At 40.8% G+C, this 66206-nt stretch overlaps 1 protein-coding gene across 2 annotated transcripts; it reads right to left on the reverse strand.

Moving 5' to 3' along the window:
• Positions 1 to 31219: 31219 nt before the first annotated feature.
• CAND1 (cullin associated and neddylation dissociated 1) lies at positions 31220 to 60270 on the reverse strand. Of its 2 annotated transcripts, XM_054206401.1 has the most exons (15): positions 59975 to 60270; positions 55836 to 55979; positions 44288 to 44442; positions 42344 to 42467; positions 41658 to 41914; positions 41443 to 41548; positions 40790 to 40935; positions 39435 to 39727; positions 38609 to 38750; positions 36484 to 37977; positions 35603 to 35698; positions 33659 to 33828; positions 33404 to 33568; positions 33069 to 33176; positions 31220 to 31973 (listed from the first exon to the last, which is right to left on the reverse strand). In XM_054206401.1, exons 1-15 carry the CDS (start codon positions 60040 to 60042, stop codon positions 31749 to 31751), a joined length of 3693 nt encoding a protein of 1230 aa, XP_054062376.1. In that variant the 5' UTR covers positions 60043 to 60270; the 3' UTR covers positions 31220 to 31748. The 2 variants fall into 2 exon arrangements, with proteins under 2 accessions (XP_054062376.1, XP_054062386.1); XM_054206411.1 differs by lacking the exons at positions 44288 to 44442; positions 59975 to 60270 and having other exon boundaries at positions 55836 to 55949.
• Positions 60271 to 66206: the final 5936 nt, after the last annotated feature.

Consider the following 66206-nt stretch of genomic DNA (forward strand, 5'->3'; position numbering starts at 1 on the left):
GGAACAACCCTGGCTTATCCTTTGCCAAAGAGCTGGGCAGGGGGGGCGGATGGAGAGACGTTTCATCTTCTGTGTGCTGCTGCCTCAGCATCTCCTAACCTGCTCCACACCTCTCAGTCATCAACAAGACAAGAAAGGCACCCTTGGTTAGCCCAGAGGAGCAAGGTTGCCATTCCCAAAACACATCTCCAGCTTTCCCTAAAACAACCCAAGGAGGGGGTTTGGCTTCTCTGCGTTCCATGCCAGGTGGCTGTGAACCCAAGCCAGGAGACGGTACAGGGCAAGGACCCTGCCACAACCTGGCAGGCATAGAGAGAGCAGGGAGGGGGAAAGGATCCCTCAGGGGAGGAGAATGGTGTCTTCCCTGGTCTGCTGGGGTCACCGCAGGGACTAAAGAGCAGAGATGTATGTGGAGAACAAAAAAAAGCCTGCTTCCCAGGGACTGTTAAAATTAAAACTCTCCTGCTCTTTGGGTTGTTTTTGCTTTTTTCTCTTTTACTGGTGCCTCAGACCATGCTGGCCCCATCCCAGTGCCACTCCAGCACCACTGGCTGCAGCTCAGTGAGCACTGGGGGTCACCCAGTGGAGTGGAGACCGGTGGTGTGGCCTTTGGGCTGGTGGTGGAGTGAGGCCTATCTGTGCCTCTAGTGTTGTGGGGCTGCAGGGAGGTGCCCCCAGCCTCACGGGTGCTCCGATGCGAGTGGCTGTAACAAAAAGCTGTGGGGGGCCATGGACCACCATGGGGTGCCAGGGTGTCACTCCCAGGAGGGGTTTCAGCTGCATGGTTGTGTGGTCCAGCCCGTGGTGTGCACTATTTGCTGGCCCACAGAACCTCATTGAGATGCAGGTGGCCTCTTCTCATCCTGTCTGGCCCAACACAGCGGGCAGGTGCCTAAATGGCAAACCTCTCAGCGATGTAGGAGAGCAGAGAAACAACCCACAGAGCTCCCCACACCCTCTTCTCTGCAGCTTTCAAAGGATCTTTCAATGAAGGAAGGGGGCTGTGTGTTTGCTGTAGCCTCCCAGCGCTTTTTGCTCTCTACAAGGAGTAGGAAGAGGTTGCTCCACTGAAGTCCACACTCTTCCCCTTTAGTCAAGCCAAGGAGGTCAAAATATGAGGCAGAGACCTGGATATTAAAACTGTCCCTGCTCTTTAAACATGACAAGTATCTTCTGCATCACGAACACACTTCCAAAGTAAGGGAGAAATTTCTCCAGTGCTGTTTTTTCCCTACTAAAAAAGTTAACTAACACAGCTAGAGATGGAGACTTTACCTGTCCCCTATATTCCTCAGGCTTCTGCTTCAGGGCTACAACAACGTTTGAGAGGAACCTGTCCAAACTCTTGTGGCCCACAGCAGCACCAGTTCAGCAGGTAACTCCAAAAGACAGACCCACTAAGGATGCTCCTGGTTCATGCACTTTGGCCATGTCCAAACCACTCCCAAAGCAACCCAGGAGCACCCCTACAGGACATCTGAGGTGCGGCAGTGTTCATCTCCCACATCAGAGAAGAACCTGGCAAGGTCCTGTCACCCCAGCCAGGACACACCTTCACCTTCCACCACTCACAGGCAGGAGGCCACACACCCTGCAGAGAGGGTGATCCTTCACCCACACCGTGCTGTACTGCAAAGCCAGGGAAGTGATTTGGACCAGATCTCAAAACTGGGATCTGTCCATTCGGTTGGTTTCCTTAGGGCCCCTGCGTGCCCGTAGCTCCAGCAAGAGAGTGAGCACCTACCTCTAGCACCTCAAGGATGACATGGAAGAGGACGGGGGTGTCCACTCTCCCCCAAATGCCTGGGCTGCTGCCATGCCCATGGCCTTCCTCAACACTCTCTTCTTGCTGCCCTTCAGACCCCTTAAGTCTCACACAAGGCACCTTTCTCACTGCACATACGCTTGTCTCACACATTTGTAGGGCACTGCCACGCTGTCCGCTTAGATCCACGACCTTATGCAACACTGTCCAGTCCTGCCCGCAATTCAACAACTTGCTGAACCAGGCTTGTGGGGTCCCAAAATGGGAAAGAAGCTGTTGGACTTGGAAAGCAGGTGATTTTCTACCACTGAAAATGCCCCCGCTCAGTAACGACCGTAGGACCCACTGTCCTGTGACCCGAGAGGTCTGTGGGGTCTTAGTAGGTTCCCCGCCCGTATTAGGGTGCCGTCTGCGGGATGGACACCTCCCTGCTGACAGCCTGAGCTGTGCCCATCAGCTCATTTCACACCAGCCACAAACAGCTCCCCCGGGAGCACAGCTTTGCTGCTGCTTGACCTGGTTTCTAACCACGGGCCTGCATTTGAAACACTTGGTAGATTTTATTTCCTGTGGAAACAACACCAATTCAATTTTGTAAGACGGTACATACCAGCGCAATACCATACCTACGCCTTCTAATTAAGAGACATTTTCAGAGAGGGGGTGAAGCAAATTAGAACAGTAATTAACTGAGAAACAACTTGAGTTGTTCTCTCAATTCCCTACGCACCGGGCTGAAACTGTATTCTGGCTTCCTACAAAATTACATGTACCACATCAAAAGTAAACACTTAATCTAATATTCTAATTGTGTTTTTAGATAAACATCGCTGTTATAAATCATTTTAATGAGTATATAAGAAAAGAAGCAAATACCACATTAACTTTTCATTACCTTTTTAACATCCCCCATGGATAATGCAATTCATTTATGGGCATAACAGCCCCCTCTAATACATGCTGTATGTACACAGAGGGATGAAATAGCGTAGCTCTGGGGGTGGTTAAGGTGTTTCAGAATAAGAAAAGGCTATGACTTGGTGCACTGCTTGTAAAAATAAAGGTTATGTGTTGTAACAAAGAAGACTGGGACAGAAGTGTGGATAATTTGATCCACTAATTAAAAAGAAGAGTTTTCTTAATTGCTGCCCCCATACAGAAAATGTTCTTAATCAAAGGAAAAGTGAACAGTAGAAAACTCTGAGGGAAGTCAACTTTTCTTGACAAGCTGTTAATCTAAAGACTCTCCTGTTACAGTCACATAATCAAATACATCCAAAAAATCACAGTTGAGGCAAACTAAGCATCCCAATGGCTGGCAACTTCTTCAGCAATAGCAATTCAACTGCTTTCAGAAGCGTAGCCATATGCTTCAGCAAAGAACAGAAACATTTGCAGAAAAATCGTGCTGTTTGTAACTCAGCAGAATTTCAACATTGACTTCAAATGCGGTCAGGCTTTGGGTGGTGTTTCCAGTGATCCCTTTTAGGGAAAAGTCCTTCTTTGGAGCACTTGGGTGATAGTAATAGCTTAAAAACATAAAAATTTTGCTTATCTGAGCAAAAGCAGTATGAAGCTTCTGTTTCTTTGAAAAGAAGTAAGCAAATATCCCACGAAGCCTTTCGACAACAGTACATCTATTGTTTTGGATCTTACATAATTTCTTTGTGTCTTACTCTCAAATTTATGTTGTAATATTTGTACAGGCAATAGGATTTCACACAGAGCTTTGTGGTAGCTGAATCAAGTAATGGCAATGGTGAAGAAAATAAACTCTTTCACCGTTTCCTAATTTATTACGCTTGACTGAAATGGTTTAGAGCCATCTCTGAGCCACACAGCCAGTAACTCTGGGCTTCACAGACAAGGCTTATTTTCCTAGACGTAAACTAAATTATTTATATAATGCGTAGAGCATGTGAACCATCCATTACCTGATACCTCTGAAACAATAGGATGGAAAGCAGCCAGCATTAATTGATCATCCAAGTGTCCAGTTACTCTGTGCAGGCAATTTATGTCAGATGCTATATAATCACACTTTGAAACATTTTCCAGAAATAAATCTTCCCTATAGAGGGAGGCGGCTGTCTTTGGAAAAGCACAGTGATTTGCCAGCTACAGCACTTGGGTAGGACGTGAGCCAAGCTCTTGCCCCCACCGAGCAGCAGGGCTGGTGTTCACATACAAACACACCTGATGGAAGGGCTGAGTTAATAGGGCACAGCCTAATTTTTCTAAGGCAGGTTTCTGGGAGGTATCGGCAGCGGTTTGCCCTGGCTCAGAGGAATCAGTCATTAAAATTACAGCTAGTTTCCAAACCAGCATTTAGAAACCACCTTCAACGGGCTTCCCCACTGCCCCTGCAGCTCCTGGCTCAGCAGGCCATGGCAGGCAGGTTGGCTTGCTGGTCTGCTCCCCAGACCTGGTGCTCACCAGGCGAGCAGGAACTCGAGCGGCTGAACCGGACACCCTGGGAGAGGAACAACACCAGCTCCAGGGCAGAGCTACTTTGGCAGAAAAGTCCAGCTCAAGCAAAATAGCAAGGGCAGCGTGCCCCTATACACCAGCACAGCCAGGCCCAAGCCCTTACACTGAGCCACACCAGCTGGTCCATGGTGATATCTCATGTGTGTGAATGTCACCCAGGGCTTCTGGGCAAAATCAGCTCCAGCAGCATCAAAGCATCACCTTCCTATCCTGTGTCAGCATGGGCTATTTCATAGAATCATAGAATCACAGAATGGTTTAGGTTGGAAGGGACCTTAAAGATCATCTAGCTCCAGCCCCCCTGCCATGGGCAGGGACACCTCCCACTAGACCAGGCTGCTCAAAGCCCCATCCAACCTGGCCTTGAACACTTCTAGGGATAGGGCCTCCATAATCACCATGAAAACATGGTGATTCATCATTTAATCAAATAACAAGTTATTTTGGCCAATGAAAATGTTGAAAAACTATTTTTTCTTCTTCTGATTAGGCCACCAGTTCTGAGCAACTTTCTGCTCTATCAGTCTTCTAGTCCCCTTTCAACCATGTGCCCTACATGTATGTTTGGGAAAGCTTTCATTCCTATATCTCAGCTTTCTACTCCACCAAAGCAAATAAATTTACATCAAAGACCAACTGCCTCTTAAGTTTGCAGCCTTCATCTCATTTTTTTTTCATCTCACAAGAATTCTTCCTTTAGGAAAGTCAGTCTTGGAGTATTCTTCAAGCTACAAGGTGATGAAATGCTCTGCACAATGCAAACTGGGGCAACATATCAACATTGTATGTTTTAATGGACATTTAACAGCACGTCCACAAAAAGATTCTGGTTTATCTGCTAGGGTATTACACATAATATTTTTTTACTGCAAATGGAAGAATGCAGAAAAATCTTATTTGTTACAACTGCAGTATAAATCTTCAGGTTGTCTCAGGAGGAGTACCTGTGGGGCATACAGAAACCCTGTAATACACGAAAAATAGTTGCCTTTCTTCATCTTTTCCTTGCTAATCCACATGACCCTGAAAACAGGTCACCTTGCTAGGCTGAACAATTCACAGTTAATTCTCTGCAGTCACAAACTCGTCTTTCCACGTCTGCTGCTAATCCCAGTTTCCCCAGCAGAGCCACCCTGCGTGGCAAAGGTTCTCGATGCAAACCTTTTGGGATACTCCACTGCCGCCTCCAAAGGCAGGGCCTGCTGGCGTGCACCGGCCCTGCTGCTCTGGGAGGGACGGCTTTCATTACCTGTGTCTCCCAGAGTTGCTCTCTCCCTTCCTTCCATTTGCAAACCAGCCCATCTTTTCCTCAGTTCCTGTCTCTTTCTTTTCCTTGTTTTTCCAAGTCTTTCTATGACTATATTTTTCCTTTCTTTCCTCAGCTAAACTCCCATTCTACCCATTTCTTCCTTTATCCTCTTAAAAATCACTCCCCAACATGCACTACTGATCACCAGGAGAGGAGCCGGTGGTGGCAGATCCATCTTGCTCCTCTATGACCTCTCCTCCACTGATCCTTCTTCCCCATAAAGATAATTTAAATCCTACAGGAAATTACGATTATGGACTTTATGGGTAAAATCTGAAAGAATCCCTTTTCCCTGTACCTTAACTTAGAAAGATGTTTCAACTTAGTAGGGGTTTTGCTGAAGTGCAGGAAGACCTCTAGCTTTTCTGGACTTCCCAAGTAGAGAGACAAGACTACACTACACAAAATTACCATTCCACAGCTCCAATACACGGTGTTAACAAGAAGTGCCGCTCAAACTGGTACCTGGGGTCTGAAGAGGTCTGCGTTGAACATGAGATCAGAACTGTCCATGACAATTTGTCTGAACACTTGAGCTCCATCTCCCCCTTGGCACGAGATCAAATGCTCAGATTTCCATACAGATTTACCATGCATGGAGCTCACCCTGGTGGCAAGCAACATTCTGGAGTTAATTCACTTCCCCTCCTCCTACCATCTCCAAGGCAAACTGTTTGTCAAGTCTTCCGGTGATACTTATAACCAGAGGTGAAATATATACAGCTGGTGACCCATTATTTTTTAACAGAAGGGATCAGACTCTGGTCTGAATCCTAACGGCAAATCATCGATTCAGTTGGTATTTTCACTCGCTATTGAAATATAAGTTGAGGCTCATGCTGCAGTGGTGGAGGCCAAGGAAAGCCACCAGCTGAATCCTCTTGGTGTGCAGGAACAAGAACTGGAGCCAGATTGCCACTGAGCAAACCTGACCAGCCACCGCCCTGGGACACAAGAGTCCTTAGCAAAAGGCAAGCAAAGACTCAGTTCTGTGCCGGGCGCAAGGAAGTTCTCAGTACAAGCCCAGCTTTCCAGCCAGCCCTGACAATCTGTGGGCCACATTCAGAGCGTGCTCTCACCAGCCCCTGCTCTGACAGGACAAAGCGCAGAGCTGGTTAAATCACTACTACGTGGGGGAAATTCTGCCCAGTTTCCAAAACAGCTATTGAATATGTGGTGGTCTGGACATCTTTGGGATCTTCTGATTTGTTCCTGCAAATGTTGAGAAGGCACAGAGGGTTCAGCTGAAAGCCAGGTCCTGTCTGCATCCAAAAGAAGATTCTGCACCTGAATTGCCTTGCAGACATGGGGAGACCCTTTGGTCTCAGTGAGGAGGTGGGATGCGGGCATCCCCCTGCCATGCCCCTTCCTAGATGTGAAAGGCAGAACGTGCACCTTCCCTCCACTTCCAGCACTGGCACAGTGCATCCACCTGCCGGCAGGGGCACAGGCACAAATCCAGAAGGTTCCGAGAGAAGAAACCAGCGTGCGTGTTCACCATGGCACCAATGAGGAAGAGGAGGAAGGGTTTGCTCTTCATCCCTTAGCTGAGGCCTGTCTTTTGATGTGTCCTCACATGGCCCCAGAGAGCTCCAGAAAGTCACAGAAAGTGGATGCCTAACTACATAACCTACATTTGATTCAAGATGCTTTCTAAATTTTTATTTTCTTCACACTCCTTTCTACAGTAGTGGAATTTTCATACTTTAACAGGGCTTCCTTATCTTTGCAGGAGAGCCCAACTATCTAACTAGCAAAATATAGGGCCATTATAAAACAGGAGAATAACTGCTTGACTGCTTATCTCAATGATAATTTACTCTCTAACTAAAATGGCATATAGCTGCGAGATGGGAATTTATTTACAGCTCATGCCTGACCTTTTTAATGTCTGGTAAAATCATGTTATGGAACCGTTTGAAAATTTATTGTCGTCATTTAGCAATGCTGGCATTTTGTGATTATTGACTCTGGAAAATCTACTGGCACTGTCAGACAAAGAAAGTACAGAAATTGCTTCCAGGGAGCAACAAAGCTCTGATTTTTAGAGTGTTGAACACTAACAGATCCTTTTTATTGCATATTTTTAATATCCACAAAAAAAAAAGAAAAACAAGCTACAAAGCAAAGCTGAAAAAGGAAAGGAGAAAAATACCCTTGATTAAATGCAAATCAGAACAGAGCTTCGCTCCCAGATGGCTGAAGTCAATGGTGAAAAGCATCATTACTTCAAAGCAAGGATGATCAGATCCAGGGACGCTCCAAGACCAGTTCTGTGCCAGTTGGGGCTGGCAGCAGGTGGAAAGTAGCTCAGAGTGGTCCAGCTGGCAGGGGAGCAGCCACGCGTGAGCCATGGACTCGTGGGGGGGCTGCAGACGAGGAGCCTCAGCAGTTAGTGCTTGTGAAACTTTCCAAGCACCCAGGCCACACAAGCGGCCCACACACACACATGAAGGGGTGAGGATGGCCCCACGGGGCTCTTTAAATTGCTAATGGCAAATTATCCTTTTTGTACATAGCCCAAGGAGATGCTCCTCAGTGGGTGTCCAGCACACTGCATTGATGAGGTTGGGCCACTGCATGAATAAAACCCCTACAGAATTGTCAGTAGATAATAGCTTGACACGTCCTCAGGATGCCAAAAACCTTTGCCAAGATACTTCAAATCGTGCTTATGTACAGAAGCAAAACATTACTGCAGAATGACCACTCGCAGTCTTTGTTAGAAGATGTCATCATTTTCCTGACCTCTGTTTCTCAATGGCCTTCTTTTTCAAACATTACCAACCTTTCTTTGCAAAATTTTCATTTCCCCGCCTTAAATTTTTCCACCTAATGCTACAAAAAAAAAGTAGCTTTGTGTTTGTAGAAACCAATAAATTTTTGTACAACAGTAAAAAAATAGCTGCTCTGTCGAAGCGCTCTTAAAATTGAGTGATATTGATTCATAAAGCCCTTTCCATTGATGAGATGAGGCAGCAGATCTCAGCTCTTGGAATGCACGTGTTCGTGATGCATCAGCGTTTCTGAAGGAATTAGCTATGCAGGCTTGCAGCTGCTACGGGCAAATGCAGTTGCTAACCAGTTTACCACTGGAGGACATGGGTTTTCCAATACACTTAGCTTGCAATAAAATCTTTGATGAAACCAGCTAAAAATTTCTTTCAGAATTGCAGCCACAAAGCAAAACAAGAAATAAAAAGATTTACGGACTTTCAAAGATCCCATTTTCAGACGCAGTTTGCTACCACAGCTGCAAACAAAAACGCAGGGTACAGCAGAGATCATGGCAGTACGTGATATGAAATATGTAAAACACTCTACGTGGAAATGCTGAAAACTATGCTTTTCATTGGTATGACAGTTCTTAATCACTGTTATTTAGAGCTAGCCAAGCACTGCAGTGATTTCGTTGAAGTATAATGGTCTTTACAACTGTTCTTCTAAATGTAGTGACTGATCTAACAGAATGATTTTTTAAAGTGTATCGAGTCATTGGAGGCCCAATGGCCTCAACTCGGCTGTGCATCCAGCCAATTTACAAGCTGTTGTGTTTTAAGTTTTATCTTTCTTTCCTCAGGTTTTGAGGAACTCTGAATGACTCTTCACAGAATCACACACAGAATCACAGAATCGTAGGGGTTGGAAGGGACCTCTGGAGATCATCTAGTCCAACCCCCCTGCCAGAGCAGGGTCACCTAGAGCAGGTTGCACAGGAACGCGTCCAGGTGGGTTTTGAATGTCCCCAGAGTTGGAGACTCCACCACCTCTCTGGGCAGCCTGTGCCAGTGCTCCGCCACCCTCAAAGTAAAGAAATTCCTCCTCATGTTTAGGTGGAACTTCCTATGCTCAAGTTTGTGCCCGTTACCTCTTGTCCTGTCCCCGGGCACCACTGAAAAGAGCCTGGCCCCATCCTCCTGACACCCACCCTTTAAGTATTTATAAGTGTTGCTAAGGTCCCCCCTCAGCCGCCTTCTTTCCAGACTGAAGAGACCCAAATTCCTCAGTGTTTCTTCTTAAGAGAGGTGTTCCAGTCCCCTAATCATCTTGGTAGCTCTCTGCTGCACCCTCTCCAGCAGTTCCCTGCCCCCCTTGAACCGGGGAGCCCAGAACTGGACACAGTACTCCAGGTGCGGCCTCACCAAGGCAGAGTAGAGGGGGAGGATGACCTCCCTCGACCTGCTGGCCACACTCTTCTTGATGCACCCCAGGATGCCACTGGCCTTCTTGGCCACAAGGGCACATTGCTGGCTCATGGTCATCCTGTTGTCCACCAGGACTCCCAGGTCTCTTTCAGCTGAGCTGCTCTCCAGCAGGTCTGCCCCCAACCTGTACTGGTGCATGGGGTCACTCCTCCCCGGGTGCAGCACCCCACATTTGATGTTGCTACTTGGAATAAGATGCTATGAGTTTCCTTTCAGAGAAGGCTGGTTTTGACTGCTGTGATTTTGGCATTTTAATGATATTTTAATATCTCTCATTATCACTCTGGAGCTCATATGGATTAATAGAATTATTTCAGCATTTTAAACAGATAAGCATTCTTTGATAGTCAAAGACTATGCAGACATATAAGCATCTCCTTACAATATACTCTGTGGTAAAATTCATGTAGAATCTCAATTGATTCTTTGGTCCAGGTCTGGGTCCAACTAATGGAAATGAGAAAATTGCTTGAGTGGTGATGGCGTTAGATGCTAACACATCTCTGAGCACGCCGGTACTGGAATTGCCACAGAGATTTCTGTTCTCCCTGGGTGGGGAAAGCAGCTAGCACATCAATGTGACTCTGCTTGGTGGCATCACAGCACTTCAGCAAGCCACCATGAATATGCCAAAAGCCACTTTTGCAGTCAGTATGTACTAAATAACCCAAAGACTGAGTTCTCACCATATCGCTGCAGTCAAGCAGCACATTTCATTTCTTCGTATGTGGGGGTTTTTTATTTGAGTCCCTGTTACCAGTCACTGGAGAGATCCTTTGCAGAAGGCAGGTTTGGAAGGGTGGCTTTGGCTGCACCAGTCTTACCTTTGCTTTCTGTCACCTCTGAGAAGGGCGCAATCACTTCTGTCCATCTTCTAAGTGCAGTATGCTCCTACCTCACACTGGCTCAACTCTTTGAAAGAAAAGAAATACTGAGAGCAAAAGCAAATTTAAATTCATTAAAATTGCCCTTGCCAACGCGCAATCACCTCAACAGAAAGTTCACTGGCAAAGGCTGTAGAGGTGGAAGCAACCACAACACCAGCTTTGCAGTCAATGGCTCGAAGCAGTCGCCCATGTATGACCAGGAAAGGGTGCTGGGGGTGCCCTGAGGTGTCCCAGGTGGCACCAGCAGGCTGTCAGACCTGCCATGGGGTCAGCAGGAGGGGCTCTGAGGTGGCCTAAGACAAGCCATTCTTTCCTGCTCCCATAGGTCCAGCATCGCATTCACCAGCCCTGAGTGGGTGGCTCTGGTGACAGTCGCGTTCTGGATCCCTCTTGACTGTGACAGGACCTGAAAATCAGACTACGCTGAAGTGCACTGTGGGGATGTTTCTCTATCACAGAAGCATCTACAGTCTTTAGCGTTGCTTCTGCCTTCCTTCCCCCGATGCAGCGAGGTCCTGCAAGGGCTATTACCTGAGACCACCGAGCAGATTTTCTTGGCCTATAGAAAATAAAAAGGCGAAGTCTGCACTGTACTGTAACAGCCATGGTGCGATTGAATTAAATTGCAACAGCAGCTAAATAATTATCACTTTACTCCATCAGTCCACATTCATAAAGCAGAGTTATCAGCACTCAGTGACTTCCAACAATTATTTTAAATGTTTTTTAAATGTGATAATGGGGAAAATTTATGGAGTGTTTCTAAAGCCGCTTGCTTCTGAAGGACTTATTCATCAACTCTTCATTTATCCCTGTATTAACATTTGCAAGTCAGCTTTTAAGGAAGTTTTACATATTTCCACTCATAAGAAATAGCATTTTAAAATACAAACTGCTAATGACTAAATGTTGTTTAGAAGAGAATAGCATTTTGGGTAGTCATTCAAGAAAAATGCCTGTGTCAAAACAGAAAGCACATTCCCTGTTTCAGGGAAAATGGAAATAAGATTTGAGTTTTTAATGCTAGGGATGGATTCAAACGCAAGTGGCGATGGGCAAGCAGACTTCTGTCCTTTCAGTTATTCTCAAGACACCAGAATGATGAGTTTCTGATCTCTGTATCCGAGCTGCAACAACATTGTGTTATTGCTTCTTTTAAAAATGTCCCTTCCACTGGTCTGCTACATGTTAAGAATGTGGCAGTGATCACCAGCCCGTAGGAGACAGACAAACAGGTTCTCCAGCTCCGTGCATGAGCGTGGGAAATGAAGTAGAGGTCAATGGGAGAGTAGGGTCCCAGGTGCTTACTATCGCTGCTCCCGGTCCAAGAAAAGTCGGTGGTGGAGTTATGGCTCCTCTCTGCTGACGGCCGCGTTAGAGGCAGGTGATGACTGCTCAGGAAGCACTCTGGGCTACGCTCAATGCACAAGTATCTGAAAGTGCACGGTCTGCGTTATTTGCTTATTTTCTCTGGTGAATATCCCTAATGAACCAGTGAACTGAAATGCCCATAAATGAGAATGCATTAAAACGATAGCGGTTTAGCAGGCGGCATGGGTGCATAGAGGGCTCACCCCCATCCATGCGGGGAAGGTGGAACAATAAACACTGCAGTACTAAATTTTAAGTCAATTCTAGGAGATTTTCTCGACCAGTTTTTTCTTCAAAAAGGCCAAAATGAGGTGATAACTAGCAATTATGTCCAGTAAAGAGAGCTCAAAATGAATGCACAGAAACATTCACAGGTCCAGGGGACAAGGTTCTCTGGAGCAGCTGGAGGACACCTGCTGGTTTAGGCACGTGGAATCTCTTCACGCTCCTTCAAAATTATCATAAGATAAATTAATTACAAGATATTTTTGTTGCACGTTCTATAAAGTCCCAAGCCAAAGAACTGGCTTAAAACCATGTGCTTTAAAGAGGCAACATCAGAGAAATTCACACACTGTGCAGCACCAAAGCACTCACGGGGACCGAGGCTTAAGAGAAAGCCTCCGCTGGTGCTTTCTTGTATCCCTTGTAAGCCACAGCCTTGGTCCTGCTCTTCTTTTCTGATGCAAGAAGCACATAATGCCTGTGCTCCAAATCAGCGACTGTCAAATATCGGTACTGCTGCCAAAACCCGGCGTGCCATCAACTGTAAGGGTCACAGGAAAACTCACAGAGGGGTCAGAGACAGCTCACTCCCATAGCAAACAGCCAAGAGCCCCACAGAAAGGAAAGCATCAGAGATGGCCTTTCCGTTCATTTGAAACCCTCCCAAGAGAATGAGTAATTAACATTTGCTGCTCCCTCATGCCTCTTTGACAGTAAAAAACCATCAAAGGGCAGTTCTTATTGCCTCGCCGCTAACCTGACGCTACCTGTGCTAGACAGCTCTAATGATGCTTTCTCATCATCCTGAGCACACGGGAAAAGCACAGTTACTTGAAGAACCAGGAAAACAAATAAATCACAGGATTCAAACCAATTCAGTGATTCTCGCTAGATATTAAGCCGTTCATATTAAGCAAAAGGCTGTATGTACACAGAGGCCCTGAGAAGCTGTAAACAGGCAGAGCCAAAATTCCAACTTCACAATTTCGTGACTGGCACGTTGCCGCTTCACAAGGTCCACTCATTCTGCACTGCCCGCCACAAAAATTGCTGCTTTTTTCTTAATGACAACTATGCGCAGGCAGTTCTTTTCTTCACTCAGTCTATACGCTGCACTCCCTTTAATTAACCAGTGCACAGAATGAGAAATACTTACACTCTGATGAGTATAAAAATGAACAGAAATTGCATTTGTCAAGTAGGCACAAAGATATCGCTCATTAGCTTATTTTGATCTGTTGATATTTGAGGGGACAGTTCTGAATCATGGTGTCACAACGTTCAGCCTGTTACTTTCTTCTTCCTGTCTCTGAAGGAGCGGACTAATAGGGAGTTCGGGATTAAGGGTGGGTTCTCTTTCCAGTCATTATTCATTCACCCACTGGTGAAGGGCTCAGACGCGTCTCACCTTTAATGGCCTTCATCCTGTATTTGTTATCTTTCATCAAACTGGCAAGTAGAAGGAAGCAATAGCCACTCTTCCTTCTTCAACAGGGGGCACACAAACATGTTTTAAACATCTACCACATATCATTTGTGCAGCAAAGCTACAATGACTGATTCAATTGTCTTCCCTCCCCACCACCCGCACCTCATGCCCCTTTGCTATTTTCATTTCACCCAAAACATTCCGAATGACTATTTTAAAAGTGGTAGAGGAACTTGTCATCTTGTTTCTGCCCTGAGCAAATAAGGAGATGTTGGTTTGGCAACTTCAAGTCTTGCCTGTTCAGGTTTTCTGACTCAAATGCTGGTTTTATTCTACAAGCCAACACATCTCTAGCTGGGTTGATATCCATTGCAATAGTGCATTAGAGTAAGGTCGATTGAAATCATTCAACTGCTTTGCATAAAATACGGAATTTTCACTTTTAAAAAAAAAACTTCACATGAAGCACACTGCAACTGTCCATAAGTGTAGTAACATACCCAAAAGATTTATATTTTTTTTCATTCACAATAGAATCAGATCTATTCTCTTTATATTCCTAATGCACCAAAGCTATCGATCAAAATCTGACAATAAAACATCCAGGAGAAATTTCGACACAGCTACCCTGGAGGTTTGGATTGTAACATGGCTATTGCTCGTGCCCTACTAGTGTCTTTTATCCCACAACAGAAAACTTTCATTATATTCAGCCATCCTGTTATGCCCGCTGCAGCGCAGAATCCCTATGGCTTTGCCTACGCTTGAATAAACATTACCAATAGCTGTTGACCTGATGCAACACCTCAAGAATTGTAGGCCACGCTCAGCACCTGTTCAGATACAGCAGTTTGGTCCAGGTCCCACTGAAAGCATTTTTGTCACCATTTTTCAGCAGAGATAAAAGCTGTATTCTCTGGTGATATTTTTCATAGCATCAGTGCTTCATACACTCTGCAAAACACACATCTAAAAATTGATTGCTCCATTATGACAGATTGGAGAAGTAATGCACAGTAATAAATCACTTATCCCATTCACAGCATAGAAATAATTATAACAGGCTTAAACTCAGCTAGAGGAACATGACTAATTTCTGTGTAACTGAAAATTTAGAGGTAAGATGTTTAGAAGGGTGGCTGTTGTGAGAACTTGTCCAGTGGAAAGTGATACGGATTTGGACCAGTCTATGCTTTTCTTTATCTGACTATTTTTAGCCCCACATGCAAGCAGCACAAGTGTCCTCCTTGCCTGGCTGGTAAGGAGAAAATTAGCAGTATTATTTAAAATAAAATGTGATGGAGTCCCCAGAGCTAATCCAGCATGGAAAGAACATCCTTCTGGCCAAAGACAGACACAAACAACAGTGTTGGGAATGGTGCAACAGCTCGTTTCTGCAAAGAACCAGCGACTACTGCGGTGTTGATGGAGCAGTCACGTAAGCTTGTATGCTAGCTGTTACTTAAAATACAATTAATGAAGTTTTGTTGTGTAGTAAAGCAGCTGTGGCTGTAAGGAGCACTGTCAAAGTGTGAAAGCCCTCCCCACACACACGTTCTGCTTCAGGACCCAGGCCTGCCTCAGCCCAACATCCTCAAGGATGCGCACTTGGCACTGCCTCGTCGGTACGGACACACCAGCAGCACCCGGCAACATCTCTGAGCACAACAGCAGGAAAGGAAAAACGAAAGGAAACTGCAGCACGGCGCTACATTCAAATTTAGTAGGAAGGGAGACACTCAGGGTGACAGAGTTTACACATGGAAGACTTATTTGCACTCAGTATAAATAAGTGACTGTAACAAAAAAATGCCCTGATAGCAAACGTTGGCCCATCCTAAAAAGTAAAGAGCTGGGTGGCTTTTAGTGATGGCTACAGCAAAAGATAAATGCCAATGATGTTTTTCTTATGTCCTACCTTTGCATAACCATTTCCAATTTCGTAATCATAGAACGGTTCAGGTTAGAAGGGACCTTAAAGATCATCCAGTTTCAACCCCCCTGCCGTGAGCAGGGGCACATCCCACTAGACCAGGCTGCTCAAATACTTACTCCTCGATGCCATTTACCCCTAATTCTAAAGCTTTCCGGTTACAAGCACCCTGTGCAAGCGCAGGGGCAGGCGCTGGGTTTGCCGTTAGCTGGTCTGACAGGCTCCGTGGGCAGATGCCAAGCACGCCTTGCAGAGCTGCGGAGTGCGTGGCCCACGGTCTCTGTCAGGCTGCAGGCACCAGCTGAAGGGCCGCTAACGACACATCCCATCCCGAAGACGATGCTGCGTAGATACAAGGCTGTATCTTACTCTGTTATCTGTCTCTTACCCTTATCTGTCTCTGATTTGAACTGTTCTGCTTTCCAGAGTAATGAGTACTCGCAGGACAGGAGAGAGACCACCCCTTCTGTTGGGGCATTCAGAGACGAAAGTTTGAGTCCCAGCTCCGCTACATATCCCATATTTAGTATCTAAATAGGAGCATTTAAACAAGGCAGAACAGCTCTAACAAGGCACCGTGAGGGAGACTTAACCTCACACTAGTCTACGGACTCACCTTTAGGCTACTGCAACTTAATTTCCTCATGTGTGTCCAGCAAAGAACAAAGCCAGGCTCCAACTCTACAGGATAAAGGCGATGCTCTCACTACTGTGACCTTTTTTTTTTTCAAAATTAATAGAAATGCGAAGTGCTGGGGAAACATTAAACATTACTGTAATGCATGAAAATATATGAACCCACAGGAAATAATGAAGAGTTGTATTTCATTTTCACTCCTTCTTACTGTATGGAACTTCCAATGATTATTCTGGATTTTCAGCGTTTTTCAGCAGAAACACTAAGACAGAAAAATATCACATCTGTTCTAGTATTTGAAGAGTCTTTGTGCAGTTAAACGTGGGATGTTTTCATTTAATTTGTACAATTAATCATTTTCCACATGAGAGGAAACAGAAAATATGCTACTACTTGCAAAAAAAAAAAAAACAAAAAAACCAAAAAACACATAAAACCCACGTAATTAAATGTAGTAAAGGACCCCATGACAATGGTATGTCAGCCATTGGCAAAACCGGGACATAACTGGCTTTTCTTTCACTTGCACCTACACCTGGTGGTAACCATTCTCCTTGCTAACTTGGGCACAAGTAGGAAGGGGCTACATTTCATTCTCATGCTTTGTCTTGTAGCTGTCAACATTAGTTAACTATTTAAAATTAATATTTATCTCCAATGGTTTGGTTTTTTTTTTTGACAAGGCACTAAAACCCAGCCCCCTTTTCGTTAAAGACTGACATTAAATCAGCAGCAGGATCCTGACTTGGCAGATGCTACGGTACCTCTTATCAGCGACATCTGAACCAGAGGCTGGGCCTGGCATTCATAATTCACTTACGTGTGCACTTTGATAAATTCCTATCAAGCAGCCCTCTGGATTTTAAAACAATAGTGCGCTGAAGTGATTGTGCAGTAGCACAGAGAGAAACCTAGGAAGGAAATTGCAGTTGTAGCTCTACTAAGCAATATTTCCATTACACTAAAGAAAAAATACTCGTCTTTGATTTTTGTGTAGAAAGTGATTCTTTAAGTTTTTCAATTACTTGCACATGAATTGAATTCTGGACAGAGCAGCCAATTTTTGCTCCTAGACCCATAAAAGGAAACATTGTCAGAAAAGTCCCTGGGGGTCCTGGTGGACACCAAGTTGACCATGAGCCAGCAATGTGCCCTTGTGGCAAAGACGACCAACAGCCTCCTGAGCTGCATCAGGCAGAGCCCTGCCAGCAGGTGGAGGGAGGTGATCCTTCTCCTCTGCTCAGCCCTGGTGAGACACACCTGGAGTGCTGGGTCCAGTCCTGGGTTTCCCAGTGCAAGAGAGACATGCAGGTACTGGAGCAGGTCTATCAAAGGGCCACAGAGATGACTATGGGGTTTGGAGCACTTGACATAGGGAGGGTGAGGGTGAGAGAGCTGGGACTGCTCAGCCTGGAGAAGAGAAAGCTTGGGGGGCAATCTCATCCATGTGTACAAGTACCTGATGGCGGGGGGAGTAAAGAAGACAGGTCCAGGCTCTTCTCAGTGATGCCCAGTGACATGTCAAGGGGCAATCAGTATGAGTTGAAGTATAGCTGAAACAAAGGAAAAAACATTAATTACTTTTTGATGGTGAGGGTGACCAAGCACTGGAACAGCTCGCCCAGAGAGATTGTGGGATCCCACCTTCGGAGAGTCTCAAGACTCAGCTGGACGCAGCCCTAGGGAAGCTGCCCTGGCTGACCCTGCTCTGGGCAGGGAGCTTCTTTCCACAGGCCTTGCTTCGCATCAGAAAACTATCAACAACAGACAAAGAAAAAGGCAAAATGGAAAAGAAAAACAACGAATCCCAAAACCAACAACAAAGGGGATTTTTCCCTATTAGCAAACGGCATTTCTGGAATGGAGTACACAAAGAGCGTCATCATTAGCACCATCGATTACACGGGCCTCCAAAGCCGTGTAAGCCCACGATGGGGCCAGGCCACCTGACCTCTCAGCGCAGATTCAGGGACTTGCTGGGAAAGGCTCTGAAGACTTGATGCTCCGCTGTGCCCAGTCTCAGCTTGAGTGAGCCTTTACGGGGGCTCCACAGAGGTTATTCTTGACATCCCATTCCCAAAGGATTGTATATCACTGGTGGGGGGGCAGCTCCTTTGCTGGCATTTCATGGCTAGCTTGTTATCTGGATGGATCGGAGAACACCCTGTCTCACAGCTCCCCACAGCCGTATACCTTTATTTATTAAAGCCCTGAAAGCAGTTATCTGTGGCTCCGTAGCAGCCTCACACAATCTCACTGTTTCTCCTCCAGCTGCCTCTCTTCTGACAGTAACTCACTCCCAAATTCAGGATGCCTCCTCCTTCTTAAAAGATAATCTTATATTGTCAAGTCAGTGCTGCAGAGTTGATAAAGGGGCCCAGATCCTAACAGCTGAGCCAGATAACCTCTGCGGGGACAGAAAGGGGAACGACATTTTTGTCTCTAGCTTGTGCAGTTCCTGTAACTATTCTGAGCCTAAAGCAAATGATTTATAAAGTATGAGATAACACGAAAACATGATTTTCGGAAGCAACTGACATGACAGAGTCATCTTGAAGGATGCTAGGTCCTTTCATTGCCCATTATTATGCATCTTGTGTTTTCCTGGCCTCTGTGGCCAGAGATGTAATTTGTTTAAAGACCCACCAAAGTTAAACCAAAATAGATACATTAATGCTTGCCAATATAAATTGAAACTTAAAAAATTATAAAAACTAAGGACTGTTTTCCTACCTAGAGAAATTAACAGGATTATGCACAAGGTAGATCAGAGCAAATTTATGCTCTTTGTTGCTCACCAGAATAAATATCAGCAAAGTTCAAGCTGAGCCCTTCACGCCAAGGAAACCACAATTCAGGCAGCAGGCCTGCAAAAACTGCAAATAAAGGCCCATTTTGGCCACAACGATGCAACGTAACCTCTTTGCCGTTAGGGAAGCAAACTTGGTTCCGAAGCTTGCGACGCAGGCACTGGCAGCGCGGGTAACCGCCGAGCAGCCTGCTTTTCCCATCCAATACAGCAACGCTGACGTTCCTGAGTGAAAGGAGCAGGGAGCCCGTGAATCTGTAATCAAACCAGCCTTTGTGTTCGTTCCATTCAGTTCCCAGATGAATTGCATGCAATTGTTGCCACTGCTTACACCGGTACAAACTGTTCCAAAATGAATTTCAGTTATTAGAGAAGAATTTAAACTTCAAATAGATTTTTCTTCCCATTGACTTTTAACATTACACGAACTTAGTGAGAGGGGTTTGCATTGCCAGTGAGACACAGATTTATTTATTTTTTTAAATAAACAATTTATACATATTCTAATATTTGCAGTATCACACTGAACCTCTACAATAAGAGGATACATTTGAAGCCTGAAAAAAAAGCTCCTCATTGCCGGCTTGTGCATGTAAAACTATCCATTCAGTTCTTGGTAGCTGAGAGCACTCAAGCATGGCATGTCGATGACATTCCCTCTGGCTTTATTTGCTTTGGTTCGTCTAGAAACATCACACACATGCTAATAAATACAGAACTGGTCCATAATAACTACAGAGCAGTTAAATAGGTCGTATTTAAAAAACAAAACTCTTTTCCTTTTTGAAATTCCTCAAGCCTCAATATGTCCCAGTTCGTCCTTTCCAGTTCAGGTGTGTCGGGGCTGGGGGAGGTGCAGCGGGGTCACCCCTTGCCTTGGTCATCTTCTGACAAAGAGGCAATATTTAGAGTATCACTATGAATGAGAAGAAGATATTGTTGTCAAACTGACTTTTTTTGTTGTTTGTTAACCACTGTTTTCAACAAAATTTCATTTGGTATTTTACTCAGCACCATAAAAATTAATACTTGACAAGCAGTTCATACCCCCAAAGAATCGTCACCATCTTAGTAAATTCATTGTAATTTTGATGCCTGAAACCCAGGTTGCTTCTGCAAGGCAAAACTTGTAGCTGAAACCACGTTCCGGCAAAAATAACAAATTCGGTTAGCAGCTTAAACAAACTAAGCATTAGCACATCCAGGTGGCAGGACAACTTCAGACTGTATTTGAAATTTTAGTTTTGAAATGTATACAAGCACTATTTTTCCTTTCCTTTTTTCCTTAGGTACATATCTAACTCTAAAAATTGTAGCCAAAGCCGCAGTTTCCTCCAGCAGTTTTTCAGCTGTGTCGTTTGGGCAGATTAGCACCCAGTTTTATTACATATAGACCCCCAGCAAGCATAGAGAGACCAGTTTCCATAAACATGAGAATAAAGCCATTCCTCAGCCACATCAACTTCAAAAGCTTTTCCAGCGAGTAAATTTTGTTTCAGTTTCATTCTGAAGCTGTTGTCCAGAGAGACAAGTTGCTCCCTGCGTCATACATGGTGGGAGAAGCTACTCAGTGAACGAATCTTTTGATTTAGGCGAAATTCAGAAAACAAGGTGGATCAGAGAGACATCCTATCAGCCAAGAAAACGTTGATTTGCCACGAAAGCCTGGATGTACCTTTGCTGTGGAACACCGTAAAGGAGTACCAAGGCATAGCAACAGTTCTGGGCTCAAAGAGAGCAAGCTAGCGTAAAAATGACAAATTTAGATCCTGCAGAGGGAAGGGATCCCTCCTGCAGGGCAACAGTGAAGTAGATCATGTACGAAGAGTGTTGAGCTGAACATGAGGCCCCAAAGAACCCCCACAGGAAGGCAATGGGCTTAAAGGCTGCTCTGAGCGTCATGGATGAAACCGTTGTGGAGCACATTAGAACCCGACATCTAACTTTGGTCTCTCGTGTTAAGGGCCACTATTCCCACTACAGCTGCCTGCTGAAAGCCTGGGAGAAGGAAATCACGGAATCACAGAATGGTAGGGGTTGGAGGGGACCTCTGGAGATCATCTAGTCCAAGCCCCCTGCCAGAGCAGGGTCACCTAGAGCAGGTTGCACAGGAACGCCTCCAGGCGGGTTTTGAATGTCTCCAGAGACGGAGACTCCACCACCTCTCTGGGCAGCCTGTGCCAGTGTCTCACCACCCTCAAAGTAAAGAAGTTCCTCCTCATGTTGAGACAGAACTTCCTATGCTCAAGCTTGTGCCCGTTACCTCTTGTAAGGGTAAATCGATCTCAGAAGGGAAATCCTTAGCAAGGTAGAAAAATATGGAATTATGCTATGAAATCTGCTTTTTCAGCCATTAACTCAGCCAGTAGCACCCAGTGGTTTATTCCACTCCTTGCAGCAGTGCCAAGCCACCCAGACCATACCACCACCACACACCTGCCTCTAGGAGGAATATTGCCGTGGTGGCCACCTACCTGCACAAAGTTTGCCAAACTTCATGGTACGGAAGTGAAGTTTAGAAATTATTTGTGAAAGATTGAAAAAAGGAATTTTGAAGCGAGCCAGTCATAACAGAAAGTTTCAGTATCCTGTCAAGAAAAATAAAATTACGAGATCCATTTCAAATCTATTCTTCAACTACGTGCAATTTCTTATCTGTGAAGAAAATCTCCCCCCCCACCAAGTCTCTCTGGCATTTGTTAATGAGGTTACAGCGCCATCTCCTGGTACACAATGAGTTGCTGGAAATTGCTCCTGAAATTTAATTTTTCATTCAACTGTGCTCATAGAGCCAGCTAACACGCTGGAGTCTGCCATGACACTGCAACAAGGTGAAGTAACCAGATGGACAAAAAAATGTATTAACCTTTTCTTCCTTAGTATAGATACTGCAAACGGTTATAATGAACATTGGGAAAGAACGGAGAAGCTGGCTTTAGCTGTACCCCAACCATCTGAGAGGAATCATTTGTGCTCCATTTTTAAGAGGCAGCAGCAGATTCCCAATTATAGAACCAGCGTTGGCAGGGCAGAGACCTGCTCAAACAAACCTGGCCAGTCACTGATCCGAAGAGAAATGAAAGGGTTTCTGGTTCAAGTCAGAGGGTATAAAACCAGAGGGTCCAAAAGGCTAATTTTATGATGAAATTAAAATACCACCAATAAATTAGATTTAAATTTGATTTCCTTACAAAATGAATGAGAAATTCATAGTAGTGAAATCACTTTCGTAGAAAAACGCTCACCAGGATTAATTTTAGCTTTTTAGAATAAAATATTACTACACGGTTTTATTTAACAGTTTGCATTGGGAAAATATCAAAGAATTGACATTTTTTTCAGACGACTGAAACAATTTCCACAAATATGATACCGATTGCTTGCACCTAGGAAGAACTGTTAGCTTGAAAAAATTAAAACATCAAAAGACTGAAAAAACAGAAAAACTCGCCTATTCTCAGAAACGCGTGTATACAAACACACAGATATCTAGTGGAGATTTTGGCGTGTTAAATTAGAGTGACACTTGAAAGAAGAGAAAACAGAGCTGCAGCTACAATATAATGATAACATTCTTAATCCTGCAGCTACATGTAACATTAATACTCACAGGTACTTTCTTAAATCCATGGTGCGTTCTGAAAACTTCACTATGTGGCATAAAGAATGTACTTTTACTGCAGCTACTACTGAAGTTATCACAAAGAAACAATAGCTGTTCCAAGAGAATTAACATCATTTGTGTATTACCCCACTGAGTGGGATTGTACCCAGTGTGCTCGCTACCACGTTCCAACTGGACAGTCGTCAAGAGGCAAACGAAAAATGCAGTTACAGGATTAAAACACTCCAGCTACGTAAAACAACTTTTCTTTCATTAGAAGGTTTCAGGGCTTGATGCTTAAGGATCTTTCCGAAAAATGCAAAACCAGGCAAAGTTATAGTTATTTTTATGATCTCATCAATGCAATATTATAGTCTTAGGGCATCATGCCTCCCTCTGGGAAAATCGTAGTACCTGCAATCACTAAAATTTTATTCACAGACCCCTGTCAAATGGGTAAGTTGGGGCTATAGGAAGCTTGTACACAACGCAGCAACTTGCTTTTGAGCACAAAAATAACCTTCAGCACTGTGCTGTATTCACCAACATACGATAGCGTATTTGCCGATACAGCCAGGCAGGAACATTTGGATTTTTCTTTAAGCAAAGGCCATTGATGAGGAATGAAGACAGACTTCACTGTGAATCGGCTCTTCTTCAGGCACATGGATCAACCAGCTGTAAGAACAGATTTATCAAAGATGCTTCTGAAGCTGTTCTCAGATACTGTACTTTTAATAAACCTATTTCCACTACTTTGTCAAAGAAATATCTGGTCTGCGAGACGGAGTGCATTAACTATGACATCTTTGTAGTCAAACATACAATTGTGTATGCAGTCCTCAGACGTTTCCTAGGGCCTCTCCCTTTCTGTAACATTAGCTTTGTCAGAAATGAATTCTGTTTTTATTGCTACAGGCTGAACTCTGGATAAAACTACAGAAGAGAATGCAAGATTTAACCAAGGCAAGCAACGCTGGGTTTTGTAGTGACATAAAGCAAACAGACATCCACAATATAAGACGTCATCTGTTCACAATCCTAAATTGCATGTGTTGGAACATTTCTCTTGTAAACAAACAGTACAGCAGCACAGAAACAAGGTGGTGACATTTAAGGCTAACTTTGCCAATAAATCCTTGAATCTTGTATTATATTCTTTGCCTTTTCAAAGCACTACCCAGAGAGATTGCTCCTTGATGTGTTCAAGTATTAGCTGCAGTCTACAACTGTGGCAGCTCACTCTCTGAGAAGACAGAAGCAGTTTCCTTCAAAGCTGATTTAAACAGGTTGTTAAGTAAGTTTGCAATTTTTATTTATTTTTTTTTTTTTAAAGCATAAGCATTCTTGATTTCAAATCACTTTAATCCACTAGACCATGTTAAAACTCAAGTAAAGGAGATGAACAGAGTAAGCGTTCTCCCACTTGCTCTTTACCACTTCCGAAGGCAGGAGGTAGGAGGAACATCTGACTCAATTCCCGCAGAATGTTTCAGCTGATCCTGGGAACTGGGCATCGTGGTTGCCTGCCTTACTTCATTAGTTGACATAGCAGCATGTCAAAGTTTCCTCTGTTGGAAATAGATTTCATTTATTGGAATGATTAGAAGTATTAACAACTCAGTTCTAGCTATTAAATGCTGTCAGAGGAATTACTTAAAGCTGTATTATTTGAGGTGAATTCTCCAAAAGGAGATCAGTGAAGCAAGACAATTTTTAGGATGAACCTTCCCTTGAAAATATAACTGTGCACTTACTAAAATTACAATTAAAAATACATGTCGAATATTGCATTTTTAGAGCAAACTGGATAGACCTGCAAATGAGCATGACTCCACTGCCTCAAGTAAAACAAAGCTCCCTTACATCTTAATTACCTGTTGTGATGTGAATTGAATGATGGAGTAGACAATGACCAGACTTTTTTCCCCTCCATCATATCATCCCCATGTTACACCGCTGTATTTTGCTCAGCATCCACGCTACGCATAACTACGGGCCCTCGCTGCAGATGTGTAACAAACAGGCACGTTGCGAAACAGCTCCCAGGTTCTCTTCTTTCTGTAGTGGAGAACGTACCTTGCTTATAGAACGTAGCTAAGCTCATAAAGCCGCATCTGTATTGCGATGGCAGCCTTTGAGTTGTTCTTAATCAGGTCTGATTCTCTTCAGTAATTCCTGTGGATCTCTCTGTTCTCTCAGCTGGAAGGTCTGACCCCACAGACACACGGGATTTCACCAGGTCTGTTTGGTGAGCCATACTAGACTTTTTTTTGTCCCTGGCGCGCCCCAGGACAGTGAACAAAAAAAAAAATACTTTGGCCAAAGAAAACTCATTATATTCTGCAGCGTTCTTCTTGACCTCCTTCTATAGAAGCGCCTAAACCTGGCAATGGACCTTTTTTTTTTTTCCCATCCTTCCCTATGTTAAAAGGCACACAGGGAAAAAATAAATGCAGTCAGTTGCCCAACTGTTTCTGCACTCTGCCCAAACCGTCCTTCAAACCCATCCTCCCTTAGCCAAAGAGAATTTGGACAATGTGCACAGTATTTTGTTGATAGCTAAGCTATGAAAAGTCTTGGAGCAAGAAATGCCTAATGACACCGACATTAAGAAGAACCAAACCAACAAGTATTAACCATTTGCCAAGCAGCAACGTAATGGAGATTCACATTTGTACGCGATAGCCTGCCCTTGCCCTTGTTTTAGCTTAAAGTTTCCCAAACCAGCCATGTTCAGTCACCTAACACCAAAATGAATCATTCGTGGACAACCAGAAATGTTTACTGTTTCAGAAAATTCTTTGTCCTTACACAGCCCCTGATGACATCCCGCTGTTTCAACCTGAATACATCTATTCAAACCATTGAGAAATTGAATTATTTTCTCTGTGGATAAATAATGTCTCTTCATTTTTCTTATAAAAACTCTACGCAGAATGACTGAATGCCCCATGCTGAAAGCCACTCAAATTTCCACTGTAGACTTTTTTTCCTGGAAGGATTTAAAAGGAAGGAAAAAAAAAAAAAGGAAAAAAGAAAAAAGCGATAGTCCTGCAGAAATCAAATACCAACACCCCTACAAAATTACAGAATTGCCTTTTTTTCTCTTATTTTAAAAAGTTGGGAATGAAGAACTGAAAAAAAAGGTCAACTTCTTAGAAAGTGACCTGCAACTAAGGTCACTGTGTCTACAAATATACTTTTTGAAAATCAAAACAAGAGCAGTGTATAATCTTCCATGTCAAACAAGTTTTTAGTCTTTTGTATCAGCTACCTGGAGAATACAAATATTCTACCATTTTATTAGAGCTGAATTCAACACACCTGATATGCCAAAATTGGTACCACGTTAGAAAGCAGCGCAGAGTTTAGTGGTTTACTTTGGCTGCCCCCTGCCAAGGTACTAAAATCAACCATCCCGTCCATCTGCAGCTTCAGTTCCACACTTCTAATTCTGATGATGAGATGGTTTTTGTAAACAAGTCACGATTCAAACCAGAGACATGGGTTTTCAACCTACAGTGTCAGGAAAAAGAACTCAGTACAACTCAGTCACTTTAGTATCTTTCTCCTAATAAAGACTCATTTGATCATCTTTGCATTTGGAAAATAATATGGGAAAGTTGTTTGACACTGAAAAGGAATCGGGAGCATGGGAAATCCCATATTTTTTTTTAAATGCTGGTCAGTTTTTACCCTTCTGTCGAACGTGGCTGACATTTCAAAGTTTGTTATCTGCGTGAAGATGAGCAGCAGGGGAGGGAAAAGAACTGAAGTGGCTCCTCCCATACGTTCCATCAGCAGGCAGAACTCCGCTGCTGCAACACAGAACGCCTTCTAGAGCCACAGATCATTTGATACACTGCAAGCATTAAGAAACTGAGGGGTAAGAGAAAAATTTACATAAAGTCACATCCCATTAGTTGTGTCGCCCGTGGAACAAATCGTTTTATTTTGTCCTTAGGTGTTTTTAAATACGGAAATGTGGTGGGGTCTTTTTGGTTTGGTTTTTTTTTAATACTCTAAATTCCAGTGAATTTTAGGTATACTGGATTTTCACTGCAGAGGGGAGTGTTTGAACTATGAACTTCCTCAAAAATGGCATTCAGCTGCATTTAAGCATAGCATCTCTCCGAGAAGTGCCTCTGTCAAATGGATACTACACGCAATTCATGAAAGAATTGTCTTCATGCGTAATAGAAACGTTGCAGATATGGGAGATAAAGCTGAGCCTTCTAGCAAATAACCTTAGTAAGGACTGGAGAAAGAAAAAAAGTCTTCTAGAGGATTTGAGATTACAACATCAAGAATCCCCAGGAAGGGCGACATCCAAAGTAATATTTATCAGATGATTAAGAGTCCAGTACTTCTTCAGTTGAAGAGAAGAAAGGCTGGAGGTTGAATGGAAACTTCAGTCATATGTGAACGACTTTTTTTTTTTTTAAATCTACTAACAAAAGAACATGGGGAAAGAATTACAAACTTTTTCTACTATAGGAATATCTTTACTGCACCGAACCAAGTGACACAGCATATTTCCCAAAGCCTGCGGCAGCGTATGGAACTGCCTCATAGTTGTCAGGTGGGAGAAATCCACATATGAAGGGAAAGAATTTCTTCAGAATAAAAGAAAAAGCAATGAAAATATGATAAAAGACTTTTAACTCCTTCAGAATAAAAGTCTTTTCAGAATTACTTTGTACTTTTGTCAAAATACCTCTGGTTGAATTACTTTTTTATTTTTAAAGGAAGCAGCAGGGAATAGAAATTACCCCATAAGTTCTGGGATCAGGAAGTTCACAGCTTGCTAATTACTTTTTTTTTTCCCCCCTTCTGTATTTCCCATTCTTCAAAAATAGGATCAGAGGCAGAACACAAAAGGAAGGAGAATTATTTCAAATGAAAATATTCTCACTTTAAGATTTCATCTCTTTCTTAGTGCTACATTTCAGGTAACACCTGTCTTCGAGCCAGCATCTCTGTGGTTCTCAGAAACACACTCATTTCTTCTCTGATTCAGGGTTACGTTCCAAAACACAACATACAGACTAAAATCAACGGAAACCCTTTTGTTTGTTTCAGGGGATGGATGGCCTTTCTGGAGGCAGTTTTCTCCTCATCAAATATTATTTGGAAATATTAAATCCTCATGGGGTGGAAACTAATCTAAAGAAGTCTAACTCTCCACTAAGACAAAATTGCCTGATCCTCACAAAAGTACCTCTTGCAGAAAACTTCCCCACTTCACCAACACTGGTCATGGAAGATTAATTTACTTCATTATTCTCAAGAACTCTGATTTCCTTCTCCTTCCCCCAAACTCAGATACAATGAAAAATTACAAATGGATACTGATGACAAAGGTGAGTTTTAGCTTAAGAGCTGTAACCCTGTACTGAAGAGCTCTTCTAGAGCAGGGGGCAACGCTCGCTGTCACAATGCCCGGGACACGTTCATGTCGTGCTCAATAGTGCAGCAGGCAAATCTTTCCATCTCATAGCGAGGAGGAAACAAGGACAAAAAGAAAGTAATAAACTGCCTAGTGTTTTTCATTTCTCTGAAATTAATTTTAAGAGCAGTACCAACAGGGAAATAAAAACCAGAGGCTGCAGGCTTAACCGTTTGGAGTTTGGCAGAAAACAGGCGTCATTTCAGTCAGAACGATGAGGATTAACAAAACCAAATCAAAAAACCCCACGCGCTTCCCAAGGCCACGTGTTACTTTGCTTTGAAAGTCATCTCAAGGGGAGGCGAGGAAGGGGAAGTACCAGCAAATGTGAGAACAGTTGCTAAATCACTACTAACCAGGCCACCAGAGCAGGGTGAACTCATTCCTACCATCATTACTCAGTCTATCTGTTAAGCCAAATCCAATAGTAGCAGATAGGAACTTTTAATTCATATTTCTAATTTAAGTTGATGAAATGTTAAACTAATCCTTCTCTGGAGAGAAGCAATGCTGTTCACATGCGTATGTACTGCTTTGTTCACCTCATAAAAATACGATCTGGAAGTAGTTCAGCTCTTTTTATTTTGTTAACTGCTATATTAGATGTAACATTTTGAAGGAAAATTATATTAAAAAAATAAATTTACATGATTGAAGTGCAGCGTTCTTAAGGTACTTGTAGCTTTCAATTTATAATTTTAGAAAAGGTGTCCCTTGCAAGGATGGGAAGACTTTTCATGGAAAATCTGAGCATTAAGTACTTTTGAGATACAAAAATATTTAAAGGCAAGAATCTACAATGCAAGTAATGGCCAACCATTCCCATATTATGTGCAAGCTTATTAATTGGTCTCAATTGCCTGTGTGCAAAATGATGAAAAACACTAGAGAAAGTTCTAATTGTACCAAAACCCTTTAAGAGCAGGCTTTCAGAATTCTGGTTTGATTTTAGTGAGAGTAATTTCATATTTTAGTTTCAAATATTAAGCATTTAAGAACGGCTACAGGCATTCCTGACATCATCCTTAACAGAATTACCTGAACCAACTTACGCTAAAAGCAGAAATACATCCACTTTACCCCAATACCTGGATATACACTGGGGAAAAACTTATAACTTTCAACTGAGTGATCCAGTGAAAAGCAGCGGCATTTGAATACCTAAAATGGTTAGATTTAATAAAACTAATAAATAAATTTCAGTAATTATGGTGCAGTTACAACCTTTATGAGCCCGTCTTCCTACGTCACCGAAATAACCAACTGCTACTTGGAGATAACCGTACTCTTAGAATTTCCGTAATTTACAGGGAAGACTTAATTCTTCTGTTCCCATCAGATTTATCAGTGGTCAAAGTGAAAATTACTCTCTTGCAAGAAAATGTTCACTATGTAATACAGCTCAACCTTCTCATCTGTTCTTAAGCTTGGTCCACTCTAAGGTACTGCAAAACAAAGCGAAGATTATTTGCACCCACCACATTAGGCGTTACGATACACACAAATCTCTCAATTGGGAATAAAAGTTTTCTGTTTACTTACCGTTGTCACCTACTCTATTTACATATTTTAGCCTCACATTTCATGTTTATCATGCCATTCTCACACCTAGCTTTAGGTCTATAAAACATTTTAATGCATTCTGAAAACACAGAAGTTCCAAGATTAGTTTGACAACTAATTAGCACAACAGATTCTTAATTAGGAGGCCTGTATATATTACTGTAATTGAAGTAGATGAATTATATGGCAAGATAAAATGCACCTAATTCACAGTGCTTCTTCTACCATATGGTTTCTCTCTAGAGTCATTCTTTTTCATGACATTTAGATAGGTTGGTACATTTAATCTCATTTATTTCTACTTCTAGAAGACAATCGTTACATTAGTATGAAGACTTTGAAGACAGAGAGAGCTACAATTTCAAAAATTTCTACAGCATTAAAATTGTTACTACTGAATGAGCTCATAGATCTCTTCGTTCAGGTCCTTTTATTACTGTAAAATGCACCAGTATCTCCCCTGCTTTTCCCAAGCTGCAAGCGTGTAAGGTGAAGTATTTGCCCCTCGAACCCCAGTGTTCACAGGAAACTGTCTCTGAGGTCACATTTGTTTAGTCACGTAGCAGCTTATGCCACCTATCCATGTAACAGGTTTCCAAAATACCAAACTAGCTAAAAAATACCAGTTAACTAGAGAAAAATCAAATTCAGATCTGACTAAAAAAAGACAACTAAACAACTGCATTAACCAAGTAACAAGTCTCAATTTGAGGCACTGGTGCCTCATCTTTTGCTATTAAATTCCCAAATCCAGTTCCTTGCAGGACTGCCAGCTATCAACTTCTCGTCCACTTTTAGATTACCTCAACGTATTTACAGCAGATTTTTTTTTTCTTGTGTCTGTTTGCTCTCTATCTCTCCAGTCTTAAGACCGTTCTGTTTCCTGTCTCACCAGAATGCTGTATGACACTTGCAGCACTGCAATCTACTGGTGGTTCCATGTGCCAGAAACCATTCCGACAGGCACAAAATGATGGTCTGGCAATACTTGTCTAGGTAGCACCATGTATTAGTGCCTTAACAAAAGCTGTTGGATAAAGAATAGGAGGTAGAAGCCACTGAAGAAACTTCCTTTTGAATTTTTGTAACAAAAGCAAAGTTGAATCCAGAGTTCAGGACCCACTGAGCAGCTATTATTGTTCTCTGCTCATTTTACCTCCATCTCATCCTATTTCACTCGGATCTTCTGGTTTGTCCACCTCAATTCCAGGGGATCCAGCCTTTGGGAATGAAAACCCATCAAAAACTGCAGGAATTGTCATATTTACTGTAGAACATCTGCAGGGTCATACTACTGGCATTTAAAAAAGCCAGGTTAAGACAACCATTTGTCCCTTCCTGTATGAATGGTCTGTATGTCAAAACACCTGAAAACTGCACTGATACCGTAGAACTTATTTTAACTTGCATTACGAATAAACTGTACATGCTGTTTTACAGACAATATATATTTGTAAACTTGCTCATGCAAAATTAGTGTGCACATGAGGGATATTTGTTTTCTAATCCCCACACCTTAAAAATGACATTTATGTCTGGATTTTTTGAACTGTGCCCAAACCCTCTCTTTAATATAATAAATCTTACACAGAATTCATCTGCCAGCCAAACCAATTTATGAAGCTGAAACAAAAAAAGAATAAGAAGTTATACAAAAAAATGGTGCACCTGGACGCTTGATTCCCACCTCCCCCCCTTTTTGTTTACAAGTAGAAAGAGTGAATAAAAGAAAAAAAAAATCATGGTCACAAAATTTTGACATTTTAATCCTAAACATTACAGGGCAAATGGATGTTGGAACCTATTTTCATACAACGTGTGTCAACTTTTTAATTCCCAAATGTGGCCAAATCCACTAAAACAAGAGTGGTTAACAAACTCTGGATTATGGAAATACATTTCTGGAATAAATGCTAGAAAAGCAACAATGGGAAAAGCCAACTGTCTCCATAACGGTAAATAAAGTGGAACAACGTGTAGATTAGATACTTTTTCTGTTTCTTACTCATAATCTGTCAATTCAGTGCATTGTACGGTTCAACATAATGGTCCCCATTTTGGACAAACATCTAACTAGTGTCCATTGATTCCAAGTTAGTGGATGATGAATCTTTTTGGATACTTTCAAAGATGGCTGCCAGCTCAGGGTTAGAGCTTATCTGTGACTGAAATTCACTCATTAATGGACTCTTCTCTGCTTCTGGAATGGTTAGAAGCGCTGCTACTGCCCTCATAGCAGATCGTTTCAGTTCATCTTGCTTTTCAAACTCCTGTTTCACTGAGTTTGCCTTTACCTAGGGAAGAAATGAAAATATGTTTAAACTTTTGCTTAACCCTCCCACCTAAAAAAAAAAAAAAAAAAAATTCCAACAAAGACTTATTTCCTCCCATACTACCACTTTGCACAGCTTTCAAAATGGCCTAAGCTCTAAAAGGAAAAAGAAAAAAAATCCCAACAACAAGAAGCTAAAAATACCCTCCAAACAGCTACTCTTTAGTAAGACTTTTTACCGTCACTTTACAAGTAAGACTGAAACTTGAATACTGCATGGTTAGCAGAAAAAGCTTGTAAGATACCAAGTCAGTTACCAAATCAAAACAATTGTAGCAGCTGACCTCTAGCTAGTAAGCTCAGTAAACAATATTAAAATATTATCACTATACTTCCAGCTTCCAGAGAACAGAGTTTTTTTAAAAGTTGACCTTCATTAGGTTACTGCTTAACCTTCTGTTATCATTGTCTAAGGTGTTTCAGTGATACAAACATAAATTATCATTAAAAGCAATCAAATTTCTTGATGTGAAATATAACAGAATACAGTAATGGAGAAGCAGGGTAAATCAGGCATTAAATGACTGTCAGAACATGCAGACAGATCAAGGTAAGAGCACGAATGCAAGGAGACTAACTGTGCCAACATCCAAGAATCTTGTAATATAAATGAAGAAACAAAGCAAACCGAAAAAACCCCAACAAAAATAGGACCACTTTACACTGTCTGCACACTTCGTCACCCAAATGCTTGGCTGCAACAACATAATCATTAGAAGTCAGAAAAACTGTTTCACTATTTATAATGAGACTTAAAAGTTGCCCAGGTGGCACCTAGATTTTTAAGGAACAAAACAAATGGCATCAAAGAAACAGAGGATTTTTAAAAAGAAGCTAACAAGTCTACTCTTCCATTTGTAGTTTAAAGACATTTAATACATATATAAGGGCCCATACATTTATATTGCCCTACTGCAGCTTATGAACTGTCACCCAGGAAATGCTGCAGCACTACATCTAGATTCTCAGAAGTATTCTTCATAGGCGAGTTCATTTATACTTCTATAAGACAACACAAAATAATTAACATAAATAAGTTTTAAATTTAAAACAATACCTTAGTTGTACATGTAGCGCGCAACGGTTCAACAAGCCTATCCAATCTCTGCAGCACTGCGCTTGGACAAAGGGTAGACAATCTCACCAACATTAAAAAGGTTAGCATCTAGGTTGAGAGAAAACCAATTCAACAATCAGTTAGGCTCAGCACATATATGGAGAGATACTCCCTACAATGCTGTGTAACCTTTTTAGCAGCAACAGTTCAATAAAAATGGCAAATACGGTGAAGTACTTAAGCATACGAAGTAATATTTTTACCATTTCAGTCTATTCACTATTTAAAATATTTTGACCCAGTCACTGCTTACACAGAGAAAAATGACAGCTAACCTTAATATCATAGTGATCCTTCAGGCCATCTTCAACATGGTTTAAGAATTCAAATATATCTAGTCTATCCAAACAGCTATCCAGAAGAGTATACATGCACTCAAAAGCTGCTTTCCTTATGTCCAACCCGTCATCAACTGTATGCTTAAATGGTCCCATTTCCACCTGTCGGAAAATAAAAAACAAAGTAATATATTTAGAAAAACAAATAATCTACTTAGATATATTTAGCACTGTTTTTCTTAGTTAACATACCTCTCTGATTAATTCCTTTCTGACTTTTGTTTCATTGTAAAGATGAGGAAGCACAGTATCTAAGAGGTCCCTTATTAATGACGGTTTATTGTGTGCAGCTGAGTTAAACGTCACTAGGGCTACTCTCCTGACATTGAGATCTGGGTCCTCCAATGTTTTCAGAAAATCACCTGCAACCATGTACAGAAATAAAACAAACTTATGAGGATCACCTTCATTTGCTACTTCAAAAATATCTTTGCTTAGTTTTTAACTTTTCAAGGGGACATATTAAGTGCAGTGCTTATTTTGATGTAATACAGACCAATATCTGCTATTTTAGCATGAATACACAAAAAAATCTATTTAGTTATAATCCTTTCTAAAGCATTATATAACTGAGATATTTTGCATTTCAGATAATGAAGCAGAAATAGAGAAACCACCACCAAAATAAACGGCTATCACTTAATGATATTTCAACTTTTTTTTTTTAAAGCTATAGTGTGCAAATTGACAAAAATTATATCTAACACAATCTTTCCTGTTGTCCATTAAAGCCCCTCAGAATATGCATTAGAAAACCAATTTAAATTCTGCAGTTCAAGAATTAGAGAACACGTCTTAAGAAAACTATGAATATATTGATTTTTTACCCCTAAACTGGCATATATTGAAAATACCTAAATTACCAGAGGATAAGCCCACTCAGTATTATTAACATAGCAACAGCCCTCTCATCCCATCCCACCGCACACTCTGGGCTTTTTCAATTTACAATGTCTATAGTTCTATAAAACAGAAATGCCTGCAGGAATAGATCATACTTTTCCCCAACATTTGTCAAGTTTACTAGCAACTTCCAAGAGAAGTGAGATTTTTAAAAGGAAAAAAAAACAAAAGGGTGTAAACATCAAAGTGACTTCTACACAGAAAAAAAACAAACCCTGGGTAACAAACTAAAGATAATTGAGATTTTTTTAAGTACTAGATACCAACAGGTATTTTGACTGGGTAATCAATAAGTATGTCCAGAAACCCAAGAGGCAAGGTAGCTCCAGTGGGAGGGACAACAGGGGGGAAAAACCCAGAAGCATAGTCAATTCTTTAACATACTATTAAAAAAATGTTAATTTTTTTGATGAAAATAATGATGATGATGAAAATAGCACATAGGAACTGACGCCACTTTCCCATAAATAAAAACCTTGCTCTGTACAAAACTGTATGTTTTCAAAGATTAATCTCTCTCCCCCCGTTAGTTTTATCAGTATACACAATTTTTAACAATCTTTAAACTTGTAATCAACCCACTATATAAAACCTTCACCATAGCATACTAAACAAATCTACAATACTTTGTCATACAAATGAAAAAAGATCAAAAAGACACAGCATTGCAAAGCTCTTCATCATACTGACATTATACCGAAAGCTCTGATTACCTTATCCCTTTAAAAATATACAAGCTTCCAATAACTTTCAGGTCACAAAGCATTATACAATCCTAAAGACCTAAATTTACAATTTGCCACCTGGTAATTCTCAGAATTCACAAGTGCGTATATCTTTTAAATGACTAAATGTCAAATATTTCCAAGACCACCCTTCTGCGTAAAGACAGTACCTTACTACATCAAACTGATATAATTTGGCAAGAGCATGGGAAAGGAAACCAGCTTTTGGCTACTGTCTTCCTAAAAACCCTAGCTCCTTGTATTCTTTGCCCATCACAGCTTCAATACATACCATTTTTACCACACAACTTTTACTACTCAGAATTCAAACAAGCTAGAATTAATAGAAATAGTTGGCCACTATGAAAATGTACTGTTCCAACAGTTACCATTATCAGATAATTCTGGTACCCGCAAAATGGTTTTTTTTCCCCGAAAACACAACAATTTTTAAGTGCAATTCTATTGCTTGAAAACATAGACACTGTCACTAAAGTAGAGAACTTACCTATGCAGTTCTTCAAGAGTGGGTCTATGGGTTGTGGATGATCAGAAATAGTGAACTTGACAGCAGTAACCACCGAACTTCGAGCATATGAGGACCCTAATATGAAGCAAAAGTATAAATATGTAACACTAAAACAGTACAACTACAGAATTTAAATCACATTCAATTCCATTCTCTTTAAATGTCTAATACTCTTAAGAACACTAAAGAAGAAATGTTACTTACTGCTAGCAATGCAATATGTTTTCTCCATAGATGTTCTCATGGTACATTTTAAACAGGGGAAAAAGACACCATAATATTTGCAATAAACATTTCACATTATCTGCTACAGAAAATTGAAGTAATGAGCCTATTAGGGCAGATTTTTTCATTCAACACATAGGCTTATACAAACCACTCTCCTCTTTAAAGCAGAAGCACGTGAAAAAAACCGGTCAATATTCTTGATGTGAGAAAGATTAAAGAATTATGCACAATGATCCCTCCTAATCCTTAAAAGTTTCAGAATTTTCATCTGGAAATTAGGAATACTGTAATTTACACCAAAATGTCAACATGTTGCAACTGGTCTGTCAAGTAGTGCCGTCCCTTTGTCGCCCATGTTCCTTCCCCTTAAAGTTTTTAACTCTTAGTTAAACATAACATCATTAATTGAAATACTACGGTCTGAAAGCAGAATATAAAACTAATTCACGTTATGTATGACTAATTTCTTCTAGTAAAAATGGAACCACCTGAGCTTCACATTGTTGGGGCAGGAGGAAAGCAAGACTTCAAGAATATCACAAAATTTAAGCAAGTAATTTGCAAAACTAGATCAATTTATTAATAGATAGTGTAAGGCCATATGCTACAGTACATGAGTTACTACTGCTCACCTGATGCCAAGTATCCCTTGAGTCGTGGAAGCAGAGTCTCTGGGTCTATTAAAGTAAGCTTGCCCAAACATTCAGCAACAACATTCCTGGTACCCTCTTCTGCACATTCACAGTGCTTCAGGAGTAAGGCCCAGATGTTCTCAACATATGGTTTGAGACCAATGACTGATGCAGAGCTAATTATTTCTTTCAAGGAATGAAGAAGAAGGTATTGCCTCTTAGGTTGACTGGTTATTTCTTGTAAGACAAATGGCAGATACTCAGGAAGATTGCCAACACTAATACTGCCTAATGCATAAGATGCTGCCGATTTGACTTCTTCACTAGGAGAAGAGAACGCTTCTAATATTACAGACTTCAGCTCAATTTGTCCGCTTAAGTCAATGTGGTGCCCAACCTCCCCAAGAGAAAGCAAAGCCAAAAGCCGAATGGAATCTGTGGACCTTGAGTTCTTGACATCTTGAATGAACTGACCTACAACAGCCGGTCCTTCCTTAGGGCAGGCTCGAGTAAGGGCAGCAACACATTTGGCAATGGAATAGTAAGACTGCTTGTGAGTAAGTGCTGTGCTCTGTGAGTACACTGGACCCGTCAACATGCGCAGTAAATCCATATAGCCTAAATTATTTGTACCCGTCACAACCAAAGCTTGGAAAAATTCTAGCATGGCACTCAGTGCTCCACCCTGAAGTAGAGGCGATCTCACCAGCCCAATAAGTTCATTGAGAATGGACCCACTAATCTTTGACAGGGAGGAAGGATATACTTTAGCCAGTGTTGTCAGGAAACTGATGGCCATCTGTGATACGTGCATATCACTTTCACTAATCAGAGGTGGAAGCTCATCCAGGACAGCATCAATCATGGCAGCTGTCAAGCTGTCGCTGTAATTCTTAATTAAAATATCTAGAGCAGAGAGAGTGCCCAGTTTCAAAGCTCGCTGGTTCTTTCTTAAAAAAGAAGCAAGAATAGGAACTCCTTCCCCAAGGATTGGTCTCAAATCTATCTTCAGAGGAGAACCAGCAATCAATGTCATGGCCTTCACTGTAGTTAACCGAGTGATCTCATTCTTCAGTCTCTCGAGGAAGATCTGAAGTGTACTAGGCAGGTCACCTCCTAGGCTGTCACCAAGGCTACAAATTATTTGACCCATGCAAGATATTGCCCTTTCTTTCACCTCCTGATCAATGTCAGCAGCCTTTAATCTCTTGATTGTACAAGTAAACAAATCTTTGATGTAAGGAGTAGCATCAAAAGAAGAAGGCTGGTCTAAAGGACGAATGACTTTCACAAGTTGTTGGGTAACCAAAAGCGCCTCTGATGTTATCTTGTAAAATGGGTCTCCAACGCAAGCTACAACTGGAGGTACCAATGCTTGAACGTGAGGATGAAAGACTTGGGGAGCATGATTGCAGAGGATCACATACAAACAGGACAAAGCATCTATCTTCAGGTTAGAAGAGCTTGATTTGTCATTCAGTGAAAAAATTATTCCTGGAAGAAAAAAGAAAAATATATTTTTAGGTTAGGTATTTATATTCTGTTAGAACACTTCAGAATTTCTGAAGGCAGGTAGCTATACTCAATTTATGTTTTCCTGCTCCCAGCCTTTCTTGAACGCTTCCATGCCCCTTTTGCTATTTTATTCAATCAGTTTCAAGCTTCCTCTACACAGAGGACATGGGGTCTTTTGATGGCTTGTGATATATTTTCTTAATTATAATTGGATTCTGAACCTTTACCTTTTCCAAACTTACTTCTCCTTCTTACTTCAAAATTCTACATTTTAGGTCCCAAAAGCTAAAATATGAACAATATTTTGCGCTGTTGAGATGAGAAAGAAGGCAGTTTGATCTTACAATTCAGAAGCAATTTAAATTTATTTTTTTAGGTAGATGAAAAAAAAAAATCTCCATCTCACAGCCAACCCTTGTTTTCAAGACTAATGGAAATATGTCACTAAAATATTTATACGGATCCACACAGTAGCTGATTATTTTGCTGATTTCTTTAAATAGAAGCAACACTTCAAAGCTTCTGCAAAAAGCACAGTCAAGATTTAAAGATCTTGAAACTTCACATCCAATTTACTAATAAATCTAAGCTAACAATATGCTTCTCATACCTGGTACGAGTACAGGAACATGTTGTGTTAGGGCTCCAGGTAATACATTTACTAGCTCAGTCAGCATGTTAAAGCAACACTGACGAGTCTTCACACTTTTCTCCTTCATCTGTTTGTGCAAGGCTTTAACAATGTTGGGGACCTGTAATCATCACACATCTGTTAATTGATCCAATAGCTACCATTTCTTTCACCCTATATCACTGGGAGGTATAAAGACAGACGTGTGTCCTACCCCTCTATTTCTGATTTCTCTACAGAACTAGAGAAATTATAAACCCTGGGAAATGAAGATTCAAAAGAATTGCTATCCAAAAAAACAGTAATTTAACTTTAAAAGGTGAAATGAAACAAAGCAAAACTAGATTTGAATTAACGAAACTGTAGAGAGCAACAACTGAAAAGTCACTGAAATAATTCCCTTTTTCTAAGTTTTTCAGCACTATCCTTTTTATTCTGAAAATAAAGTATGTTGCAGCAGATCAAATTTTATCTTGATCATCAGAGCTTATGTCTGCATTACAGAACGCACAAAATAACTATTTTGCTTTGGTAATTTGGTTAAACTACACAGGACATGCAACTTTTACAGGTGATGGTAAACAACTGAAGTCAGATAAGCACATTTGCATGAGTTGGTAATTTCAGTTTTCAAGACTGCTGCACTTTTCTGGGCCAGTTTACCTGGCTTGCTCTCTATGTTAGTACTACAGTGATAAACTGTAATCTGTGTATGAAGGAAGCATGACACGGCATATTTCAAGAACTATCCTTATGATAACTTCAGCGTATCTTCTCAAAGATAACAAAAATCTTGACAAATAACCTGACTCTGAAGCATTGTCAAAGGTGTCTCTCCTTGTTCCATTGCATCAGGATCACAAAGCCAACTTTGCACAGGTCGAGTTTGTTTTAAAAGAGAAAGATATGCGTGAAAAACATCTGCTTTAACATTCTCTTCACGTTCTTTGAATCTGGCTATTAAAGCAGGAGATACAGTTTTGTAGAATTCTGGAAGCATTTCATGTCGTGTGCTAACCACAGCATCCAAACATTTAGCAGCTGCACGCCTCACTTTCCAGCTCATGTCATCATCATCACTATATTCATCATCGCTCCCTTGAAAAAATAAATTATGCATATGTTCAAGTCTAGACAATCAAAGCATCAAGTTTTATTTTAAACAATTAATAAGACACACTTGCGTTCTTTGTTTAAGGCACACCAAAGAAATAGGTTCAGAAGCATGTCAAAAAAATATACATAAAAAGCCTTCTAAATTGCCTAAATCATAAGGCTAATTATTTTCTCTGCCAATTTTTTCACGCTAGTCTTACACATGTATTAATTTAAACTGCAAACAGGATAAGGCAACTCCCATCATATTTATAGCCTGACTACTGATTTAAAGCATATTCCTCTTTATTCCTGACATAAGCAACAATGCAACAACAATTACTAGCTGATCGAGATTCAACAAATGATTCTGTTTGTTTCTTTCAATCAAACCATACTCTGCCCCCCAAAAAGGACAACAAAGAAATATACAATAAGCAATACAAATTTACTTTAAGCACTAAAGCAACAACTATGCGGCTCACTCATTCTTGAAGTAATGAGAATGTTATGCTCTGGGTTCAGATTACTTGTGTGTCCAAGTTTTCATAAAGCTTACATATGGCAAGGTATTGCCAAAATATTAAATAAATACCTCATGCCTTTCAGTCTAAAACATTTTCATCATACAGAAAAATACTGAGTATGCTGCATTTTTCTATCTACTCTGATTTTATGCATTAGGTAACAATATATTATAGTGGAAAATAGTGAGAATCCTTTCCCATACTGAATATGTATTTTCAATTCATTAACTGATGTTCTTCTTGCTTTAGTTATATCATCTTATACGCTTCTGCCTTTTTCATGTTTCAAGTCTTTTAAAATATTTGTCTTGTATTTTATACTCACCCTTGGAAATCCTTATCTCCAGCAAGAACATCCTATACTTTTATTCCAAGAAATGAGTTCATAAGGCATGTTTAAAAACAGTACAAAAATTGAATACAGAAGTATACAAGTCACGCAAATGCTGGTACTTTGCAATACCACCCATATCAATTTTCTCAGATGAGTGCAGATTCAGAAGCTCTTTCTCTCCCCCAAACCAAAAACAGAATATACCTTGATCATCATCATCGCCACCATCAGCATCCATAGCATTTTCATCTTCATCTTCGTCATCATAATTGTAATTAGGATCATAGGTAAGATATTTAAGACAAATGTTTATAATGGTAGATACATGAGGATAAACTTCTTTAGGACATCTGCATAATACAAAAATACAATCAATATCAAATTACTTTGAAGAATTAAAATATTTCTGAAAGACTCCATGCCACATACTGTACTTCAGAGACCTTAGCCAAACCAAGTACCATCAATGCATCCATCTGAATTACAGAAATTGAGAAAGAAAGTTCAGAAAAGGCAATGTTACTATGTAGCTGAATTTGCTAGATTGGAATGTGTGGAGGACCAAGATGTGCCTTTGGATATCAATATTTTCGTCACCACTATTGGACAACAAACATTATTAGAATACTTTCCCCCTTCTGTTTGCATAAGTAGCAACGGCAAAGTAGAAAGTTTCTGAAGTACAGCCATAACACTGCTTAACAGTTAAGTTACAAGACAGAATAACTGGAACAGTACCAGCTCAAAGCTCGCAAAAATATTTTGTACTAAAGAGACTGTCTCTTGACAGCTTACAATCAAATGGCACACTATTAGATCTTAAGAAAGCCTGAAATAGGTACCTGAGAATAACTTACCTCCTAACAAAGGATTCAAAGGCTTGAATGCAATACTCTCGCAGTTCATCATCATCTACATTACAAAACTTTACAACCAAAGGAATTATTTTCTCAAGATATTCACCTAGTAAGAGAAGAAAAATAGCAAAGTCATCACCCTCACCTAAAAAACTTTTAAAGTTACAGATTATTATATTTTTATATAGTATACAGATAATACGTATTTTTCTTACCTATTCTATGACCTGCTTGCCTACTGATGGCAGCAATACACTGTATATAGGTCCTAGTTGTTGACATGGAATCATTTTTAGACAGCTCTGTCAACAGATGTTCAATGAGGTCAACAAAAACCATATTGCCACAACTCATAACCAGGTGACCAAGAGCAATGATGGTTCTTTTCCTCACAGCAAGCCTGGGGCTAGTCAGCTGGGGGAGCAGACAGGTCAGAATTGAAGGATGGAAGTTAACAAGCAGTCCTCCTTGCCTTAAAACAGACAAAACACAAACTCAAACCAATTGAATCTAGATAACTTTGGTCACATACTGTACAACAATTCCTTTAAATATTCCCAAAACATCACAAAGATTCTAATTAAGTCTTTAAATTTATGCTTGTGGAGCTTTTAAAAACAATAAATGAGTTTAAAATATACCCTCAAAGCAATAAACATTAAAATAAGCTTAAAACTACAGTTCTCAGAAGATTAAATAATAAAGTAATTGATCTATCAATCAGCTTACCTTCAATATATTCATTTTTTTCCCCTAAATGAAGTTTCACCTATATTTAATACCTAACCATATTATTTCACGTAACTTAAAGTAATTTAAATTTAACATTTGGAAAATTTAAGCTCAAGCTTTAAGGAGTATTTATGAGCATTCACCAGCGTTTTGGAAAAGGGATGTTTACCTGCTCAGCATATCAGCCATGATATCCAGTGCTTCCAGTTGAACAGACACATCTTCCTGCTTGGCTATAGCACTTGTGAGACGCCCTGTGATCTTTTTGCAAACATTAGCTGCTAATGCAGAACCTGAAAGTACAACAAAACTTCAGTGTTTTCATAATTTAAAAAAAAAAATATATATGTTTTTTTAAACACCAGAGATCAAGTTTGTGACTATGGAAACAACCTGATCTAAACATAAAACAGCTTTTCCCACACAACAAAACAAGCTTGAACAGCCAGTCTGTTTGCTAATGTAACGTATGCTCGGCATTAGAGCTGAAAGACTGTCTATGTAGAAACCTACTCAGAAGGAGGGCTTCTTAATTGTCCCATAAGGTATATACAACAGAAAGGACCCTGCTTTTGGCAGGGCAAGCAATGGAAAGTGAAGGCCAAGATGAGTCTGGAGCAATAAATGAAAGGACTATTGGTAAAAGTAAAGAAATAATTAAAAAGGCAAGGGGAAGCACAGAAGTAGATAGAGGCACCTCTAAAGAACAGCTGTATAACGAAACCTCAAAATAAAATCATTTTGCACATGAAATAACTTAAATAGTAAGTACCTGAAATACTGCTGGAACATTTGAGAAAGGGGAAAAAATGTATACCCAAAGTATTTTACAATTCAAGTAAAAATGTCTTTACCACAGCTCCATAGATCCCCCTTCCCCGCAACTGTCTAATGTTGTTTGGGGTAATTATGAGAAAAGAAGATACTCGTGCCATGGTAACAGCTACCCAATGGCTAGTGCTTATCTTAATTTGCATGAAGTTTTTGTTAAATCACACTTTGGGAATTTAGATGTGAAATTATTATCATTCCAACCTATATTAAATATAGTTTATATATATTTATGGCTTATTCTTAACTATATGACTAAAACTCAACGTAACAATTGGACAGTAAAATATACTACCATAGAGGCTAAGAAAAAAAGACAACAATCTATGTTTGAGTTGAAAGCAAGAAATAACACCTAGGTTCCTTTTGTATTAGGAAGACTAATTATATTGAAAGATTTTGCTACATTTTTGTTCGAGCTTTACCTTCAGCCCAAGATCTCCTTTTGTTTTGTGCAGGCAAACAGAAGAATAAAAGCTTAAACTGATTAAATAAATAACTAATTTTAAGTAAAAGTTTACACATCTCACTACTGCTTGATAAAAGCAAAACTTACACGTGGATTTTCAATAAAGGATGTTAAAATCAGAGCTTTTTTTTTTTTATTTCAGAAACCTCAGTCTCTAAAAACTGCACTTCCAAAGCCTTTTTAATCATTTCTCTATTCTCATTCATATCCTACGCTACGATATCTGAAAAGCACTTGAATAAAAAAGTAATGCCATTAACTGATGAGCTGCTCATCATTACTATCTCTTTTGGAGGACTGACTGCCTTCATTTAAAACTGCAGGTAAGCATTTTGGTAATTTAACAGGCAATTGTTAGAAACACAGGGTACTTTCCAAAACACCAGAACCTAAGACAAGAAATCAGATCATTAAAGAAAAATACCCAAGTTATAATCAATTTTAAAGTATACCATCAATCAAAAAGCAAGGGGAGATTTAGCTATTATTATAGCCTAGAAACATTCCACCAGACAATTATTAAAATAGCTTTTACACTAAATTTGTTATACTGAAGTTCATATAAGTTGTTGGGTTTTTTCACATGAATGCAATTCTTCAGTAAAAATAGTTTTTAAACTAGTAAAATCTGCAAATACAGTCAGAGAAGAAACTAAAAGGTTATTTGTGTCATCCATTTTTCCTCTAACAGAAATTAGTTCCAATGTTAAATGAACTGAATCTTCTTCCCTAAAGGACCCAGCTTTTGCGGTTTGTTTTTTAATTAGTAATGAAACAATAAAACTAGATAGTCTTGAGTACAAAATGCCTTACCACTGGAAGCTGGGGGGAGTTCTCCAATCACAGTTTTAAGGCCAATGCTTGAAATGTCACGTAACTGTTCTTTATCTGAAAGCATGTTTGTACAGAGGGTATCTACAATAGTCTCCACTTGATACTCCTTCACTTTACTCACCAAAGGGCCAAGGCTGTATAAATAGAAGAAAAGTATTAATTCTGCATCCTTAAATAAAACCCCTCATTCTACATATTTTGCATTCAAGTCACAAACTTATGGTTTGTTTTGGTAGCAATGTAAAGCAGAATTTTAAAATCCGAAAACCTTCAGCTGGTTGGGTTGATAATCTGTCTCCATAAATCTAGTAACAAAATGCTGTTTTAGCACGTTTTTTTATCTAGTGGCGGAAATGTTTTTTGCATGACTGTTCTGCTTCAGTCTCAAAACCAGAGCCCCTTTCACTTCTCAACGCCAATATTTGTAACAAAAGTCACCTAGCCAGAGCCACCAGTTTATGTGCTTGACTATCAGTGCCCGCTTAGTCCACAGACAAGTAAGCAATCTTCTTAATTACTGCATCTTTATTCTATACAATGCTTGGGTTCAATCCAACATACACTCAGGCTCACTCTACACCTTGGAGTACCTTCCTTAATAGAATGCAAATGATAAAACAAAAACCAATGTCATGGCATGCCCTTCTTCCCGCAGACTCCAAGCACCACTATACACGTAGCACACAGTGACATTTCCTCTTTCTTCTGAATTGTTTTTAGACATTCCAACTCCTTTGAGGATCATAAGTGTCTTGTATTCACTCATCAAATGCTCCTATTTGTTCAAAATACTAAAACCACAGATGTCCCAGTAAAGTCTAGTTATTGCTAAGAAATATAGCATCCTTCACCGTCTTCCTAGCCCTATTATCAACTTTCAGCATCTCTCCATTGCTAATGTTCTGTTACAAACAGGAAGTTATACAAAAAACAGAGCCTTATATTGCCTTTATTTCCTTCCATTCACCTGCAAAACCCCTCCTTCTCACTCCAAATTTGCTTATCTAGTTTCTCCCTATTTTTAGAACACCTGCCTTCAGACAAGGCAGCTCAGAAATGGTAAATGAATTTTGGAAGACTTTAAATTACCCAATCTTTTAATTGAATTCAGCTCCCTCACATATACTACATTAATAATGAACACAACGAATTCTGAAAGATGAGCGTTAAGCTGCATTATAGGCATTCCTACCATGTTCCATCAAAAAACAGTGAAGTTAGCCTATGCATACAGTAACTACTCTGAAAGACATAGCTCCCTTCTTTTGTAAGCTTCTGCTCTCTGTATGTTTATCTGGCTAGCTACTCTTTAATTCTCTGTAGTAACATCCATAATATTACTACCCAATCAAGAAAGCACCCTTACTACTGAGACATCAATACTAGAAATTAAATGTGACATGAAGTTCTACCAAGCTTAGGTTCTGCACCAACCATAACAGAAGCAAGGGCAGGAGAACAAGGAGCTGTGTGTAACAGTCACATAGGAGAAAAAGCAATAGCTTGAGGCGAGAATGGTGGGAGCAGCAGCACAGACCATCTACAGAAAACGTGGGAATTGTGAACTAGAAGTGTAGCCAACAGCAGAATTAACAGACACACAGATGTATCTGCAGAAAACTACCATTCATTTTCTCTTTCTTCTGAATTAAAGGGATAATGGACATCATTCTGACTTGGCCTTGTGCGCAGACCTTCCCCTAGTTATGTTTTGCAGATGTCCCACCAAGGAAATCCTATAGCCTGATTCTCAACAACTTCTCCTGTGACACACACTTCAAATTATAGACATCATCATCAAATTCAACTTTGGCCACAGTGAGAAAGCACAGCAGTTTTTCAAGAGATTCTACATGCGTGTTCTCAGCGTGAGCTTTGATGAGCGGTACGGCGTGAGGACTTTATTAAGCAAGCCCTTTGTATCAAAACAATCTGGTTAAAATTTTGAGAAGTGAGAAGACATGCGCAAGGCTGTTATATTTTAGGAAGCATTTTTCAAAAGCTCAGGCTTTGTTGCTGTTCTCGTGAAAGTCAGGGCCCAACCTGCAGTACAGAAGTCAAAGTGAGCCCATGCAATGGTTCCATGAGGTTTGTGCTGAGAGAATGGAGAGCATTTAAGTGATTTCAAGCGCTGGGCTAAGAGGTGGTGTCTCCTACAACTGACAGAGCCAAGCGTTACAGGTCAGAAATCATCGATATTTCTGTGACTTACAAGGGAGACTCCAAACTTTGTATCTGCCCTTCAACATTGTACACCATGTACACAAAAAAGCACTCTACAGATCAAAACTATAAAACTGAAATATGTGGAAATTAATGTAGGAACAAATGCAGAAAAAGGAACGTCTTAAAGCCAATCACAAACTGATTGTACTAGGACTACATTAGAATGCAATGCCTCCATATAAACTTAATGTGTTTTCCACAATGAATTTTAACACTGTATACATCTGCTTTTTATTAACGTTGATTCTAGCAAAGCTAAGTGAGATGAAAATGATCTCTGTAGGGTTAGTAAACACTAATTTTGGACAGTTGAAGTCAAACTGAAACACTACAGGAAAAAATTAACTAACTTCTTATCAAAACAAGACTAAGATCAAGAAAGCAAAGTTCAAATTTTCAAATATATGCCACGATTCACTACAACTATGTCAGACTTCTGAGGCTGCAATGATTTTAGGACCATATGGTCGCTACCTTATTGAAACATCAGAACTATGCAGAAGTTTTACAAGCAGATGATGAAATTATTTGTAATAGACTAACATAATTAACAACAAAACAACTTTCCACTAGAACGTATTTGCATACTTTAACTCCTTGTGAAGTGTAAAGGGAGTATCCTCTCTAAATATCATCTGTTTTCCCATGCTGAGAAAAAAAATAATAAAGTTGTATTTGGCAAGTTATAATGTATTAACTTGCACTTCAATTTTCATTGACTGGAAACAAATAGCAATTACCAAGCTTTTAAAACGGTTCATCCACAAGTTAGTTTGATACACAAGGGTAAATATTCCCACCACCCACTCCAAAACCAGCCTTTCAAAGCATTTTCCAAAACCAAAACAAGCTCCAGACACTAGGAAAAAAGTGGGAAGAGAACTTCCAACTTCATACATTTGATTGTACAATTTAATAATGGAGTTACCAGATCATGGTAAACAGCTAAACTCCTATTAACAAATATTAGTATGCAGTTCTTGTAAAATGAATAAACTGAATACATTATATTCTAATTGTGCCAGATTACTGGCAAGAAACTATCTGGATTAAAAGTATTTCCTTTCAGACCTCAGTAATTACAATGGGGAAAAATGTTTTGGTTTTATTTGATAAGATTTTGGAAATTATTCTGAATTAAGAGCAAGTTTCACATTAACAAAAAGCACAGGCATTAAGTCAACTACCCAAAAAAGGGGATGGGGGCGGGGGACAATCTATAAGCAAGAAGAAATCTGTCCAAGCTAGCAAGATACAAAACTCTCAATAAAGACTATTATTCTGAAAGCAAATAGACCAAAATCAAAATTAAATTCTGCCACTCAGGCAAAAACTTTACACTTAGTACTTAAATAATCTAATTCCCATCTGTATTACAGAAACCAACAAGTGTTTAAAGACAGAAAAATCACCCTTGAGACTTTACAGTCTAAAGGAGAGTTCTTTTCTTAATGTATTTATATCTATTAAGAGACAAGCACACGATGTACAAGATGACAAGTGAAACAAGATGACAAGTTTTTCTTCTTTTACTGGAAATGGCTCTGGAGTTTAAGTCTAACTCTCCAAGAACACAGCTGGACCCTGGGTTCACTACTAGCTAATAAAACTGTCAGCCAGGCATCTGCGAGGAAACACCCAGGTCACGGATCACTATTCAGAAGACAAGGCTCGAGGCTATGGCATTCAGCATAAAGGCACTGAAGTTAGTTTAGGAGCTTAGTACTGTATTTGCCAAGAATGACAGCAAGACAACCCCACACGTTTACTACCTCGCTGGTATCGCTGCGGAAAAAAGACAAATTCCTGCATTGCTTTAACAGTGGAGATCCAAGGATGCGCAGCTTAATTCCAAAGTGCTGTTAACAAGGAAATGTTATCCCGTATTAATTTTACTTGTTGACCTATACATGCTTTGTATTATCTCACCATTTTTTAACGTGATTTGGTACGCTGGATCCTATTGAATTAACTTCTGAATGTATAGTCAAAATCGACAATGCATTTGTTCATTTTGAACAAGTCACTTTAGCAATCCCCACTTCTGGTTAGAGCAACTTTCCTTTCAAGTGTGCATGGGGAAAAAAATAAAAAAGAGGAACGGTCTGGTCAAACACAGTTTAGAAGCACTTACAGGGTAAATCCAAACCCACATGTTCCAAGTTCCTGTGAAACTAAGTCTTCTCTTCAGTCTCAGAGCATCAAGTTTTCCATTCCTCCTGCTACAAAGCCTCCCAAACACTCTCAAGAGTTACCCACACCTTTCATGCTTCCCACCTTACAAGTCCTCTCAATCATTCCAAGGCCATCACCCCCCACCATATAGTTCACACCACAGGACAAGTGTAGACCCTCAAAAAATCACTGTTCCACCCAATCTGGTCACCCATTTTCTCCACTCCTGAAAAAAAAAAAAAAACAGTGTTCCAACAGCTCAAACTAAACGGTTACACAGAGCTGTTGGAGCGAGCTAGACTGGAGGACTAGGCTCAAATTCAGAAGACTGCAAGCCAGTAATTCCACCTGGCCTCAAAGAGCTGAGATTTATGGCCCTCACTCTTGGACAGGTAGCAGACATGGCTCTATTGAGTAGGACAAAACCAAAATATATCTTCCATCCCAAAACCTGTTGTTGTGCATACCCCACTGCTGCTACCCTTCTTTCCGAGGTCCGAGAATCCACATTGGCAAGAGCTAATTATAAAAAACACCCAACAGAAGCAAAAGGCAGCAAGCAAGAAGTGTAGACAGAAGGACATGGACAAAGGAAATTTATCTATTATATAAAGCAAGCTCTTGCATTCAAGCACTAAGTTGATTTACAATACGGTAGTAACCAGAGTAAGGTTCAAAGTTTTGGCATTAGTCGCCTGTCACCATGTTAGGCAAACTTAGGAGCTTCTCTTTCAATGGCCATGCTCATAACACCTTACCCTTATGAACTCAGAACAGTGGTTGCACTCGAGGCAGAGCACTTAGATTAACACCCAGGAACAGGCAATTCCCAAGACAACCACACCTACTGCTTTCCATGCCTTCCTTCACAAACTGTAACCTGCGTGGTTTCCTGCTCTCCTTACTCACTATCACCCTACTCGTGTGGTAAAACCTGATGAAAATACTGGCAATTTGGGAATTTAAAAAAAAAAAAAAAAAGGCAGCAAAGGCAAATCATATTTACCAAAATCATGCACTGAAATCATGTACAATTAATTAACTCAGTTTTGTTAATGCACAAAACTTGGAACTAATTTGACATTAGTCAAATTAGGCTGTAGACATCTGAAATTTATGCATTATGATCACCTCAACGCCACAAATTCAGGAAGATTGCAATTTACTCATTTTGCAGAGTATTTTATGAAGATATGCAGATATCTTAAAAATACGCAAAACCAACTTTGGTGCAGCATTTCTAGAAGACACAGCAAACAATCCCAAGAGAACTGTTAACTGAGATACTGACTAGTATCTGATGAAAGGCATAAAGAGAAGCCCTTTAAGTGCACAGAAAGGAAGATGTAATGGAATGGTTTCTCACTTGCTTCAGCAGGTACACCTAGTCCTGCAGAAATGAACAGCTCTGACACAGCATCCTTTGTTAAAAGCAGCCAAACCTCTGGCCCTAACCTGGCACTGCCCTTTAATTTAGGAAAGGGGCACTGTACTGGAATCTTTAGATTCCATCAAACCATCTCACAGCTACTAACCTCTGACAGCAGGGATTTAGAGGATCATATCCACAATCTAATCTGGTCATTTTACTTACTGTAAAATCATGTTAAATTAATACTGCAACCTTATTGAAATAATTGCTGGACACTGATACTGGTAAAGGCCTTTTTCCTCCAACAGATAATTTCCTGATCAATTTGTACACAAGCATTTGCCAACACACAGATTATTACCAAGGATTACCTCCCAGACTCAAATACATCAAGCCAACCCTGACCACATTCCTAAAAGTTGAAACATTTTCTCCAGTTGCTCAAAAAGCTCATGGCTTTCTCCACAACCTGATTTCACTCTTCAGCCAAGCTTTCCCTTCACAGTGTTTCCTTGATGCATAATAGAATTGTTAGGGCTGGAAGGGACCTTAAAGATCATCTCGTTCCAACCCCCCTGCCGTGGGCAGGGACACCTCCCACTAGATCACGTTGCTCAGAGCCCCATCCAGCCTGGCCTTAAAAACTTCCAGGGATGGGGCTTCCACCACCTCTCTGGGTAACCTGTTCCAGTGTCTCACCACCCTCATGGTGAAGAACTTCTTCCTAATGTCCAGTCTGAATCATCCCATCTCTAGTTTTAATCCATTCTCTCTAGTCCTGCCATTACCCAACATCCTACAAAGTCCCTCACCAGCTTTCTTGTAGGCCCCCTTAAGATACTGGTAGGCCACTATAAGGTCTCCTCGGAGCCTTCTTTTCTCCAGACTGAACAACCCCAACTCCCTCAGTCTGTCACTAGCTTCTCTTCAAATACACACCACTGTCAGTCAGCAGCTACCCACAGGACTGTTACACTCTTCGACCATTGGTGCATAGTAAATTGTTTTGCAAGCAGCACAAGCACAAACCACCTATAACAGAAGCAATCGCAATTCCAAGGTATGACAACTGTCAACAGTAGTCCACAGAAACTCCCTGTGCATTTCAGTCAACAAACTACAGTATACAAAGGTACGAGTGCAGAATCCGTACAAACCATTTCACATCTGTAACGCTGCATGCTCCAACAGAAGTCCTGTAAATAGAAGCACTAGGGAGCAGGAACAAGCACGTGTATAATTATGGAAGTGTATTCACATGAAACAAACAGTAGGTATCACTTACAGACCTTATTATTAGTCCCAGATTACAAACCAAGCTGATCAGAAGTTGAAAGTAAACTACAACCTTCTTTTAGAAAGTAAGTTCTGAGTACAAAGCTTTTGCACTTAACCATGTATTTTACACATTTGAAGGCACTATCAGATACTGTTTTAAGTGCTCTTTGATCTTTTCCCTTTCCCTAGCCAATAATTTGTGTCCAGTTTCTCTTTAAAGTCAAAAGCTCATTCAGCTGCCTATGGAAATAAACAGCAACTACAACACACTGTCTTCCTTTAAGTTACATACATTTAAAAATAAAGGTGATCATACTGTAGCTCCTTATTAGAAAGCGGTCACCAACTTATAATCAATTATAGTCTCAAACTGGCATACTTTAACGGCTATCAGATAAATACATTTACTTACAGAGGAGAGTTAAAATTCACAAATGGAAAAAAAAAGAAAGACTGAAATGACCAGTATAGCATGATGCGCAGCAGTGTATTACCACAGCATACAAAATGCTTTAAAGCTGCTGAACCAGATCAGCCACACAGCAGCCAATATGTGCATCATCCTGTTCACACTAATGACTCACACTCACAGCATCAAGCAGGCTTCCCTATATTGAACTACTGCCCAGAGAAGTCACACTGATAAATGCAGCGAAACTGCAGTAGCACAAGGGAGAAATCACTGAGAAGTACTTACTTTAATCCCACTCTTTTTTTTTCCCCATATATATATATATATGCATGTTTGTTTGGGTTTTTACAGGTTTCAAGAAACATTTCACGGTGTGAAACAACAAAAATTTGTAAGTATAGGTTTAAATGGCAGAATATCAAACCGTAAATAACTGCTCAAAATGAGAAGCAGCTCATCCTTAAACTGCAACACAGAAAACATATGAAACAATGTGCAATTTGGGCCAACAGAACATTACTGACATTACCACCAACGAAGAACAAACATTCCATTCAACACAATACCTACACTTAGACAAACCATACTGCTTGTCTAATCCAGATGCACGTGATCTTGGATAGTTCTACAGGCAGTATAACTAGTACCGCCATAAGGGGCACAGGAAGCTGTGCTGGACTACCCTAACAGGCTTTAACTAAGTACACGCTGTAAGAATCTTCAACAGCATTTTCTACACTGGCTGACTGTAAAACAGCCTAAGATTATCAAATGAAGCAAAAAACTAACAACTCCAAAAAAAAAATTCAGACAACAAGAACACATTTAAAATTTTACATGCTCTCAAGAAAAACAAGGTGAAGAACCCACAGTTACTGACCTAGTTTGCATCTACTGCCTGCAACAACAGAAGCTTGACAAATACACTCCCTTCCCTTCTGTAGGGTCAAAGCTTAGAGCAGGTTGACTTTTACTCCAAGAGTACTCAGGCAGCTCATTAATTTTCATTGTTATTCAGAAATGAACTGCACAATCATCTTGCGAGGTTACTACCCAAATATCCATGAACTCTCAACCTGACTTCTGCTAACCAAAGAACAACATGTTTTATCCTGTCCAAAACCAGGGTAATATAACTGAAAGGAACAAGAACAAAATCATTAGTGTGCTTTGAAGAGATAATAAGAAACAAGTTCATCAGCATTTTAATCAATAGAGCCCTTCCTACACAAATGTGAAAACAAGCAGCAGATAAGGTAAAACCAGAACACTGCTTACTTGGTGCTACGCTTACCTAAAAATAAATGCTGCTTTAAGGCTGTTCTGCGTTGTTTTAAATCTGCTCTGCTCAGTGACCTCAAGAATCAAACCTTGAAAGAGTGATCCTCCCGCAAGAGATTCTTATCTGCCCAAGGAGTGATCAATACCTTTCCCATTCACAGTGTTTCCATTGATCTACCTGTAGAGGAAGCTACGCTAACACTACAAATCTTTCCCCTCCCTTCCTCAAGGAAAAACCCGTCTCAAATGAAGATTCAAAGGTACATAGGGTTGTCTTAAGTCCTTTTTCTATGAGAGAGGGAATCTATACTTAAATGGGTCATCAAGTACCAGTCTGATGAAAGTTCCTGCAGACAGCCTTTGAAGTTCACCAGAGCATTTAAATTAATAGAGATCTAAACACAATTTACACTCTCCTCAGCTGAAAGTGCCAGCAAATCTGTAACAGAAATACACAAGTAAAGAACACCACAAAATATTTAAAAAACGAAAAGATCAAGAAAAATATGCTGGCTGAATTTAACTTCCCAACAAATTGAGCTTACACCCAGGGCTGAAGTAGATGGAAGACTTTAGATAAGCTTGAACTATCTTAAAAATTTTTTAACTACAGCTTACTAGTGTTCAACCTCTCCCATCCTTTGTCCTCACCACTGTTTCTACCAATGCTCATCGGATTGCAGGAGGAGAGCTCTAAGCCAGAAGAAAACTAAGTCCCCAAACCAGTCTACAACAAAATCAGATAAGCAACAGTGCAAAAAAAGGGACAAGGAGGGCAAGAACAGCAGAGCAGCAGCAGAAGCTTCACCTGGCTTAAAACTGTCATAGACCAATACCGTGAGTATAAGCTGCTTTAAAAAGAGAAGACTCTTTTACGGTGGTGGGATTTTTCTGTTGTCAAAGAATATCTGCAAGTGTTTGGAATGCCCAAAAAAAACCTTGGTATGTTCAAGAATGTACACATTCTAGATGAATGTTCACAATTTCCCTGAAAACTTTTCCACCATCTTGCCTGTCCCATTACAGTATATTTAATATGACTGTTCTTTAACATTATTTGGATTTCTCATAAAGACTCCAAACTTTAAATAGATCCCACCATTTTAATTAAATCCAAGAAATCTATCAGTATGTCAAAGTAAACTTTAAAAATAGACAAATGGTTAATAAGAAAAGAACAGGACACATGTACATGTGCACATACACAGGTGATCATCTGAAAATAGAGTCTCCTCCCTTCATGATCTTTCTTTAATGTTTTAATAAACATTACGTGTATTTTCAGTCCAAAGTTCTAACATTGCCATTAAAGACTGATATATAAGCTGTGTCTATGTGTATGAATCTAAACTTCAGGATAACTTTAGGATGTACCTTAAAGATGAGTACTGCATGTATGCTGCAACGTACCTTTTCCACAAAATGCTATTGCACACCAAGACAATTCTAAGCCTGAGCCAAGTTTCATAATAACCTACTCTTCTGATTTGAGTACAAGCAATCTGTTTCAAAGCCATAGAACTGAAGCTGTATCACAAGGAACTCTGACATTTCAGAAGTTTGAATAAAAAAGAAATACGTCATTTTGTGTTGTTTGTTAAAAAAACAAAGGCGGGGGGGCGGGGAGGAAGACACATTTTAACAACACTGCAATCTTGGACAGAGTAGTGAAAAAGTAGTGACAATTATATTACTATACTGCTAATATTAAACTTTGGGTTCAAACTTGCTATTCCTACACTAGTTTCTCTGTGCAAGATTTTGGTTACCATCACTGAAAATACTTCAGAAGCTGAAGCAAGCACTGCTTCTAAGCACATAAGCAGATGTACACACAGGCTTTAATTTTCTGCTTTGCTAGTCTGATAAGGCAAACCCTAAAGAATAACAAGCTGAAACAAACTCAGCTAGTCATAATGTGAAACTTCTCTTCAAAGCTGCCCCAAGCTCTTGCATAGCAAGTTTACTTCAATCCATGCCTCGCGGAATATAAGTTGTTGGTTTGTTTTTTTTTTTAAATGAGCTCACAAACAAGAAACATTCTCAGGAACTCTACAAGCTTCTTAACAGAGAGGCCCTACTTAAAAAGTACAAAAAGTCAGAAGGGCCAAAAACAAAAAGGCATAATAAACATAGAACCTCTTCAAAGGGTGCTCTGGAAAAGCCACACTACATGTAAAGTTAAAAAAAGTGAGGAAGAGAGGGTACAGAAGCAACAGAAGTCTCTGAAATGCAAGTAACTGCACCCTGATCCCATAGAACATTTTCAATTCCTGTAAAGCATGTAAAACCGTTAACACAGTATTCTGAATGTTAGGGAAGAAATAAGTTCCATACTTGATAATCAAGACCACATATTTACCTTTTTATGTTTTTATCTCTGCCTGGAAACTACTCTAATACTACAATTCTTCCCCTACACATCACCTACCTTCTCACAATCAAATATCAATGTGGCAATTACCAATGAATTACAGTATTTTTAAATCTATTTAGCATTCAAGAATCATCACCAAAGAACAAGCATGTCATTCATATACATTCAGCAAGGACTGCATGTGCTACTTGTCACCTGAAACCCCAAATGTTAATCCAAAATGCCAACAAGAGATAGTTCTGTAAGAAACTACAATTAAGGCAGGTAGCCTACAAGTACAAGGGTTCCTTTGTGGACATCAGTTTCACAACTAGTTTGTGTAGCAGCAGCCCTTAAGTTTTTCAAAAGTGCTTTACATTTTTCAGTCATTAAACAATTCTTTACACCATGGAAAAAGAATACGTACCATTTGACAGCTAAGTTTTGCACCTCACCATTTTTATCTTCCAGTAATTTCAAAATCATCTTCACCACCTTTCTTTCACTATCATCATCCAGCTTGATAGAATCTTTCTGTAGTTCTGTCATCAAGTCATTAGTAGCCATAAACCTGACAAAAGATAGTCAGATAATTATTGCTAAAAGGATATGGGTTATTCAGAGTGCTCAGGATTCAAAATTCTCAGTTTCCACCATTTATTATCAAATAAATCACATTCAACGTTGGATTACTGTTACCTGTTTTGTGATGCAGTAGCATTTATTTTAGTTGTAGAATAAAAATGAGAAAATTTGTATTTAAAAATGACAATAACTTTTAGTTAGGCCATCATCCTTCTCTGATGAGGACAGATACATATTTTACTTCTGCTGTTTACATTAGATTCCAAATGATTTCCACAAAGTAAACCAGACACTTTCACGGATTTTAAGTAGTCCTTTCATTAGCTATGCTGATGTTGTACAAAATAGGATTTTATTTTTAAAGTTTGTTAAAAAAAAAGCAATCTCTGTTCCGAGTTTATTTTAAAACAACTTTTAAGCAAGAAGAATATAGAGTTTTTTAAACATTCTCCCACAAAATTCATAAAAGCCAAACATTAATGAAGAAGAAATAAAACTGAAGCTACGTTTTGTGTTTTTAATTCCCCTGTGCAGACTAGTTTGTTTATAGTGCAGACAATGGCCAATAAATTTATCCTGCCCTCAATCCAGGGTGACACATTAAAGACCAAGATTAATTCTTGAGAGATCAAGCAAATAAAATCATCTTTCACATCAATTAATTTACTATTCAACAACACTGTCACATCCACCAATACAACAACATACTGAGAAATTACTTTCCAAAAATAATGCTTTTATGTCTTTTGTTGCTTTTCCTTCTGAAGTCTGTTTCCCAATCTGTTCTTCTTTTGTAAGCGTCCTCTCTTCTCAGGAGAGGTAACAGAGATGTATTACTCAATTACGGATCCCATGGGCTTTGGTACCAATCCCAAACCCCATTCAAAGCTCCAGATAAAACTGGTCTATAATTAAACAGTTAAGGTTGACATTGGGACTTCAGGAACATCAGCCTCAAGCAGACATCACTTGAGCTCAGGTCATACTTGCAAAGTTACCTTTACAGCCTGACATGCTAAATACTTTTTTACTGAAAATTAAAGCCACGACTCTGCATAATCGTAATATGCATCACAAATGCCAGATGCCTGCCCTCACAGAATGGACCCCAACTTGTCCTGTCTTTTAATACAGTAATTCCAGTTTAATAATCTCAAGGTGTTTCTAAGATAAGACTTCAGTCATTTTTATTTCACTTCAACAGTCCCTCTGAAACAAGCCTGTAATCTGACAGAAGCCAGATATGTGCACAAACAGACAATGAATGCGAATGGCACCAACTTTTAAGCACAGCAAGGAAAAAACTACTTGGTAAGTTAATGTAATGGACAGACAGAATGGGAATAAAGATATACACAGTCACACAATACTAGAACATTCAAAAAGTGCCTCTGTATTACTGCTATATTTACGTCCTTTTCTAAAGCCTTCTTAATAGCCTCCCCTCACTTCCTTGGTCAATAGCTCCCATTTCCCAGCCTTATGAATCCACATGCACTCATCACCTACTTGTGACACGTCCCTAAACTAAGCAGAGCTTGGGCATCTTCGGTGGCACTCAACTACAACTGAGGAGTCCTCCTGGCAAACTCCTCCACTAAAAAAAAAACCCTACCCAAACCCCACAATGGTGTGGGGAGGCCTGGCGACTTCAGTTTAAAGTAGCTGGTATTTAGAAACATGGCTTCAAGTAGTTTAGATGTGGCCTTTAGTCACAACTGATCCCACCTCAGGCACATTAAACCTTACCCAGCACGAAGCAGCAGCATGTCAGCAGTTCCTCATACCTTGTACTAGGAGTAGTCATTCTCCTTCTCCAGTGAGGACACTACTTCTCCCAGAATCATATAGTAAATTGCCACTTTACGTTACTGCCCATTTTAGAATTTAAGCGCGAGTTTCTGGACAATTTGCATTGGACAAGTCAGTTTATCCAAAAAATGGAGGATTAAATGTTACAGGAAAGTGTTTACTCAAACTGTGGTTTATAACTCATCTCCCTGATATCAACAGGTTAACTACACAGTCCCTCTTCAAAGGTATATGATCTAAGAATAAATGCGCTTACAATTACCAGCGCTAAATACTATTTTAACCGTTACGCGAATACACGATACACAAAGTTTCATAAAACGTGTTACTGCATAACAGCCAGTTTGTAAAGGTCTATCATCACTCATTTTTATGGTTTGTAAAGGCAGATTTTAATCCATGCTAAGAAAAAAAAATTAATATTTGGGAATTCCAAAGTTGTTCAAAGCTCCTAGAACAGGTAATTTCTGAAGTGTCCTCTCCTACAGCAACCACAAAGCAAGTTTAACTACATGCAACTGGGGAAAAAAAGTGCTTGTTAACAACTGCATTTGACAGGTGTGACCTACACCTTTTATGCAGAAAGTTTTAAACTCATCAAAATGGGTATTTAGTCGCAAATCAACTAGAATTTTTTGTAGGTCATCCTCACCATAAGCACAAAATGCAAAGCTCACTTAACTACAGAAACAAATTAATGTGATATAAGTAGAAAAAAATCTTCAGTAACATTCAGAAGAACAAATGTCTGAATCTATTTTTAGTACAATTTAAATAAAGCAGGGGATTCTGGACCATCTCTTTTTAAATCAATCAATATTTTTTTCTACTTCCAAAATTTCTAGCCTAAATTTTCCAGGTAATATCATGTTACTAAAATCTGAAAGAAACTGACATGAAAAAACCATAAATTTATTGCATGTGTGTCCAGTGCTACAACGGTTTGTCAAAAGCAAACAAGATTATTCCAAATCCAACTTTCTGGTTATTTAATTATCACCTCTGTTTTCCTTTAGATTTTAATATATTAACAAGAGACTTGTTTGGATGTCAAGATGTTCTTTAACTATAAACTAAGCACTGTTATGCTGGAGCAAAGCAACAAAACCCAAGCACATTTTATGCCTTTTCCCTGTCTGTATTCATGTACCCTCTTTGACAAATAAAGGCTTCAAAAGTGAATTTCTGGTTGCACACCATACAAAGAAAGGCAATTATTTTTAACCTAATGCTTTACTAGAACTATTGTGTAAATGTTATCACCTCTGGTGTTTTTTAATAGCTTACTTATACCATTTCATTTTCTGATATCCAAATGCTTGCATTTTCTCTGCTATTCGTTTATTACGAAGCAAGCAAATCATCCAATAAAAAGTAGTGATTTTGTGACAGATCTTAAGTTCAAAATTACATATACTAGTCCTTTCCCCATCAGACTTATCTGGACTTCTCTCTCTGGATCCACTGACTTTTAGAGGCAGTACCAAATTATGCGAGGAGCACAAAACCCCTCTTGTCTACAAGCTGCAGCATCCTGCAAGCATGTGAGCTTAGGATGTTCTGGGTGTCCCTCCCTGCTCCTATTCGCAGGATCACAGGATCCGTATTTTTTTGGAGGTTGGGAAGGGACCCAGGGAGGTCATCTCAAAGCCGGCAGGTTGCTCGGGGCTTCGTCCGTTCGGCTTCTGAGCATCTGCGAGGATGGAAAACTGCACCGCCGACCTCCTCCCCCGCCTTCAGCCCCCCGCAGCTCAGCAAGCCCGAGGGCCGCTCAGCTCCTCCCGGCTGCCTGCGATCTCTGCCCGCGACGCGGGGAGGCCGCGGCTTCCCCTGCCCCGTCCTTCACGGGCGGCGGCGAGAAGAGCCGCTCCCCTCCCGCCAACTTTCTTCCCGGGGTGGCGGCCGATTCGCGCCCAGCCCCGCAGGGGCGGCCCGGGGGAGAGGCCCTCTCCCACCCCAAGAGGCACCGAGGCGGGCTCGCAGCACCGGGCCCCGCTCGGCCCCGCCGCCCTGTCGGCCGCGGCGCCAGGCCCGAGCCCGGCGCGGAGGCGGCGGTGGGGGCAGGGCAGGGCGGCGCGGGGCCTGCGGGCGCGGCGCGGCGGCGCGAGGGCCCGGGCCGGCGGCCGAGGTGCTGCGGGGTTGTGGGGGGGATGCGGCAGCGGCTCCCACCTGAAGTCCTTGTCGCTGGATGTCATTTTCTCCAGCAGGTTGGAGATGTGGTACGAGGCGCTCGCCATGTTGACGGACCCGGCCGGGGCGGGGGGGCAGGAGAGGAGGAGGAGAGAAGGAGAAGGAGGAGGAGGAGGAGGCGGCGGCGGCGTCTTCCCGGCCTCGCCGGCTCCACTTCGCCCGCTGCTGGGGACGGCGCTCGGGCGGGGCGAACCGGAGCCGGGGACGGCGGCAGGAGCGGGCGGGGGGAGGCGGGGGCTCCGCCGCCTCCTGCGGCTGCGGCTGACACGGCGGGAGGGGCGGGGCGGGCCGCCCGCGCGCGGCGCCGGGTCAAAGGTCCCCCCTCCCCTACTCGCGTTGCTTGATTGGCTCCGCCGGCGGGCGGGAGGTGTCCGCCGCCGTGTGACGCCAGATCGTACGTGGCGCAGAGCGTGCGCGGGAAGTTTAGGCCGCCGTTGGAGTGTGGCGCGGGGGGTGGGGGGAGAAACGGCGGCGAGGACGGAGGGGGACTACACTTCGCGGCGTGCATCGCGCCCGCGCGGCGCCCGGGGGCTATTGGCGGTGCATGCTGGGAGTTGTAGTTCAGGGGGTGCGGCAGGGCCTGGGCGGCGCGTTACCCGCCGGGAGGTGGAGCCTCGTTTTGGTGCCGGGCTGGGGCGCTGCGGGGGGTGGGGTGGTGGTTGGCGTCCGTTAGCGTCCCCGAGGGCCCGGCCCGGCTCGCGTGGAGGGATAGCCCGCTGAAAGGCGGCCTTACATAAACTTCTCCCACTTGTTCTCCACAGCAAAAGGGGTTATCGAGGCTCTGAGCGCCAGTCGGTCGGGCACGGGGCACGGTGCTTTGTGTTCGGTGGCCGTTACAAACCCACGGCCTCTCCTGGCCTTAGGGATGCTGCAGGGTTCTCTTCCAGGCCCTCTCATAGGTACGCAATGGCTCCCGTCGTAGCTGTGCACGTACTGGAAACAATCTGGCAGAAGCCAGAAGTGGTGATGTGAAAATTAATCTTCTTGGTAAATAAAGGCATGCTTCCATCGGTCGTGGTTTTCAGTAAGCGGCTTGAAAATGTGATGCGGGTGCTTTCAGAGCGCTTGGAAGCCAAAGGGCACCTTTCAGAGATTTTTTTTAATATTCATGTCAATCTCATTAGTTTTCTGCGCCTCACCAATGATCTGCCCATGCATGGGTAGATGATACAGAGCAGTAGGAGAGCCGGGGAAATATTTCCATGTGTTACCCCATCCTTGAGGTTCATATTAAAACATGAGAACATTAAATAGCCTTAATCCTTCTCAGTTACTTGTGTACGGCAAAGCTCCTAAAGAAGTACTTTTTGGTCCCTTTATGTATGTTTAAAAAAAAAAAAGACTTGAAAGAAAATTTCTTTAAAATAGGCTTTTGTTAGATGCAGCTTGCAGGCAGCCTTGCACAGCAGCTGATGGAAAGCGTGGGCTCTTTCCTCAGTGTGTGGAGAGAAATCGTGTGTCACCGCCATGGCCTGTTACCCAGCCACAGTGTACAGGGAGCTGTTTTGGAAGATACCCATGCCATTAATCGTCTGCTGTGTTGGAGAGAAAGCTTGACGTGTACTGGTCTCGTTCCCCAGAGCAGCTCAGTGGTAGGTTAGAACTGTGCAGCAAAATGATGGATGGGGTAAGAAGGAGGCGGGCAGTGTGGTATTGGATTAGTGGCATTGCAGTGGGGTGTGGCGTAGGGATGGAGTAGGGAAGATGGGAGTAGTCAGGGGGAGGGGGCAGGTATCCCAAGGAGAAATGGGAAAATGTCGGTATGGGCAGAGGAACTGCAGTGAGAGGAAGCACTCGGAGCGCTGGCCCAATGCTGACTGATTTTCAAAAAGGCCATTCACTCCTTTGATTTGGGAATAGTTAATTTAGAGGTTACCTTTAGGGAGGGAAACTCTTTACTTCATTTTGTGTGAATACTTGTGTTGGATATTCAAGGAAGCCAGCTGGAACAATACAGATGAAGATAAACTCAGTCTTGATTTGGTTATGACAGCTGAAAATGGTTTATGATGTCTGAAGTGTGATGATATTATACACTGCATAGAAAAACTGTGTAGTTCCTCTTTGAAGTACTGACACATAAAAAGTTGAAGCACAAATGCTTGGCATTTGGCACATTGATTCATATTTTGCCATGTGAATGTTAGCGCTATTCTACATCATTTTGGTGACCGTGACTTTTGAGCCGTCTTACAGTTCCCGGGAACAATTTGTTTCTGAGATGTCATTGTCACATTATCAGTTCTCACGTACTGCGAGAAAAGACCGTTCTAACCTGGTCTTTATTTATGTTCATGACTTTGGTACTCAGTGGGGATCAGGTGGTTACGGGGTGGTAACAGACCATCTGTTCCAAAAATATTCTGCCCACACGGTTACCATGATGCATTCTATTGGGTAAGCATGTTAGACCAACCAGGCGATAGAAGATTCTCTGTGATAGGTAGGGTCTTTATGTTGATTGCTGTTGCGGACTAAAGTATCGCCAGTGGTCCCTGTAAGCAGATCCACTCAGGTTGGGATTTAATTTTTACATCCTTACTGTTTCCAATTGGACGCTAAACCAAGCTGTTTCCCACTTTGGGAATCCTAGAGACATTCACTTATAATAAGAGAGCGGGGAAAAAAAAAATCAGAACAATTACAGAACAATTCTGCTGTGGTCTGCTATACAGTTTTGAACACTTTTTAAATGATTTTAAAATCATTTAACATCATCTTTCCCAGGCTGGTTTCTATACCTCAGCTTAGCCTGACGCTGCTTAAACCCGATTTCCTATTACTGCCAGAATCACAGGCCATCACAGAGGAAGTCGAAGTATTTTTTTGTTCAAGTACATTTATTACAATTGGGATTCAGCTATAGTAGATGCAATGTTCCAGAGGAAGTTAGACACAGAGAGAGGCTAATTGAGAAGAGATTTTTTCCAGCTGATAGCAAACAACTTCACAGATGGAGTGGTACTCCTGATCTGTTCCCTGTAGACACGCATATTAGATGCTCTTGGTTCATTCACAAAGATAGCTGAAAGCTTAATTAAATGCTGGAACCTGAAAGGATTTATCTTGCTTTACACTTGCAAATATATTCCCCAAATGCTGAAGATGAGAAAAGAGTGGAGTTAGTTTAGGGATGCATTCAGAGCACTAGAATTTGAACCCTCACTGATTTGCCCTTTCACTTCACATGGGAGTTGTGAGCAGCAGAGGACATCAGGAATGCGCTGCATCTTCATCTATCAGCAGCTATACCACACAGCTTTACTCAGCTTAAAGGGAATCCTTTAGGATGACACATTTAAAGCTGGTTATCGTTTTTTACAGCTGGTTTTGGGGAAATAAAAGGAAAATTGCAGCCCTAAGTCAAAAGCTGCTCACCGCTGCAAGCAGATATTTGAGCCAGAGAACATTACAGTCATGGTTTATCACTTAGATATGTGACTGACTTTGTACATCTGAACTTTGAATTTTTAAAAAGATGCCTGGAAAGGAAGTCTTTACCAATTTATTGGCTAATTATATTAACAAACCACAGATGGTGTCAAAGCATGACTTAAGCATGAAACAAACAAAAAGGAATGGTATGGCAATCTTTAACTTACAGCAAACAAATTTAAAAAGCAGCATAAACCTACACTAGGAGAGTCATACAGGTAAATGTGTGTTTCAAGGCATTAAGGTTAACACCGTATTGCGTTCTGTAAAATATTATGTTCCAAGAGATGAAGATGAGTTAGCTGTAGAACTCAAAACTTGGCTTTGGAATCTTAATTATAGCAATGCTTTTAAGGTTGGGGGCCGTTCCCCTTAATTTTCTGTTTTGCTTATTTTTAAAGTTAGATGACATTCCCTAGCAAATGAAATTCCTAGCAGTTGAAATTCCCTAGCAATTTCCAAAACAGGGCATGTTTGAAAGTAACCAAATCATCAGCTGTCTTTGTCTCATAAGCCGAAGTTTTAGTTAAGTTTTTCTTTCTTCCTAAAGCTGAAAAATTGTTCACGTGCAAGTTAAGTAAGAATCCCAAAGCATCTTTCCAAAAGTAGTTGGTGCTACTGTGCTGATTCTCACTTAAGACTGTTTCATGTCTGGACAAAAGAAGATTCTGTTGTTCTCATTTAGAAGAGATTGCTACACTCTTACCCCAGAAGAATAAATAACGTCTACATCTGTGAACTGCCTGGCCTTTCCTTCCTAACTGAGACAATCCACTTCTGTAAAGCATAGTAAAGCAAAGCAAACTGGCTGTCTGATTCCATCAGCTTTAAAAAGAGAAAGATCAGGAAAACAGCGCTGAAAATAATATGTGCATCTGGTTAAGTAATGGACTGAAGCAACTGTCAAATGGGCTGAAACTGGCTCTCTAAAAGAACAGACCTCCAATAGCACTCTCATCATAAGATTAAGTTTCAGGAAACATAATATCTTGAAGAAAAAAATATAACAGTCTTTTGATTAAAATCCAAAAAAAAACCCAAAACCCAACCCAAATACAAAATTGCTTAAAGAAATTTCCCTTTTGGTTGCTAAGCACTGCACAGTTTTTGCAGTGTCTGTGGTCAAAACTTTTCAAATACGTGTCACAACCACACAAAAATGAAAAATAAAATCAATCTTTCAAATAAAATCTGGTTTGAAATATGAGCCCGAAGTTTAGATTTGAAGATTTTTGTCATTGTATTATTTTCATGCCAAATTAACTCAGTTTAACAGAACAAAAGATTTTTTTCTTTCTTATGACCTTGTCTGAAGATCAGTCCAGGTTGTTTATCTTCTTGCGTGACCATTTGCATTTTCATTCCTTTATCACAACTCTAAATCTGTAATTCCTTCAGAGCCAATTATGTTTCCCTTTATGTCGGCACACCCAGCTTTCTTCATATAATGATCTCAGTGATGCTTGTACTAGAGACACTAGTCTCCAGTAAACTTACAAGCACTTGTTTAATTGGAACTTCTGATATTGAACAGTACTGTTTGTGTTTCAGAGTCGTAAAAATACAAATTATTTGAAGTGTTTGGACTATTTAAGCTTATTAGGTAGCTGTGCTATGGATTTTTTTTATTCTAGGTCCCACATTTCAGGAAAGCCTTAGCCACATGGATAATTTAGAAATGTCTACGTTAGTACATTGGCTAATTACAATATGAGTCACTGTATGTCAAAGTGGCCATAAGGGCTAATCTGTTTCATTTCATAGCATTTTAAAGCAGTGCTGTTGTTTTGTTGATTCTTGCTTAAGAGTGCTTCATTTCAGGCCAATAGAATGTGCTGTCTCCCTCCCTCATTTATGAGACTATCAGTAACAGCAAAGATGAAAAAATCCAAATGTAATTATTCTCCCATGAATCCAGGTGAACAGAGAGGGCTAAAACTAAATTGTAATGAATGAATCTATATGGAATAGAGTGTAACTTTGCAGAGTCTGATTTATTGGAGCGAAGCTGACTCATCCACGGGATCGTCCAAGGTAAAGTGACGCAGTGGCTCTCCTCTTGGAGCAGATGATGCCCGTTGCCAGCCTCCATCACTTGAACAACGAACACAGTCTACTGCCTGTCAAGATGTGTCTCTGTTGGCTGCCACAAACTGACTCATGTTTTGATCTTTTTCATCCTCTGTGAACGTTTTACTGAAGGGCTATATTAGTCTTGAACTCAAATGCTGGAGCTGAACGGCTCTTAATATATGATGTGTTCTTTTCTTTTAAATTTGCTATTTGAGAAATAAATTAATAGTAATGACTCAATACACACTGTCATCCACATTCTCACAGCAGAAGAATCTAAAACCGTCCTCTGACTTAGACATGCTCCGCAGGAGTCTTCTCCAGGCGTCCTTACGTAGTTGACTGCAGTTCTTAGACCTGACATGTAATACCTGTACCATTCAGGTCCTCCTGAGCAGGAGCACACGCTTGCCAGTCTTTATTAGAGGCTTTTCTGGGACTGAGAAGCCCTACGTTTGATCAACTCAAACGTTCTTTGCTTTTTTTTTAGTGCACTGAAGTATATTTAACACACAGTAAGTGGTTATTATCCACATAATCTTGTCAGAGGAGTACTAAGTTCAAGTACTGATCAGAGCCTGTTTGTGTAGTGTCCTCATGTTGCTTGTTTTTGCAAAGAGAACAAGGGCATAGCACGGTAATGGACTGGAAAACTGCTGTGAGATTGCTTTTGCCATTTGCACCGACGGAACTCCCTTCAGAA

The sequence above is a fragment of the Rissa tridactyla genome, chromosome 1 (genome assembly GCF_028500815.1).
Source record: "Rissa tridactyla isolate bRisTri1 chromosome 1, bRisTri1.patW.cur.20221130, whole genome shotgun sequence".
NCBI lineage: Eukaryota > Metazoa > Chordata > Aves > Charadriiformes > Laridae > Rissa > Rissa tridactyla.

Bases quoted from the DNA above. Each gene is read 5' to 3' on its own strand.
- CAND1 (XM_054206401.1), bottom strand. From the start codon at position 60,042: ATGGCGAGCGCCTCGTACCACATCTCCAACCTGCTGGAGAAAATGACA. The intron at 42,468-44,287 runs GTAAGGCATTTT...TTGTACTTTCAG, and splicing joins ACTCCCCCCAGCTTCCAGTG to GTTCTGCATTAGCAGCTAAT. The intron at 35,699-36,483 runs GTGAGCAGTAGT...GCTTCATATTAG, and splicing joins CAAGGGATACTTGGCATCAG to GGTCCTCATATGCTCGAAGT.